At 42.6% G+C, this 62,242-nt stretch overlaps 1 protein-coding gene and 1 long non-coding RNA gene across 5 annotated transcripts; one reads left to right on the top strand and one right to left on the bottom strand.

Annotated features, from left to right (window-relative positions):
• Positions 1-4,903: 4,903 nt before the first annotated feature.
• SESN3 (sestrin 3) lies at positions 4,904-52,098 on the bottom strand. Of its 4 annotated transcripts, none has more exons than XM_030458027.1 (10): positions 51,856-52,098; positions 26,747-26,812; positions 22,717-22,914; positions 21,767-21,949; positions 21,112-21,348; positions 19,491-19,638; positions 17,247-17,362; positions 14,369-14,559; positions 13,860-14,004; positions 4,904-12,728 (listed from the first exon to the last, which is right to left on the bottom strand). In XM_030458027.1, exons 1-10 carry the CDS (start codon positions 51,961-51,963, stop codon positions 12,642-12,644), a joined length of 1,479 nt encoding a protein of 492 aa, XP_030313887.1. In that variant the 5' UTR covers positions 51,964-52,098; the 3' UTR covers positions 4,904-12,641. The 4 variants fall into 4 exon arrangements, with proteins under 4 accessions (XP_030313887.1, XP_030313880.1, XP_030313902.1 ...); XM_030458020.1 differs by having other exon boundaries at positions 19,491-19,659; positions 51,856-52,075; XM_030458042.1 differs by lacking the exon at positions 51,856-52,098 and adding an exon at positions 42,906-42,997 and having other exon boundaries at positions 19,491-19,659.
• A 328-nt stretch (positions 52,099-52,426) lies between these two features.
• On the top strand, positions 52,427-56,725 carry LOC115599321. The gene is made up of 3 exons (XR_003988316.1): positions 52,427-52,516; positions 53,633-53,956; positions 55,825-56,725. It is a non-coding gene; the product is annotated as an uncharacterized LOC115599321 (long non-coding RNA).
• Positions 56,726-62,242: the final 5,517 nt, after the last annotated feature.

Genomic DNA, 62,242 nt, shown 5'->3' with positions numbered 1-62,242 from the left:
CAGGTCACCCAGCCCCTCAGCACAAAGGCCTCTGTGCACCTCCAGGTGCCCCTTGTCTCTGGTGCATCCTCCCTGGGGCTGGGTGCCCATGGTATCAGAGAGCCTCAGCAATGCCTGCAGTGTCCAACCCATGGACCTCTGCTGCCACTGCACCTCTCAGAGCTGCTCAGCTCTCTGGGAAGCTCCATCACCAGCTCTGGGCTTCCCCTCTGGCAAGGAGCTGCTCCAGTTCTGCTGTGAGCTGAGCCATGCTTGGTCACAGGTTCTCTCTCCACCATAGTCAGTGCCCAAAATGGAAAAGGTATCAAAAAATAAACACTGGTGCAACTTGTTTGGCCAGGAAGGATTGCCTGGGAGCAAGGAGCATGAGGTGTGTCTGGGATGTGTGTCTTAGCAAGGATGTGATCCCAATGCACACTCTGCAAGATGGCTGAGCTTACTTTGATTCATGAATAGATCTCACACTGAGTAACATCTGCCATTGATTTCCACAGAACTGATGTTTCCAGCCAAGCAGAAAGTCCTCCAGACTTTCCAGCAGCGTTAGTGTTACAGCTGGTTGGAAAATCTCCAAGGAAATGTATCCTGTCAGAATGGGCTAATTTATTCAAGAGAGTTCTTCTCATGGCAGTTTACCATATTTAGTGGAAAAGACTTTTCAGGTCCAGGCTGGAGCAAGGACCAGAATCTTTTCCAAGAACAGCCCAGGGTCTGGATTAGAGGTTTGGACAGAGGCTGTCTCCATCTCAGACGAGTGCCCTGGCAGTCGTGTCCCATCTTAGCATATGTCTCATTTTCTCCCATTTGTAAGGGTGAAAAAAGGCTGTGTCCTTCCCAGAAATTGTGACCATGTTCCTGGGAGATAGAAGCCACTTTCCTGTGAGCCAGCAGCAAAACTGAAGCAGTGGCTTCAAATCCCTCTGCAGTACCATCTATACTGATAAGTTGGTGTTTTGAACTGGTGGTGGAGAGTGGACATTTGGAGCAGATGTCACCGTGTGTTTACGGCTGTGATAATGCAGACTTTGCTGAACCTTCCCGTGTCTGCTGGTAGAAGGGGGTTGTGGACCAAAAGCAGGAGCTGCAGGAAGCAGGCAGGGTGACACAAAGTGGTCAGGGGAGGAACCATGGGAGCCTCATTGCTGGTGGGAAAAGAGCAGCAGATGGATGGGATGTGTCAGACTAGATTTAAGGCATAATTTTATTTTTTTTTACAATGGGTATGGATGAAACAGAAACTCCATCATCTCTCTGGGCAGCTTGTTCCTGTGCTTTGCTGCCCTCAAAAGTAAAGGAGTTTCCTTCTCATATTTAGATGAAACTTCCTGGGTTTAAGTTTGTGCCCATTACCTCTTGTTCTCTCACTGGCCAGCACTGGAAATAGACAGGCCCCATCCTCCTGAGAGCCACAGCTAAAGGATTTATGAGTGCTGATAAGATCCCATCTAAAGGGCATTAAAGAGTAGAGAACAGGCACTTCGTCTCCAGCAGAAGACTTGGAGGGTAGTTTTGTCCATCCCCAGATCTGGTAATGCCACAGATCATCCCTCCAAGCCCTTGATTTGGTGGAGTGGGGTGTACCTGGGAACCTGGCACCTGTCCTTTCTTTCTCTTGGGAGCATTTTCAAAATCTCCCTCCTTCTCCATCATCTGTTCCCAGATATGAGCAGATGCAGGCACCGAGCACATCCCTGCACTGCTGGAACCCTAGGGGCACAGCACTGAGGTTCTGGACCTCTGTGGTGGGGGGGATTTGCATTTAGGTCTGATAATCAGAGCAGGAAAGGATGCCTCAAGCTGAGCTGCTTCTGCTCCTGTTTTGTGGAAAAACTGCATTTTTTTCTTGCGTTGTTTTTCTTTTTCATTGACAAACTGAAAGAAAAACCCCAGAGATCAGCTCAGATGTGATAAAAACGTTTTCAGAGCTTTGCAGAATCACTGTACTGTACTGCAGATGCTCACTGGAGTTTCATCCTTTGAGCTGAACACTGCAACCCAACCCTGTTTCCCCTGATGTGGAGGCTGGAAGCAGATGAGATTCCCCCAGGAGATGATGCAGGGCAGATGTCACCCTCTGGTGGAATCTCTCTGTCTCTCTACCAGTTGCAGAGGAAGTGATGTAGGTAATTTAAAAAGGAGAATTAATAACCTGTATTCAGGCAGCATCAGCTCCCCATCCTGCCTCCTTCTGCTCCTGGAGTTTTTGGTGTATCACAAGAAGCACAAGACCAGGAGGACAACACAGGGGAGGTCTGGGCTGAAGGTGAAGTCATCTGTGGGGGTCATAGACTGCAGCAGCAAAATGCTGGGGCATCCATTCCTGGGCAGGCCAACACTGACTGCTCCATGTCATGACTGCTAAAACACTTTGGTTTGGGTTGAAATCACATTTTGTTGTATTTTATGTATTCAGTTTTTGGCAACATTTTGTTCCCTGGACACACTGATGCTCCAAACAGCAGCCCCAGGCGGCTGCTTCCCTTCTGCAAAGCCATTTTCCTGCAGGTCAGAAATGTTAAAGTTTTGCTCCGAGGACCTGAAGAAAGCCTGAGGATACACATCCCCTGCAGAGGATGCAGAAGGTAGGCTTTAATCTAGCAGGAAGTGCAAATGCAGTGATTCTGTTTACAGAAAATCAATGACATTTAGAGGAGCTCATTAGCACGATGAGTGATGCTATTGTAACAACTCTAATTCTCAATTGGATTTATGGAGCCTTTGCTCCGCTGGCCAGGTGCCTCACCAGATTGTTCTGTCATGACCAAGTTAAAAGTTATTGTGGGGAGTTTACGTGCCCCCCGTGGCCTATAATTTGAGTTAATTTAGCACGCAGCATTGAAGTCAAGTCCTGTGCCAGTGGGTGCCCATCGGCAGCGACTGACGTACAGGTGAGGCACAGAGGATCCACCAGAGGCCCTCCACGGGGGTCTGGGATGGTCCACACAGTACATAGAACCTGAGGTGTGCTGGGATGAAAGCTGAAATTCAACTTTCCCCAGCCTCCCCCCTGCTGCTCCTGGGCTTTCCAGCTCCTCTGGAAGGCTGGGGGTGGCCGTGCTACCCTCTGATGCTGCTCGTGAGGGGCACTGGAGGGGGACCAGGGGGGCTGGGGGCCTCCCCAGGGCCATGCTGCCCATGCAGGGCTGCCCACCCCTACCCTGGGCACAGCTCTGTCCCAGATCCCCAAGAGCATCCCACAGAGACCATGTATGGGGAGCAGGGACAGCCTAATGGCCCCCCTGTGACACGGCTGCTGGCTTGCCACTACCCTCAGGTGTCATGGGGGGATTTTGGGGCAAGCCAGGGTGGGAGCAGGAGGAAGCAGCTGTGTGGCCAGATGCCAGCAGAGCTGTAGCAGTGCAGGGGAGGATGGTTAAGGTGAGGGTCTGGGGAATGGCCAACATATGTAAAACACCTTCAGCTTTTGTTCTCCTGGGGGTAAGTGGCTGGAGAGGCAAGCTCCACTCCAGGGAGTGGAGCTATCCAATCCCCATGCTTGGTCTCCCCATCTAAGCACCCACACCATGCACTGGGTGAAGGATTCAGGGATCAGAATCAGGGCTGGGCTTGCTTGAGGAGGGCACTGTCCTCTTGTGCTGCTCACCCATGCTGTGGGACCTTTATGAAAGAAAGCAAGAACCCTACAGCCTGCCTTGGCTTTGAGGAGTACTCCAAGTTTAAAATCTTTCTCATGATGGTGCTGGTGATGCAGTTGCCACAATTGAAACTGGACTGGTGGCTGGAGGTCGCAGCTGCAGAGCCCATAAGGGGATGGGAGGCTCTGTGTGGACCTGAGATGGCAGCTATTTTTTGTGTTTTGCGTCACAGAATCATAGAATGGCTGGGGTTGGAAGGGACCTTAAAAATTATGAAGTTCCAACCCCCCTGCATGGCCAAGGACACCTCCCACTAGACCAGGTTGCAGGTGTCTCCCACTGAAAAGAAATAAATAAGCACTTCATATATTTACACTTTACTTTTTTATATATTGTGATCAGTCTGTCTTTCAGGGCAGGATGAAGCTGGACCAGCTGGAGATGCCAGTAGCCAATGGCTCTGCTGTGACAGCTCTGGGTCACAGCTGTGACAGCTCTGGGTCACAGCCCTCCTGGGGGCACACACGACCTCTAGCAGAACTGGAAATAGGCTTTTAGGTATTTCAGGGGAATTTTTTCCATTGCAGGGTGAGGCAAGGACAGGTGACAATCCAGAAGCAGGAGGACCAGATCCACCCCAAAGAGCCCATGTCTGTGTTAACTCTTTTTGTCTCTTTGGAGGGGAAGGGAGGGGAGCATCTCTCCCAGGGCATACCCCCAGGAGATCCTTTCCTTGCCTCCCTTCCTTGGGGGCTGGATGGGGCAGTTGGCAGGACTGGGGGGGTAATTTGGCTGCTGGGTAAGCTTGTCATTGCCCCCAGCCACACACATCACTTCCAGCCTTCCCATTTCCTTCAGGGTTTGTGGCTCTCACTTGCTTCTGCCCCTGGGCTCGCTCAGGATTCCCTGGAAGAGGAAGGGAGCAGCTCCTGGTGCTCCCCACTGACTGTGGCTTTCACAAAGCACATTTCTAAGGGGAAGGTGACCAGCCCTGTACCAAGGGCATAATGATGCCTCATCCCTCACCACTGATGGCTTCCTATTTTAAGTGACATGCCCCTTGGCAACACAATGTATTTTTCAGGACCTATGTTCACATGGGTTATATAGAATTATTTTCTATCTCAGATATATCTATGTATAGATTAAACAATGTATAGCTTAAATAACACACAGATTAAAAATCAGAGAACGGGCATGGGGGGGAATGATGCTTCCAAGACTGGATCTCATCCTAAAACACAGGATGCTCTGCTCCAGAGACGTGCTCCTCAGCACAAGGCAAATGAGAGCTGAAACAGGAGCTGGGTTTTAGCCATTTTATTTAACCAATGAAATTCCTACCGATAACAATGAAAGTAATTTCAGCAAGTATAAATGCGATACAGTTTTAAACAAACCCCATTGTTCCGTACCTATAAATAGATTTTTTTCAAAACCTCATAAAAAGTGCAGATTTATGAATTGCTGTTAAAATGTTAATACATGATTCCTTTGTTTAAAATTGTGTTTTTGTCTCTTAACTCACAAAAAAAAAAAAGTTCCTTCTGCATCTGTTCAGATAAATTCAAGTTGGGTAACTTAAAAACTAACAAAAGTCACACACACAAAAAAAATTCCATCCCACTAGGTCAGTCTGTCGCTCTGAAAAACAAACAAAAAAACCAAGAAAACCCCAACCAGCAACAACAGAAAAAAATAAATGATGGAAGCTGCTGTGGAAACCCACTGTGAGCTCCTAGCAGCTGCCTCACCTTGCAGGCAAACCTCCTGTGAAAGCACAGAGCCTGTGGTGAATCTCCAGAGCTCAGGGCAGGTGGTGGCCCAAGAGGCAGGACAGGTGATGTGCCACCTGCCCGTGGGATGCTGTAAGGACCCACAGAGCTTCCCCACTTTGTGTTGATGGGAGGGAGCAGCAGGATCAGAGCTTTGTCCTCATTCTCCACCCCGGAACACCTGTGTGGCTGTGGCAGGAGAAGGCAAGAAGCTGCCGGGCTGGGGCTGGGTACACTTTACCCCCTGTCCAGAGGGTAAGAGGAGGGAGATGTAGCCCTGCCCAACCCAACCCCAGCCTGAGGCAAGGGGGCTCAGACCCACAGCCACCAACCGGGAGCTGAAGCCTCTGCTTAACCCTGACATGCCAGGTTCTGCAGACAGCAAACCAGGGGATTTTTTATTTTTTTTTTTTCCACTCAAGAGAGAGGCTCGGAAGCTTTTCAGCTGCAGAAACACTGTGCTCATGATTTCGGTCCAGTGGCTGCTCCTTGCAGCCTGCAGCTCACCATTGCCCCTGCTGGCAGCCGTATGGGCACAGGGGCTGAAACACACACCAGATATTCGGGTCCTGGCATCTGGGTCCCCGTGTGGCCAAAGGCAGAGCAGCTGGGACTGGGGCTCAGCTCACCCATCCCTACAGTGGTATTTTATCTACAGCAGGGTATGTTTAGCAAGAGCAGTTTTAAAGTGGCTATGTTTATCAAGTTTGCTACTTTATGAATTAAAAAAAAAACCCAACAAAACAACAGAAACAACAACAAAACAAAAAAGAAAAACAAACCCCAACAACTATAAATACAAAGACTCTCACACACCGGACACTTGCAGCCTGCGTGACTCATAAACCGCATCAATATTCTGTTAAAAAGCTTATTCTACTTAAAACTATACAAAGTACAAGAGACCAAAAAGTGGCAGTCGTGTAGGGCACGCTGCCTGCCCCAGGGTGGCCCACAGTCAGGTGCTTCCTAAAAAAATCAAGGAGTTACAGTAACACGGCACAGGACTGCAAAGCCGATCACAGCTTCTGCTTTTACACTGCATACGAAGTACCAAGGGGAACACAAAAAAGAACTGGTGTTAATACTGATGGATTAAAGAGTAACTATAAAGATCAAAACAGACATTCACAGCATGCTACATATATTGCTCACAATTTTCTCTTAAAAAAAAAATGAAAAAAAAAAAGACTAATACAAAACAAGGAGTTGGCAGTCTGATTTTCAGTTATGTCGGATAGAAAGATAAAAGCATTTACATTCATCATGTGGCTTTCCAGCAAAAGGAGATAAGGGTAAAATTGAGAGATTTCAAGTTTACAAAATTCCTATTTTTTTTTTAAGCTACAGTTTGTATCCAGTTCCGGTCACAGTCATGAAATTATTTCTGACTGCATTGCCTTGCAGAGTCCAAGGGCTGTAGCCTAATTATTATTATTATTTTCCCCCAAAAAGCGCCACATCTCCCACCTCCCGAGCAGGCAGCACCCAGGCACGTGGCAGCTGGGCTGGAGGGAAGAGGTTTGGGTCTGGTGGCACAAGATGAGCATGAAGTGGGGAATGAGAAACAGTTCTGGACCGTGGATGTTTGGATCTGCTGCTGTCGCTGCCCCTCAGACCCCTCAGCTGGAGAGACAATTTTGTCTGAAAACTCCCTTCAAAGGGCTTTTGGAGGCAAGAAAATGTAATTCAACAGTGGCATATTTTCCTCAGGCAGAAGTAAATGGTTCCCTTCCCCTGCTCCATCTTTAGAGTAAGGAAAGGGTCCCAGTTCTTGTCCTATGGAAACCCTCTGGAAACCTGTAAAGGAGGCATCTCCCACCATCTCCCCTACACACAGACATACACAAGGATCTCTCAGACACATTGGTGAAGTTTCCTCATCTGAACAAACACATCAACTTCTCCTGTGCTGGTTGTGTCCCTCTGAGAGTGCCCGTGGTTTACACCTTCTGATGCTGACAGCATGGCTTGCTCCCCACAATTAGTAGTTAATTGGCATTTTCAATGCCATCCCTAACTACAGTCAGGAACAAGAGCAGAATTCAGATTTCTATTTTCCATGAGCCCAAATCATACTCAGTACCCACAGGAACATCCAAGGCTGCCTGTGTCTCCAGCAGCCACTCCATGGCATGCATTTGGATTTCTGTTGTATATTAACAAAAAACCCCAAATCCATGTGTTCCAGATGCCATTTGCAGTCTGCCCAGCTGCAAGGCACCTGAGAAGTTGCCCACACAACAGCTCTGTAAGCCTGCCTGGCACAAGAGGACCTCAAATGCCCCATTAGATGAACCTCAAAGAGACCTGTACTGCTAAACAGCTCAAACATGGGGAGTTTTGCCAAAGAAAATGTTTCCTTAGTGGATCCACTTGATTATTACTGTGACCCCAGAGACGGGATCTGACACGCTACTGGCAAATGCTATCTAAATTTGATTTTTACTGTCCAGAAATAATCTACTATGGCAATTAAGTGTTTCTGAATGTGAGAAAGACCCTCTGAACTCAATAGCAAAATGGTGATAACAGGAACCTGGCACATGTGTATGAGGTTAAGGCTAGGAGGTTGTCCCTGCATGACTGCAAGGGGTTGTGAATTGGGAAGACAGGAAGCACTTGATGCAGGGTGGTGGCAGGTTGGAAAATGACAATTTTTGCTCCTGGTGAGCAGCAGAAGGATTCAGTGTCTGCAAGAGAGACCTGATTTGTGTTGGAGGAGCAGCAGCATGACCTCATGCCAGGAAATGTGCTCTAAGGGATAAATTAACACTGATCGAGATGCTCCTAGTTTCCTCACACTGCTGTGCTCTCTCCACCTCCCACAGATGTGATCTATGCAGTAGGTCTGAAATGCTAAATTCACTTTCAGAGATGCAAAATTCCACTTACAATTCCCAAATGTGGAAAAGCTGGTGGATGTATCTATTGACACAAACATGGTGCTGGGGGACATTACAGAGAAAGAAATCTGAAGTTCAAATGGTGAAAATGGACATTTATGTCAAGCTCTTGAAGTTATTGCTAACGGCAAACCAATTCTTAATGTTTTATGTTCGGATCAGTTCTGAGAAAGTTCACTTACAATGATTCCACTCCCTCCCCTCTCCATTTTGTGCAATATCATCCTTTATTTATGGCAGAAGGATCCAAACCTCTAAGGAGAGTAACTGAAAGAACATCACTTGAAATCAAAAAGATTTGGAGTATTTCTTTCTGGCCTAAACTTTCTAGTCCAAGCACAAGCTCTCCACTTGCTACTGCCAATAAATATTTTCTGCAAGTAGAGGTTAAATATCCCAGTTCTCCTAAAAGGGAGTCCAAACTCTGGAACATGAGACTGAAATGCATGCCTGTGTTCATGGAAAACACATGTGTGAGAAACATCGAGAACCTGTTCTGCAAGAGCAGCAGCTTACAGTTTAATTGCTTTGGGAAAGATTTCTCTAAGCCTATATTAAGTCCCCCCAAAAAACTGATTTCATTAACAATCACTGCAAATCCACTGCATGGAAATGCTACACATTATTCCTTTAATCTCTGTGGAAACCTATTTTATTCTTCTGAATTTAGATGACTAAGTATCTTTGAAAATCAGACTCAAAAATCCAAGTGGGTATCTTGTAGGATTTTGCTGAGTGCCTAGGTGCTTAAATTCCCATTGAAATTTAGGAAACTAACTGTTTTTTCCAAATCCCATGAAAATATCTATCAACATCACTATGAATAAAAATATTTTTGAAGAATCTGGTGCCTTGACCTTTCTGTTCTGATCTGTTCTAAATTTATTGAGACCTACATTTATAAATTTTTACAGCCATTGATTTTCCTGTCCTTAAAGTTTTTTTTAATACATAGGAAGAGCTAATAGTGGCAATCCTTTAACTTCTAAAGCTGAAAGTACATCCTTTTGAAGGCTTTGGGACAAAGAATGCATGTTTCAGGTCAGTCTTGATGAAAATAAATCCCTCTACAGGTCACCAAAGTTCTCACAGGATACCATGGCAGCAGCTTTAGTAGCTATCTGCACAAACTGTACCCTAGCCTAAAATTGTCTCTATTCCTGCATGATGGCACTCTGGTGATGTTCAGCTGCAGCCAGAGTGTTCTGGGAAATGCAAAAGCTCTCTCCAATAGGCACCTTTTTCACTTCTCTTCATTACCAAAAAAAGGAGCAATTTCAGCAAGAATATACTCTATTGCAACACAGGTTTTGAAGTGATTCTGCAATGAGAAGAAGCTGTCTGTACTCAAAAGCTCTGCTCCCTGCTGACAGCATTCCCTGTGCTTGCTGGTTAATTTGTGCCTACCAAACTTTCTCTCCAGCAGACAGGAGACTTTACATTCTGTTTTTATATTGGTCACGGCTGGAATTTTGTGGACTAACATGAATGCTGGTAAATATTAATTCCAGTAAAGGACACAAAAGTATCTACACTTCCAACAATTATGGTACTCTGAAGACTAATATTAATGAACAAAGTGTGAAGATTCACATTCATGAGTGCTTTAAAAATGCAAAAAATTCAAGAACACTTGCACATTAAAATTTGGCACAGTGTGAGCCTAAAGCGTGCATAAAGTGTATGGTAGAGTTGTCTGACTTTAAATACCTATTCTGAACAAATATCTATTACAATAATAAATTTAAGTATAAAAACTAGGCTATAAATTGTTACACTGTAAATGCAATACTTTGAAAAAAAATGCCACATGGAAAACATTTCCAGAAGTTTCAAGTTTGCATTTAATATTTAAAAAAAGAGAAATAGCAAACTAGTTGTATTAATGACTATAGTAGAATGTCTTGCAGGCCATATGTGACCTGATATGGCACCTTAAAAAGAGCAAAAAAAAAAAAATCACTGATTTACTACAAATGTTATGAAGCAATCCATCGATGGTTTCTATATTTCAAATCTGCTCATGTACTTTGCTCTGAAGGCATTTGAGCTGGCAAGTGTATTTCATAAGGAAAGAAGTAAAGGCACTCATGTTTCCAAATGTAAAATTCAACCTACTCTAAATGCAATTTTCTTTTGCATTTCTGAAGGGAAACTAAGCCATCTTATTAGTTACCCACACCTAGTTTCATCTCCTTTGCCGAGCTCAGCTGTGCTTTTGAGAACTACTTGACTTTTCAAAGCAAAAGAATTTAAAGTAGTACTGTCCAGTTCCCATCACTTGGAAAAAAAATCAAAAGTATTGCATGAAAGCTTCTCTCAGCAGAACTGTTTTAAGCACAAAATTCATTAGGTATGGCCACTACAGTCACAAGAGGGAGGAAAAAGTATTACAACAACTTAGAAAGGTAATCTAAGCTCATACATATGAGCATCTCAACACTTCTGAGAAATCTTTACTGTTACCTAAACAAGATAAATAAATCTGATGTTTTACCCAATGGTCTCTCTAGGGGAGAGTCCAATGCTGTCTGTTGGGCAGCTTTTTAAATAGCCAACATTACATTAAAAAATATTGATTTTTTTCCTCAAAAAGGTTTTCACATGCAGAGTCTGAAAGTGCAGAAAAGTGTACAATCATTTAGCTTTCCAATCTGGAACAGACGGATAAAGCAAAAAAACCAACATGTGAAGAGTATCAGGAAAAAGGAAGAAAAGAGAAAATTAACTTTAGTATCATACTGGTCCATGATTTTGTCAATGAAAAGTCTTAAAATACGACAGATACTTTTTTAAACTATTCTGCAATCCCAAATGGAGATAAAAATCCTGTATTAACTCCTACAATCCAATGGAATATTAAAAATAAACCTATCCAGTGAGTTTTGAATGTATGCAACAGAAATAAGTCACCCTCCTCAAAGAAATATTAAAAATCCAAACCAACAGAGGTTGAAGCAGTGACAACTTGCATCCTACTGGGTAAGTTTAAGCATCTCTTTAGGCACTTCACTGGTTCATTAAATGCAATACAAAATAAAGCTATAAATATCAACATTTTGTGCTCTTAAAAATTAGTCAAAAGCAACAGAAAACAGCACAAAAGTGTGACATTTTTGGCAGCTTATTTCTTCCCTTCCCCAATATTACTGGTTGTCCAAGAATGCTTTGCTTTGGGGATGCTTTGGCATCTTAGTATCAGGTTGTCTTAAGCCATAAAAGCTAAAACAAAACTGCTAGGCCTTAGACAATAAAGAAATTTGGTTTTAAAATTTCTTTATGGCTATATAGGAAGGACACTTTAGCAGTGGCATGACAGGGAAAAAAGCTTGCTTTCTTTTTAAATATTGCACTTTTCTTTTGTTCACTCACACTAATGCATAGAAACTTTTTAAACTTTGACTATTAAAATTTCATGCTATGAAGAAGTTATGGGAAATAAATTTCCATACATCCAATATGAAAGAACAGATATGCTAACTTTCCTTTACTTTCCTTAGTTAAAACATCGAGAAAGAAGAGAGTGCACAAAACCCCACAACCCTATTTTTGGTCAGCCTGTGTGTTAACTTGATAGGTGCCAGCTAAAAAAATGGATGTAATGAGCATGGATATTGCAAGGACAACTGAGGGTGACTGTCAGCAAAACAAGATAATGCATGGCTGAAACACAGTAAGAGTGTCTAAAATGGCAAACGGTCAGGCCTCTTCCCTTGGGAAGGGGCACGACAAAGCAGATGAATTTCGCACTTCAGTAGCATGCTGTAGGATTTATCATAACTAATTTCACATTAAAGTGTGCTCAATGTTGTCATCCACATCTTGCATCACCTTCAATTGCTGTAGTAAGACAGTGACTGGCAAGCAGTCTCCAGGAAACAACAGAAGAATCCAGTGGGCAACTCAATGCGCCACAGCCCGCGCTTCTCTGTCACGAGTCACAACGTGGTGGTACCTTCTCAGGACAGGCAGAACTGATCCTCTGCTGGACTCCACTAATCTGAAAATTGATTGCTTGGAAAAAGAAGTCTCTAAGCACTTCACTCTTGTGCTTAAAGGACAAAGCGCTAGGATTGGACATAATAAAAACAGTTTCAGGAACCTGACCACTGTGCAGAAATCCAGCCGGAAACAATGCAGAGTAGTGCTCCTCAATGTTACTTTTGTTATCATTAGTAATGTTAAGCATCAAGAAAATAAAACACGTCATTGCACATTACAGCCGGCGAGAAGCACGGCTAAACTTTGACACTAGGGAATTGAATAACCTGATGCTACATCACAAACAGCTTCTGGTGTGTATCTATTTCAAAAGGTCTTTACATACTCAGTAAAAACTCCTTTGCTCCTGCCCAGCGAATGCTTCAGGTTAGGTGACGAGTTATGGCACGAAGGGCATACAGAAGTTCAGCTTGCATACGAGCTTCCATTAGAAGTAGATTGACATGAACCTGTCAAAAATTAAATCAGACATTTAGTTCCCCTCTGAATGCAACACTGTGAATTCATTTAAAGTAGAATTTTTAACATTTACTAAAGTGTTTCAGCAAGAAAAAACAATCTCCTTTCTCCCTATGCCCCACTCAGGACTCCAGCTCCACTTCAGACAGCTGTGTATGATGCCAGCACTAGACAACATCCCAGCACTGCAAGGAACGAGCCTCAACTCCTGATTTAGGCAATACTCCATCCAATAAGTGCCAGTAAAACTATTTTTGTATCTTAATGGTATTAGTTCTTTCTGAACTATGTTTTTGTTTTCTTTACTACCATTTGTGACTGCTATATAGGGAAACAGAATCATAGAATCACAGAATCAGAGATCAGTTTGGGTTGGAAGACCATCAAGTTCCAACCTCCCACTAGACCAGGTTGCTCAAATCTCCATCCAACCTGACCTTAAGCACTTCAAGGGAGGGGGCAGCCACAACTTCCCTTGGCAATGTGTTCCAGAGTCTCACCACCCTCACAGTGAAGAATTTTTTTCCTAATGTCTAACTTAAATCTCCCCTCTTCCAGTTTACAGTCATTAGCCCTTGTCCTATCACTACATGCCTTTGCAAAAGGTCCCTTCCTAATTTTCTTGTAGGCCCCCTTAAAGGATAAGAAAGAACAGTTTACATGGCACATAACCAACGAACCCTTGTCAGGAAGCATTTAACTTTTGTATCTGAAGACACACTGACACTTTTATAGATGAAAAAGATTGTGAAGATTTTATATTTATATATGAGTCAAAGCCTTTTTTGATTCCCAAACCCCAAGTATTGGCATAGTTGACTACTTCTGCATCCCCAAGTTTATTCACTCTTCTTTTACAGTTGCCAGTTCAATTTTATGGAGAAGTCATTCAAACCAATAGTAAAAAAAGAATCAGTATTTCCAGTAGGCTAAGAAGTATTTTTGTAAAAATGATATCTAATGGACAACGAATTAATTTTATTTGCTTTCCTCCAGTTAAAAACAGCTCACTTGACAGATACTGATGTTTTTTAGGTGTCACCATATTTTCATTTTCAAACAGTGTGGGGATCTCTGTGAGGCCAGATTTTGTTTGGTTTTTTTTTGTTTGTAACACAAACCTTCTCCGAGTGCTTGAACTGGCGCCAGTAACTGTCGTACATGCGCTTGGTAGTTCTCTCCGGGTAGCAGGTCACTGTCTTTATGTAAACCTTCAGGCTGCGTTCAAGTAACTGGTTAACTTCTCCATAATCATAGTCATCATACCTAAATAACACAGATAATCCTCTGTTGGACACAGGTTTTTCAAAGCATGGTCTTTTGCAGCATTACGTTCTTAAGTTTGGGAACTGAAGCGTTTATTGTATGTGCTAGAAAACCACCTAACAAAAGACCTGAAAGAATTAGGATGTTGCCTTTTCTGAACAAAAGATACAAGTTGGCTTCAGAGAAGACATTTCTGTAATAATTTCCATCTTGAAAAGTTATACTGATAGGCCAGCAAAACCACTCTAACTTCCAGACTGAGGTACCATCTCCACTTCAACATGATGATTTTCACATGGTTCATTTATCATTGTGTGTACACAGTTGAAAATCCACTCCTAAGCCAGAGGATTTTCGTCCCTACCTGATGCCATACATACAGTGGACATAGTTAAATAAAGCTCTTCTTAGAGTAGTTGTATCAACATCTTCATGTGTTGCCATAGTGTTATAGGTGAGGTTATAGACCATCCGAAACTTCTCATCAAGGAGATGCCCAATATCAGAATAAAGCCTGTTCACAAGGGAAAAGCCATGATTTTCCCAAGTATAGTCCTGCAGGAAGAAAATACATAGATGCACAAAATGAAGTTAAGTTCCTATCTGATCCTCCATAGCTTTTGCTGTCTGTTAGTTATAAGTTTATTCTCTTCAAAAATTTGGCATTTTGAATCCTCCATCCCTATCACCTGCTCCATTCCCCTAAGCTGCCTGGCAATGAGTATCATGCTGCAACACTCCACCTCCAGCTTGGTATTCTCTTGGTACAGGAGAAAAAACTCAAGCTTCACTTGAAGGGATAAGGTAATTTTCCACTGTCTGCTGTGTCACTCCAAACAGTGGGATGGGCCTCTAAGTTTAAAAACATGCTCCTCCTGGAGGCTTTGATGTTTACCTCTGAGCAGAAACGGAATATTTACTTCTACCCAGGATGCACACTCATTGGGTAAATAAAATAAATGCTGAACTGTCCTTGAACAGAATAATAAAAGCCAGGTGCTTTGGTCTTAGACAAGCACCTGGATTACAAGGATAAAAGCTTGTCCATTCATATCAGGAATGGGAAATCTCTGCAGAGTGGCTGCACAGCACCAGCAGGGAGGAGGACCCTGCCTCAGAGTGGCATGCAACCATTCTGCATGCTGTGGTTACTCAGAACATGTTGGTCTGCCCACATCCTTGGCAAATGTTCTGTATTTCAGTAATTGATGCCATCTTTACAACTGAGGACATCAGCTCCCTGTCCTTCCTGCATCTGGCTGTTTTCAGAAGTACAGCTGGGCAAGGGTCCTCACCCAGGTACTTCACAGCACATCTACTGGACTGGCCCCCTGATGGGACAGTGGGGGAGAACATGTGGAAAACCATTCAGATGCCTAATACAGGCATTTAGTGACCTCTGAAATGCATAACATTGTCACATGTGGCCTTCAGCTGCCAGCCCAAAGGACCACAAGGCTTGAGAGAAATATACAGTACCTACCACCTATAGAGGTGTCCAGGACACTTGGGGCATCACAAAAGCCTCTGAAAACCAGAAGCCTCATGAGGTGGAAAGCACTGTTTACTAACAGTAGTTAATCCACAGTAACAATGAAAGAGGGGGCAAAAATAAATTAAAGACAATCTGCTGTGTATGTTGTATCTTTTTCTGTTACTGAATTTAAAACTGCAGAGATAAATGCTGTCTTATCAGAACAAGGATAGGTTTTATTGCAGTGTTTTGGGATGCCACCAAAATTTAAATAGCACAATAGCACACCATTTGGGAGGCTGTAGCTATATACAACTACCTATGAGTGGGACATACTAATAAACTTAAATTTTCAAGGTGACTCTTCTGAGAAGGAGGCCAGAAGTTCTACTGTTTATTTAAGAACAGAGATACTTTAGTTCCAATTTCAACACAGCACAGCTTTTTTTCCATGGGAGCCTGATGCTCCTAAAGCAGTTAAGCAGAATGTTTGATTTACAGGCACTGACTCTTCCTTATTCTTTTTGGCAATTCCTACCTACTTTAGGCTCATCCAAAGACTGCAGAGTAAATTATCCAGATTGGCAGCAATTGCTATGATAGCTAAATACATTTCCTGAGAGGGATCATGGATTCTTTATTTTACAGTCTCAGATGCATCTTAGAATCATAGTAAGATTTGAGTTGGAAGGGACTTCTAAAAGTCATCCAGTCCAACCTCCCTGCAGTAAGCAGGGACACCCTTATCTAGATCAGGTTGCTCAGGACCTTGTCAAGCCTCACCTTGAATATCACCATGGATGGATCCTCATCTATCTCCCTGGGCAACCTGTTCCATTTTTTCACTACCCTCATGGTAAAGAACTTTGCCTAACATCCAATCTAAATGTACTCTTCTTTAATCTAAAACCATTGGCCCTCATCCTATCACTACAGATCTCTGAAAATGGTCCCTCTCCAGCTTTCCTGTAGGCCCCCAGGAAGTTTCTCTGTACCCACTGCTTTTTGTCATTGAAGTTACCTGATTTGGTTTAAGATTTCTTCTGTTGATTACAGTTTATTATTAGATTGCTAATTAGTCTACTCTGCAAGCTGGAACAGAACCACCTAGAATGATGTCCCTCCTGTTCTACATACCATGAAGAAGTTAATGAATATGGTTGTGGAAGAAAGATACCAATATGCAAGACAATGTATTGGTAAAATGTGCATGCTATTCCTTCTACAGCACTAAAAAAAATATATGTATTCATATATAGCAAAAAACGTCAGTAACCACACTTAAGAACTTCATATCTTTTCTGACTTTCAAAGTCCTGTGATTTGGTGCATATATGACACTCACCAAATTCTTCTTACAGCTATATAAACATCTGTGTACTGATAATCAATGGACAGAGAATATTTGATAAAATGGTAGAAATAAAGAGCCTTTCCAGTGGACTTTTTCTACAAAATCTGGAGAGATGGAAAATAAATTTTCTTTTCTACTTCTCCCTTTTGTTCCAGATTTAGTGATATAATTTATGGTTTTCAAACATTAAATCTGATATAATAGAAATAAGACTGAAAGCTAAGAATCTGAAATTTACAAATAGTAAAAGACTCAACTGAGGTAGATTTATGGATGCTTGCAAGTTATTTAGTGGACCAGGATAAGAACAGGGGCATGCAACAAACATGCTCCACTACAACTGCTTTACACTACCTGCCCTATAATAAGATATACAAATATTTTTTGATTGAATGTACTTTAAAGAGGTGGTACCTGAGCTCTGAATGTTGGCAGATGATCTTCTCCTCTCCTTGCAAAGTCTTTGTACCCAAACCCAGGATCTTCAACATAGCGGGAGACATCCGTAGAAACTATTTCATCATCAAATGCTGTGAAAACCAGCAAAATGTTTTGCTTTAGGCAAGCACATGAGGGAGCACTGGCTTATAACTACCACTCCACTACAGGACTAGAGAACACTTTTAGAAGTTGTGCAACATCATAATCTGCTTGTATGGGACCCTTCTGTTTCATTGAGCCAACTAAATGTCAGCCTATACCAGACATCTAAAGTACTTCAACAAGATGGGAAGAGATGGGCTAAACTTCTATTTGGATGTGTGCTTTTCTCTCTAATGACATTAGTGGGGAATATCTTAAATCAGGAAGATTAATCCTGTTATAAAAGCCATCATGCTTGGATAAGAAACAGAAAAATGTATCCTTGACAACAGGACTGCTATGCTGAGAGGGTGTGGTGTTAGGAATTACACCAGCTCCATCCTACAACCCAGAGTATGAGCAACCAGAAAGCAATGCAACACTCCACTTGTAGATATCAGTTGGAAGATTATACGGAAGCAACGAGATCTACAGCACATCAGGCTGACATTCTGCCAGAATTTCTAGTATCTAAGCATCTTCAAAGAGCTACAAAATATGTCACTAAGCAAGCACAGGTTCTCTATCAGGAATCTCTCTTTCCCTCCTGAATAAACAGGTGGCTCCATTGTGTAACTACCTTTGCAGAAGTTGATTACTGCATAGCTGACTGCTTTTGACCCTGATGTTAAAATCCTGGCTTGCTTCCACATGCATTGACAGAACAGTTGCCATATGTCCACTGTTAGCACCTTGAAAAATCAGTTAATCTAAGAATTGCAGAAGTGCTTTATCACCTCTTTGCCTCATTAAACAATCAAAACATAACTGCAAAGGAAGAAGCTTGTGCAACATCTGCTACAGCAATTCTTCAATGAAGAATAAAAAACCAGCACACATACACTCCTATTCCCTGATGAGGACTGAATTTAATGGAAGGATAAAGGCCTAACACATGCAGCCTCTCCAACTCAAACCAGCAAAAGGCAAAGAGGGAGAAAAGTCAACAAAGCTTTCAGCAACCCCATGAAAAACCTCTTCAGTCTCTAACAACATCTCTACCAAATATGCCTGAAGTTACAGAGACTCATCAAAGTTCTGATTTGATAATGAAACTGCAATGAATATTAGTTTATATGCACTATTGATACTGCCCTACTGAAGAAAAATATAGCAAAAGTGGGTATTGTTCATTTTTTAAAGTCCAGCCATGATATTGCTGGATTTACCTCCTTTAGAGATTCTGGGTGTCCCTAGAGAGCTGCAAAATAATCTCCCTGTTGACTCACAATACATCCTTCCTCCCTCTTCCCTCAGCGCATGAAAGCAGGTATCTTCAAACACGTTTGGTCTGAAGCTACTGAGAGCTAAATTCATAAAGAACAGTGTCAGTAAAATGTGAAGCATTTTATGGGTCACTTCTTAAAAAGAAACAAGCTATCATCTTCAAGTAGCCTCTACTGTGAGCAAGTGGTTGGAGATTCTGATTGTCTTAACAGTATTCTTTCTTTAAACACTTTATTTGGAAGATAAACCCACTTTCCTGTCTACAGGAAACAATGAGATGAAGGCTTCCAGAACATATGAAGAATATCAGAAAAGAAGCTTTCAGTGCAGAATCTTGAATATTATTTAAGAATAAAAAAAGAATCTTTACTACAACGCAGGCAGTGACAGCACAGCAGTTTGATCACTCAGAACAAGTTAGAAAAGTCCTTCCCACATGAGTAGTAAATGGTAAAGAAGTTGAGCCTCATTCCTTTCTATTTCCTGAACAAAATATCATATCTAAAGGCTACTTACGAGTGTCACTGAAGTTATAAGCACTACAGAACCTAAAACTGTAATACATTACTGAATTAATGTGAATATATAAAGATAAATTTACACTCAACTTTTTACAGGCTTTATCTTTTACTATACAGCAGATGAGTTTCTAGTAGCAAAAATTATGGTGTTATTTGCCAATCAGAAAATCTTAAGCAGAGGAAGCAAGTGACACAACCACCCTTAGTGCACTCCTATTAGACCAAGAGCCAGAAAAAAGAAATGGAGAGAGCTGTACTCACTGAACTGCCCTCAAGTGTTTAGTTCTTATAAAGCACAAGCAAAATAGAACTGGAAAAGCACAACTACCTCCACTAATTACTAGCAGACTCTCCTTCTTCTCCTTTTCAAAGCGCGTTGCCATTTCTTCCTGAGAGGCTTCTTCATCCTCTTTATCTTCTTGTAGCCTCTTCATTCTTTCCATTAAGGCCTCCAGCTCACTTAAAGAATCTGCAATCTGCAAAAACACCATGACATTCTGCAAAATTAGAAGATAGACAACGTGTGTAATCTTCAGATTTCATGCTTGACAACAAACGTTCTCAAAAACACCTAGTGGCAGGAAACACAAGAACTCAAGGCAGAATGCATTTGTCACATGCACAACTAGACAAAAAGCTTTCAGACAGTCAGAAGAAGGGAGCTGGGAAGTGTTACTCTAACCCGTTAGAGTCATCTGCTGCAGTGGGACTAACAGCAAAGAGGTGGTGTGTGAATGTGGAACTTACTGTTGCTTATAGTCTGTACTTCACCATGTAGATGGCTCAGCCATCTGTGTGCCCTACATGTATCATAAAAAAACTTTTAACATTAAGGTAACTTTTTTTAGTCCACTAATAATTCAAAATATGATTCTGAAGGGATACAGTGCAATCCTGCAATGCAGTAACATAACCAGACAGCAAATAAGTGTTTTTCTTTTCATTACACCTGATCAAAATAAGCATTATGTTGACCCCTTTTCTTGCATTTCTGGGGAATACAGGCCTCTTTACTAGAAATACATGAAAGTTATGGGTTCTGGGATCTGCACTTATGATTCAGACTTTCCATTAGACAGTTTTTTTTCTTTTCCATCTTTTCTTTTTGATTCTTCTGCCTGTAGCTATGAATGGTTTTTAGCATGCCACTCACTGCTTAACAAGCAGCAGAGTCAGCAGCAGCCCTTTGCCCCCTACAAATGGAGAAAAAGACACTGTGTTGATTTGAGCTAACATGTCTTGCAGCCCAGATATTTAAGACACAGCATTTGAAGTGACTGATCACAGGTTCACACTTGACTGCTAATTTTAAAAAATACATCCTAGTGACTCTGGATGTATTGTTTCCATCAAAGGTGAGGAGGCTAATTCATCAGTCAGCATTAATTCAAGCACAAAGCATTATAGAGCTTGCAGAAAAAAACCCTCCAGTTTTAATTTCATGAACTAGAAAGCAGCTTTCTCTGGTTGTTGATTCAAGATTGGAATACCAGTATGAAGAGTTAAGTAATTTAATTTCAGAATATTCCTCCCATCAACGTGGAAGTGCTTCAGAATTGTTTTGTGATTGTAGGCCTTGAAGTCAAAATTATTGACTTGTGGGTTTTTTTGCCCACCTCTTTTTTTCATTTCAGACAGGTGATACAGTCAGTGGCACGCTGAAGAAACTGGGACTTCAAGCTAGGCAAAAAGCAAAATTTTAGTCTAGCTCAGGGGATTGTGATACTAACTATCAAAATCCCATTGCTCTGAATATCACCTCCTTCTATAATGTGGCTTTCAATAAATTACACTGCAAGCTGATAGAGCTAGCTTGAGAGTTACCAGAGTCAAGCCTTCCAGTAGACAAAAACATTCAAACTACCCTGAAATTTAAACAGGAAAGGATGGAGGAAAGTTTTCTAATGCAAAACAGAGGCAAGCAAAAAGAATCTTCTTGTGACACTAACCCCAAAGTTGCTACTTGTGAGGGATGCATTTTCTATGTTGTTGTCATTGGCAAGATCACAGACACAGAAGTTGTTGACTGCTATAAGTCTGACTCCATTAGATGTATCCGGATCTCTCTCTGGATTAATGCCACTACCAAATACAAAGCTTGCCAAGGCATGATAATGTGCCAACAGGACAACAGCATGCACCAGTTCAGGAAGAGACCAGTTATTTTCCCCAGTCTTGACAAGTTTCTGAAATGAGAATAAAAGAAGCGTAAATATAAAATTTTGTTTTGGCCCCCAGCTTTCCTGTAAAACAGGAAAAAGGGATAAAAAAAAGGGATAAAAAGGGATCAATTCCTTTCTCCCAATAATACCATATTACTGTAGCACACATCCTTTAACTGGATTAAAAAAAAAAAAAAAAGAGAGAGAAATCTAATACAGATTGTATCTTTTCTTTTGGTGTTATTTTAACCAATGCTATTCCTAGAAAGCAAATCTTCTTGGCTTTGTCACACAGCAGAATTTATTAGCTTATTCAATGCTCTACTATTTCCCTGAATTTTTTAGCTCCAGGAAATGAGGCCCAACCAGATACTTAGGTAATTCTTAGCAGTTCTTAGAAGTGGACATTTACTGCTATTACAGAGCATGACTGAACAGGTACCTGGATGTGCTCTTTTGTGATTAGCCAGGGCCGGTGTGCAAGGAGTTTGTTAATTTCGTTCAGATTTTTCAGTCTTTGGGGAATGTATTCTAAACCATTCAACCACTCTGCAATCCCACCAGTCTTCAGGAACTCATCAACGTGCATATTTATTAGGTAGGAACACTGATGTCTGGCCGCAGCCTGGAATAGTTGAACAGAGGGAAAAGGGCAGCACATTAGTGTGAAATCTGATTTTCCTGTAGGTGGAAGATGGGTTATTAACACAAAACAAATATAGCATTTCTTTCCAAAGGACTGTGTTTTATATTGCAATGTATTTCTATGCATGGAGGATTCTCCAATAAAAATACATTTGATTACTCTGATTTGCAGAATCCAATTTAGGTTGGAAGAGATTTCCAGAGGAGATCTAGTCTAAGACATGCCCAAAGTAGGGATGACTTAGATCAGGTTACTGGGAGCTTTGTCCAGACAAGATCTCCATCCTTGGAGATCACACAACCTCTCTGGGACCCTGATGCAATGTCTCAACATCCTCAAGAATGCTTTTCCTGGTGTCCACCTGGAATTTGCTGTGACTTGAGTCCACTGCACCTCATCCTACGCCTCTGCACTGATGGTTTATGTCCATAAATAAAGTTACAGTTTTAACTACTCTTTGTAAAACCTCACTCTGGTGGGCATGTGAGAACTATATTGCTGTGGGAACCAGGGAAGCATATATGTTGCTGAATCTCACTTCTAATTGAAAACCTTCTGACTAAGCATGATCCTAACACACGCATTCTTCTGATCACACTCAAGTACAAAAATTTGCTCCCTGCCAAAATGTCACGCTGGTCTTTCCTTTTCTCTCCTAGTCTTCCTTTTTAATTTTTTTAAATTTTATTTTCTTAAATACAAAAGTCAAAGTTGCAAGAGAAACTGTTTAGCCTCTGATTACATACCATGATGGCAATGTAGTGCCTGTAGGGCAAAGGAAGGGGCCCATCCATACGCAACATGTAGAACTGGCTGCGGAGGAAAGACTCCAGGTACTGGGTATGGATACTCATGACCTGGGTGATGTTGTCCAGGCGACCAGATGTAGAGTACTCTTCCACAAGAAGATTGGTACGTTCATCCAAACCATTTGCTTGCATAACCTTAAAAATAAGATGGACAAACTTAACAGAGGTTTTCTCCATCTTCAGCCCTAGAGAGAAACACTGCAGTGTGTAAGGTTTGCCTGGGTATAATCTTAAAGGCAATGTTGGAGACCTGGATGTTAGTTGTAAATACACATGCGAATACCTGCAAATACAGATGCTACTTGTACACTGAGAACTGAAGATCCTGTTACACTGTACCTTGATTATTTTAATATGTTTCAACGAAAACCAAAACCACTTTTCCGCAGATCTTTGCAGAACAGCTGAACCTGCAGATGCTGCAAGTCAAATCTGTATGGAGAGCTGGAAGTAGGCAAGAGCTAAATAGAAGGTAAAGTCTTTATGGAAGTCTGCCTGTATAGGCACACACCATCCAAGCTTTCAGCCCTAAAACCAGTTTCAAAATTAATGGAAAGGAACTGGGTTATGTAACCAAATTACAGAAACAGCCTGGCAATCTACCCCTCTGTGCTTGTATAATTGAGGAGGAGATCAAATGCTAATTTGTCCATGACATTCAAGTATTATTTAGAATAGAAATTTAATGCTTTCATTAAACAAAAGCTGTTCTTTAATTATTCCAACCAATCCAAACCTTGGGCACAAGATGAAATGAAACAGCAAAAGAGTAAGTAGCTCTTGCACTGCAAGCCCTGACACAGTATTGGTGCTATTACTCAGTGTTTATCACCAAGAACAGCCATTCTCAACATGTTCACCACTGAAGTTACAAGCACAAGGCTAAAATACCCAGTATTTATCCTGAAACTGCAGAGTTAACCTGCCAGTTTACTAATGCAAACACCACAAAATGAGAAACCATTTAAGCCAGCTTACTGCACATGAAGACAGAAAGTGCCTAAAACCAAGATGACAGAATGCATTTGCTGAAATATGCTATTTAAAATATGCTTTTCTTCTGAAGAATGGACCATGTCAGAAATATTTTTCCATAACATCTTGAACACAAACATTATACTGTTTTAATTTGTGAGCCCATAAAGAAAGCAAAGAAGAAACTATGAAGTTAGGCAGCTCCATCATTTTTACTGTGTAAAAATGTCACTGTGGTAGCATTTCTGTGTGTTGCATCCAAAATGATGACTCCTTAGTTTTCCTTAACAATGTTTTTACCACCAGAAGTTTATTCACACAGTAGAGATCATTTTATCTCGCTTATTACAGTATATATCTCTCTCCATAGCAAGGAGTCCCCCTATTCTTCAGCAAGTTTATCTCCCATTATCTCTCTCATTTAGTAGCTTCCTGGGGAAATCACACTTTTTTCTGTCTCTGGTAAGGCTTCTAATCTTCTCCAGTTTGTCAGCATTTTCCTTGAAACAGTCGAAATTATGGAGAGATGAAATTCTGCAGACAAAAATTGAAGTTTAATCCTATAGGGCTGGACTGTTGCTATGTTAGGCTTAGCAACATACAGTATTATTGCTTCTGAGATTCATCCCCACCTACATTACTATCCTTTGCATGCTGTGTATGTACTTCCTCCTCATTTATTAACATCCATACATTCACAAATGTGTTTTTTTCACTCTGATTGTAAAGTCCTATAGCACTTCAACAGGAACCTGTACAATTAAGTTGTACGGATTTAAGGGATGCCATCCAGAGGCACTCTGACAGGTTTGAGAGGTGGGCTCATGCCAGTCTCATGAAGTTCAGAAAGGCCAAGTGCAAGGTCCTGCATCTGGGTCAGGGGAGTCTTGAGCACAATCACAGACTGGGTGGAAAATGGACTGAGACCAGTCCTGAGGAAAAGGACTTGGGGGTGTTGGTGGACCAGAAGCTCAGCACAAGCCAGCAATGTGTGCTTGCAGCTCAGAAAGCCAACTGCATCCTGGACTGCACCAAAAGAAGCAGGGACAGCAGTCAGGGGAGGCGATTCTACCTCTGTACTCCACTCTGATGAAATCCCATCTGGAGTGATGCATCCAGTTCTGGGACACGTGTTGGCCTTCTTATGTTGGCCCTCTAACATAAGGACACAGAGCTGTTGGGATAAATCCAGAGGAGGGCCATGAATATGATCAGAGGGCTGGAGCACCTCCCCTGTGAAGACAGGCTGAGAGAGTTGGGAATGTTCATCCTGGACTAAAGAAGGCTCTGGGGAGACCTTAGAACAGCCTTCCAGTATCTGAAGGAGGCCTCCAAGAAAGCTGGGGAGGGACTTTTTAGAAGGGCATGGAGTGATAGAGCAAGGGGAAATGCCTTTAAATTGGAAGAGGGTAGATTTGGTTTAGACATTACCATTTCTTACTGTGATGGTGGTGAGACACTGGCACAGGTTGCCCAGGAAGGCTGTGGATGCCCCATCCCTGGCAGTGTTGAAGGCCAGGTTGGATGGGGCTTGGAGCAGCCTGATCTAGTGGGAGGTGTCAGGGCAGGTGGGTTGGAACTAGAGGATCTTTAAGGTGCCTTCCAACCCAAACCATTCTATGATTCCAAGTTGTTACTGCTCTGCAGATATTCCTTCCAGTATGATCATAAAGCAAGCTGTGACATAAGCAGTTCTGTTATCAGTATTTGTGGGATACTGAATGTGCTACTCCAACCACATCCTTCCTATCCACTATATTATTTCATGCCAAAGAATAGGGAAAAACATAGTAATTTGTTTAACAAACAATATTTGAGTTCATAATAACTCTATTGTGGTGGAGATTCCCCTCTTCTGCTGCATAATTACCATTGTTACTTCTTTCTGAGAACTACTCAGCAACTCCTCCTGAACCCTTGGCTAGTGCCTTTACCAAGTGTATCAGCCATGATACATTAATTAACAGTTCTCCCAAAAGATACAATTTTAACTTTATTTTTCTACTTTTTACACAATTACTGGCTTTATGAGTATCATTAGTCATTAGGAATTCTGGCATCTCAATTTCACCTCATATTTCATATGGAAGGGAAGTCATCCTCACAAATTTGGCTAGCTAGAACTCATTTTATTCTGCGCTGCCCAAGTCTAAAAAGATTATTTTTTGACTTTTCTTTATTATGCTTTCTCACTGCCTGCTTTTACCCTCTGTATTTGTTTTTAGATTCAAATCTTGCCGGTGCATAAATGGAAACTCAGGGAAAAGCAGCTACCTTAGCTTCCAAAATGTCCTTTGGTCCTTCTAGCATGGCAATCATCTGCCTTTAGCAACTACTAGAAACAAAGCTGAGTTTTGGTATTATAACTGGCCATCCAAAATAACTAATTGATTGATCAATAAATAATACTCTGTGAAGATTGAGATCACAGAAGAACACCACCATAGCAAGGTTTCTACTTACTGCAGCAAGCTGCGAATGGAGGCTTAAGTTGAAGATTAAATCATGGACAGAAATCTTGAGTTTGAAGTCAAACCATACTTATCACCTATAATTTCTCTCAAGTGCCACAGTTATGATCTAAGAAGTTAGTCATGTTTTCAGGTTTTCTCCAACTGAAGGTCAGACGTTGCCCTGAGAGCTACATAATCATACTCTGCAACAGCAGACAGGCCTCCTCTTAGGCTTGGCATTAAGAGTAGTAAGTGAGTGATCATCTCCCATGAAAACAGCAGAGCTGGCACTTGTGTCCATCTCCAGAAGTGCTGGGAACCCAGAAGATGTGAAACAGCACCCCTTGTGTGAAAGGGCAGGGTGGTTCATACCCACTGGAGCCTGCTCTGGAGAAATCATTTCTTTTGCTTGCAAAGGAGCTCATCTGGGTGCCACTTGGCACAATATACAGTCCTTACAAGCAGGATTGTAAAACCATCCTTCAGGATTTCCATTTCAAAAGCTACCACCCGCTCAACCCAGCTAACCCCAAACTTACTTCATTCTCTGGAATAAAGGCACTTGGTCCTCTTCTCAACGGCGGGGTGACTTGTACTCTTTTTTCCTGCAAAAGCCACATAATTGTGTCAGAGTCAGGAGTACCCTCTTAACTCACTCTATCTCAAAAGATGGGATCTTCAAGACCTGGATTCAGTTCTCCTTCCAAGGCCATCTGGGTTTTTTACAGCCCCTTGAAAAGATGAAGCCATCACATCAGATTGGTTAGATCTGCTTTGTATTCTCTGTGCTTTATGTGAATGAACAGCATCAATTTTGGTAAGAGAAAAGACAGAAAAAGATTCAAAAATCTAAACACATTTGGTTTATCGACCCACTTGATACACAGACAACAGCAACAAAACATTAGGCAGGATGCTAAAATTAGCCATTTACTGGGTTGAATGGAAGTTTAAAAAGTGGAGGGGGAAAAAGCCACACTTGGGAAATTATAAGCAAGAAGCTGTTTTCTTTGCTATCAGTATTTAATGAGATCCTCGGTGCTGAGAAGACTGTAAGCACTTTGTGTGCCACATATTGGCATGAAAAGCACAGTCCACACAGACCAGCACAACCCAGTTAAAGACTTGCTCTAGAAACCCAACAAAGCAGCTGCCCTGCTCAGCCGCCAGGCCTGGGGAGAACATCACACACAGCTCAAGTCTTGGTGCACAAACCTCAGCTAGAAGTCATGAAACACCCTTTGAGGATGATATATTTAGCACAGAGCAGGCCGATAGTGTAACAAGAGCTAGAGGACTTTTTTGATTTATTAGGGATGAGAAACTGAACTAAACTAAACTGGAGGCTTTCACACCATGGCTGATGACAGCCAGAGGAAGGGGACCCTGGGGAGGCTGCTTCAGCAGGGTCAGGACCAGCAGGGTTCACATCATTTCTGACCAATTCTGGTCCAATCTTCTCTTTAAGACCTTACCAGAGGTTCCTCTATTCTCTCCAGGTCTCCCTTGGATCTTTAGTAATTTTTCCTAATGTCTACTGTGCATTTTCCTTGCAGTAATTTAAAGTTGATGATTCCTGTCTTTTTTTCTTTTCCTCTTTATGGTCATATTCCACCTATCTGGAAACCATGCCTGCACACCTTCTCCAGTCCCTAATTACACCACAGAGCTGGTGACTCTTAATAAGTTGTCCATCAACAGCCACATCAGATTTAAATCCTAAATATTGTGTGCCCCTAACACAAAAGTCCAGTTTTCCATCACAAATCGCCCTTAAATCCTTTTACCAGTAGAGCTGAAGCTCAACCACCATATGCACAAACAGCAGGGCCAGCCCCAGGAGGAGGGTGCTGACCAGTGCCACACAGAATAATGAAGCCACTGGAGCTGTGCAATCATCATCCTTCTCCTTAAAAACATCCTGTCCTTTCTAAATTAGAAAAAAAGAAATCATGCAGAAATCAGCAGTGATTATTCAGGAAAGATGTTCCAAAGCAAACTCTTGCAGGACAATTACATTTGTGACCTCGGAATAACGAGCTGCTAAAAGGTGCAGAAATAAACTGCATCTACTGGGTAAAGAGCAGCAGCCAGGAGACAAATTACTGCACTGCTGCCTTGCTGTCACAGCCCCAAAATCCCATAAAATATTTCTTATGAATTAAATGCATTCAGTCTAAAATAAGAAAAAAGGGTGCAGAGAGACTGGGTATCTGCACCTGCAACCCCTTCCTCACACAGCTACACAAGGCACAGGAGGATGCTGTCTAGCTTTACACATGCAACCTTGCTAGCAGTCTGTCAAAAAGGAACTGCTTTCCAAAATTACTGTTGAGGTTGCATTTTACTTGTTTTACGAAGGTTATCTGGATATCAGAGATCAAAACCTTCACTTCATACTGAATAATATGGAGTAAACAGCTTGTGCAAGCAAGACAACTTGTATGGCTGCAAACTGTCAGCTCTGGTTGCAGCACAGGTCTAAACCAAAGCTGAACCACTGCCTTCTGTCTCTTGCTCTCTGACCTATACCCCCCTTCTCCAGCCTCTGCAAAGCTGGTCCTCAAGGCTTGACCAAGAAACCCAAAAAGCACATGCTGCTTCTAGCAGGATACGGGCTCTGTTCCCCTGCTTCTCCATTCAGTGACTGCTATGACTCCTTTGACCCTGCAGATAAGTTACTGCTGAGAAGGAAAGAAGGAAAAAGTACTTGGTTGGACAAATGTAGGTAAGTATCTCCAATTGGTTGCTGTAAATGATGATAGAAAACCAAAAAGACAGGCATGGAAAATGAGGCGTTAAATATTCCACAAAATGGAGAAAACTTAGTGCTCCTTTTGGGAGGTAGATGTTCTAAAAAACACAAGCCTGGAAAAAACAGAAAAGCAATCATAACAAGAACACAAAACCAAAACCCCAAACATGATAATTCCAGCTGTTGAGCCCAATCATAACATGCTTTTAGGGATACATGTTTTTTTCTATATTAGAAGTTCATACAAAACATTATTTTGCCTCCATGCCAAAGATTTTATTTTATTAAAACTGGTTAAAACAAGCTTGTCAGAAGAGAAGAAACAAACATCTGGTTGCACAAGTTCTCAGGATGCTATTAATAAAAACATGGGAAGTTTACAAGCATTAAGAAAGATAACATTGGTTTTGTTGAGCTGTAGATAAGAACCACTGCTTCTGGGCATGCTTTATCTAGAGCAGTGATTTAAGACCTAACCAAGAACCCAAATATGAAAAACTACGTATGGGAATTAGAAAGTAGCACTACGTATAGGGCCCTTTACAGTGAAATTTGTTGTAAATCTTGTTTCCCAAGAAAGATTTGGTTCCTTGTCCAGTTTCTGCAGGTTATGTTAGCTATCACTAAGTCACACAGGGTCCTAAATATCTTATTTGAAACTGGATTCTTATGCTAAGTGTCTGAAGCAAGGAATAGGTTGCTCAGCAACTAAAACATTGTATGCAGATATCAGCCATTTTCTGCTTCACCTTCCTCCAGAAATGCATCGCCAGAGTATAAGTTATCTCAAAAAAGCTGTGCAACCACCTCCAGTTACAGTAAGACAAGCACCTTTTTGTGGGGTGTTTCTTCAGAAGGAAAAAGATGATGAAAATCTTCAAAGAAGAGAAAAACTGAGCCCAGGCAGGTTACTGGGAGAGAGGCCACTGCAAGCCAGAGCCTCGAGGGGGCTTGCAGCAGCACGCTTGGTGTCAGACAGCAGAACCTCTGCAGACCATGGCAGAGTTGCTGCAGGAATTCATGAACACTCAGGTCTGAGCAAGCTTTACCTGTGATCTGCTTTCTCTCCTTAAGCCACACTTGGAATGGTCTTGTGAGCTGAGTATTAGGAATTTTAACAGCGATTAAGTGGAACCATTCCCCATTTGCATGCCTAGAATTTGCAAGAAACATCTTCATCCTTGGGTGAGCTCTGCTCAAACCCTTCAGAGCCAAAAGCTGTGACTGTCTCATGGGTTTATTTTTAGTTGTGGCAGTGACTGCACACCTTCCCTCTGCAGCCAAGGGGCTGTGGGCACTGGGACATGGCACCTGCATCACAAATAGCTGCTGGGCTGCCACAGCAAAGGAAGGGATGCCAGAGCCATTTGGCTGGCAACCTGGCCCTGGTACCCAAGTGGGAGCAAGCATGAGGCTGGCTGGTGCTGTGACAGCATGGCAGCTTTCCTCCCAAAGCCTAAAGCAGAAGAAATAACTGTTCTTCCTCTTTGCTATCATGTGAGTCACAATGTCCTCAGGCTTTAAAGAAACAACTATTTTTAGCAAGCTGTAAAAAGAGGCTGTTTTATTTGAGAACAGAGGCACTAGCTGGAGGGGTTGATTGAACACCTGGTTTAGGAGGTACTTACAAATACCCATGAATGCAGAAAGCACAGGTGAGAGGCAAGTGGTTACATTGGTGTGGGTGTACGGGGGCTTCTCATGCACGTGGCTTGTAACAGCTAATTCATCCTGAACTCAATATCAGGGTGGTCATGCTGTGATGCAATAAAAAAAAAAAATAAAATCACCAGGAAGAAACAATTTGCACCTCAAGAAGGAGTTCTGTGAGCCATGGCAATGCCACCACTCGTGTTCCTGTCAACTCCTAAAGCAGTGCAAGGAGCTAGAAAACACCTGTGAAGGGGCTCAGAGCCTCCACTCAGATAAAAACTGCTGCCACAACAAGGACATCAAGGTAACAGCACTAGATCCAATACATAGCCTAAGGGCATCCCAAAAATAGCTTCTCCTGAAGAACTCTTTCCCCAACAAAAAAGATTGTTTTTGCAGGGCAAAGGTGATGCGTATGCCTCTCCTATTCATTAAACCTTTCCTTAGATATTCAAACAATTTTGCTTTTTCTAAGCATTTCTAGCATTTCTAAGGATAATATCTGTTATCCAAATTCAGTGGTCTATCTCTTTATAGTACACATTATAATTTGTGACAATAATTCAAGTCCATCATTGGGACATCTGGGTGTGAGTGGAGAACTGAGTTTAGGACTCCCTGTGTGGGGCTGAATTTCCCCAAAGGGATCAATTCTGTCCCAGTCTCAGATTTATCTTACAGTTTTTCAAAACACACAAGTTCAGCCTCATGGATTTGATGCTATTGAGCCCACTTTGGTTTCCAGTCAGGCACATACAAATGTTTTGTATTTCAGTTCCATGGCACAGGCACTATTATTTCCTGCTATTGGTTAAAACCCTACCTAATAACTTCCGGCTTCTCTTAACCCCATTTGAACACACTTCCACTCTTGGCTCTTGGATCCCAGAGCAAGGTTCACCTCCATTAGCTCTGATCACAGCCAAATGCTCTGGGCTTCATTAATGCCTCACACAATTTCACAATTATGCTGGACCATTTGCTCATTCTTCCCTTGCTGAAAACAGAAGAAAGCATGGAAAAAAAAAATTTAGCTGAACACAGATTGTATCTTATTATTGAAACTCTAGGATGCAAGAAGGATTTTCTGTATTTCTACGTATGCCAAGTTGCATTTTAATTTATTTACCCAACTTTGCCAGAGGAACAGCAATTTAGAAATGTGGTAGAAGTTTAGGATGCATCCAGTTCATTTTAGGTTGAAACTTTAATACCTTTAATAAATGTATAGAGGATTAATATAAAATTTTAAGCTACCCACTGTCTTGCCAACTAAAAGAAAAAGCAGAGTTTTCTTGCCCTTACATGTCAGTACTTCAAGGAGGTTCTGATTGACAAGAACAAAAAAGTGTGTTTGTCAAAGCTGTGAAATTTTGAAATCTGTTGACATTTTTTGATGTATCATTTTTAAAGAAAAAAACCATTTATGGCATCTAATGTTTTAATATTAGGAACATTAAGAATATATCTGAAATTCATGTGAAATTAAGTGTGTTGCAACTTCAAAAGATAGGATACACATCAGAGGGATAAACCTTAGTGTCTTGTTTCTCAAAACAATTTCTATAGCAAAAGAACTAAAAGACAAAATGTGAAGAGGAATAATTTGAAGTGCACAACACATTAATTGCTGACAGTGCAGAACTCCTCTTCGTGACAGACCCATTCCTATAATTAAACCCAGGATGTATTTCCATAAGCAATAGAAGAGATATTCAGAACAAACAATGTCAAAATGTTAAGTTCACAAAGTAAAAGTCCTGGCCTACAGTCATTTGCTAAAGGGATGGCAAGTGATTTTGCAATGGCTTCCTCCTCTTACAGACTGTGCAACTCCAAAAATGCAAACTAAGCAATAAAGATGAAAATTAGCAGAGGAAGTCAAACAGTAGGAAATCTTTTTTATGGAACAGCATTTTAAAAAATTGAAACAGTCACTTTTATCATTAAGAATTTGGCATCTTTGTGCCTAACAGCTGACAAAGTGGTGCAAGGAGCTGGGAAGAGAGCCAGTGCAGTACAATTGATGGGGAGCTTTTGCTTTGGTAACAGGTTACAGCCCTTTTGGATTTCACACAATAAAAGGAAGCCTATCCCAAGTTCCCATCCCTCCACCAGTAGTTAAGAACACAATCCACACTAATTAGAAACCAAAAGGCTGCAATTTCTCCCCAGCCCAAGATGAATGGCCAAGCAGCAGAAATCCAACAATCTTTGAATGATATCCGGTACACTCAACCCAAGGGAGAAAACCTCAGAAGTGAGCACAGTTCCTTTTTTTCATAAAGGCCTATATCTAAGTACTTTTCTTGTCCTACTTTTGTTGCACAGCTCTGCCTGTCCTGGAGATAATTTCAAAGTTATTTACAGCTATCTGACAAAACCAACCTTCAGCTGCAAGTGGGAGCAGAGAGCAAGCACTGCCAGTCAAGTGTCAGAGTAACAGGTATGCTGCAGAACACTTACTTCTTTTAAGAAGTTGAACTATGTTTTGGGTTTTTGTCAGAATACACCTGAAAATAGAAAGCAAAAGACACACCTGTAACTTAATGTAACTGATGTAACTGAAGTACAGAGCACATCTAACTGAGAAAGTCAGGCTGAGGGTCCTGACTGGGAAAATGGAACATCTTCACAAATAGATTTGCTCATCTGGAGATGGCAGAATCAGCTATTAACAGGATGAGAGACAACCAGCCACTTCCCCTTCCTTGCTGCTAGAGTTTAATTTTTAACTAATTTAAGATAACTCTCAAAATCTTACTACTTATTCATGCCCCAGTCCATACTGGATACTGAGGATGAAGCTCAACTGACCAAACACAGACACCAGAATCAGTTACCCAGTTAGACTCTGGTTACAACCAAAGAAGAAAGGTGATGTCTGATTCTGAATTACACCAATTGTGCTGTGGAAAGGTTTGGTTTTTCTCCACAGATTAACAGAAATCCATGGTAAACATAACCATCTGAAGCTAGGCAGGACATGTACTATCAGAAGACAACAAATACTCTTCTGGTCTTTAGAAAACAATTAAAACAAAACAAAACAAAAAGCTTCCCTTCTATCAGTCCCTGGAGAACTTTGCCTGCTTCCCTCCCCACACACACAATGGTAACACTGGAGTTTCCATGCTCCCTGTGCATGCTCCCTAAGAAATGCCCTCAGGACAGAATTAGCTGTGATCAAGATGACTCAAAATCCTCCCAGCATGGCAGAATAGCTATCCTATGTTTCAACAAAACCAGATATCAAGGACAAAAGTTACAGTGGAAAACTTCAATAGTTTAAGCTGGGACATGTTTTACCTGCACTTTGGCCCACTTCCACCTTCTGATTTAGTCCAAGTCTGGCATACTGAGACAGACAAACATTACCTCGTTTGGGAAACATAGCCTTTAGCCACTACATTGGCAAAACTGCCTTCAGTTAATCTGCCTCAAAATCAGCCAGGACAGCAATGCTGCTTGCTAAAGAAGAGTCTCTGAAGCAGCACAGCATATCTTTGAATCTGCTTCCTCCTGTGCAGAGCACTGCCTTGCCTGCCCAAGCACAGCCCAGCTACCCAAAACTGTTTTTTCTCTGCCAGCAGGGTCCCACATGCCTGGGAGGCTGCGTGGTCACCATGGGTATGAGCAGCAGCCATGGTCACACATGTGGTCTCCATCCTCCTAGGGAGACACTGTAGTGACCCCCATTTGGTTCACAGCAAACTACTGCCAAAATGTTTGATAGAAAGAACAGATAAAATGTCAGCTGCTTTGTCAGGCCTGAATTAATACCTAAATTAACTGCTGATAGCACAGCCTCCTTACAGTACAGTAATTGAATAGTTAAAAAGTTCAATTCATAAACACACACTTTTGATTTATTTGGCATACTGCCAACTGGAGAGGCATAACTGGTGGATTAAAAATAAAAAGACAAAGACCTCTAGGGTTATGTAAATCCATCATGTATCTCTGGCAGAACTTCCTCCCAAGAATTCTCTACTGAATTTTTAATACAAATATTGTCTGAAAATACATGCTTTGTAAGCAAGTGAAATTGAATGGTATTCATCCATACTGTAAATGCATAATGGCATCCTTCTACTGTGAAGAAAGTCGCCTAGTTTGTTTTGTTTGTTTTTCTGTTTTTAAAGTATTTCAAAGATGCTAAATGTTTGGAATATTACATTAATATAAGAGCAGTACATAGCAAAATGTATTTGAAAGAAAACCTTTAATGGATTCCATTGTAATTCATGCTGGAACATCCACAAGTTTTACAATATTCCAGCAGTAATCATGCTCACCAAGGGTTTACAGGAAGGAAGATGCACTTAACTTCAGGTTACTATAAAAGCAGACTGGGAGAACTGGCTAACCAGGGACTGGCACCCAGGCTGCATTCTCTTGCCTTTCCTCTTTGGCACTGCGGTCACACTTGCTGTGACAAAGAGCACAGAGAGATATAATTCAAGTGCAGTTTGCTTTAAAACATTATGATTTAGATTTTTTACCAAGGGTGAGATTCTTAAGGCCTGTACTGCAGTCACTTGTGCAACTGAAGCTCTTGTAGTAATATTTAAAGCTGCTCCTCAGCTACCAGTTCCTAAGGCAGATGGATGCATGGAGCTCAGCTGCACAACCTGCTTGAGAAACCAGACAAACTTTACTTCAGCCACTGCTGAGTTTTCTGTTGAAATGATGAATCTGGATACTTCAGACTAAATAATATCCTAAAGACATCTGCTTAGGCCAAGTAAAGAGTACCTTTGAACTTTAATAGGAAAAATAACAATATCCTCCAATTAGCATCTCAATCCTCCTGCACTTGCAGAGGAACGAGCTGGGCTCTGACCTCTGTACCCACTCAAGTACAGTTTCCTTTCCAGCTTCAAATGCTTGCATGATCAGGTATTGGGAGTAACAAGGCTGCACTCATGTCCTGGCCACACAAGAAGCACAGACAGCAGTCAGGGGAGGTGATTCTCCCCCTCTCCTCTGCTCTTGTGAGATCCCACCTGGAGTACTGTGTCCAGTTCTGGAGTCCCCAGCATAAGAAGGACATGGAGCTCCTGGAACCTGTCCAGAGAAGAGACACTAAAACGATCAGAGGGCTGGAGCACCTCCCCTGTGAAGACAGGCTGAGGAAATTGGGGAAGAATATCAGATAAAAGGAGGCTTTGAGGTGACCTTATAGCAACCTTCCAATATCTGAATGGGGCCTACAAGAAAGATGGGGTAGGGCTTTTTACATGGCTGTGTAGTGAGAGGACAAGGGGAAATGGTTTAAAACTTGAAGAGTGGAATTTTAGGTTAGGTATTAGGAAGAAATTCTCTAATTTGAGGGTGGTGAGAAACTGGCAAAGGCTGCCCAAGGAAGTTGTGGCTGCCCCCTCCCTGGAAGAGTTCAAGGCCAGGTTGGATGGGGCTTTGAGCAACCTGGTCTAACCTGGTGGGTTAGACCTTTGAGCAACCTGGTCTAACCTTTGAGCAACCTGGTGGGAGATGTCCGTGCCCATGCAGGGGGGTTGATGATCTGCAAGGTCACTTTCATCCCAAACCATTCTATGATTCTAAGGCATTTTGCTGGCTGGGGTGTGAGTCAAGCAACATTTGTGACTTTTGTCAAATACTACATTTTTATTTTACCAGAAGAGCAGCATACCCACTGCACAGGAGCATTTTGGTACCTAGAGTGTATCACAAGTGCTTCTTCACTGCATCTCAAGGAAAAGGTAAAATCACAGAACTCCCAGACTCCAGAAATAAACTCATCATGTGTCCCTGCCATCAGTCCCTCTTGATAAGTCTGTGTCCTTGTAGTGCTCTCAGTTCGATAAAAACTACTACTGAGCAAATAACTAGTGTCCCAGAATATGCTGCTACAGAACCATGCTCCCAAGCTCCTTTCATTTACCAGGTACTATATAAAACCAAATTCTATTCTAAGACATAGGAAAGTCAAGCAGATGGCAGATGCATGGGTTTTTAAACTGCTTTCCCCACACATTTTACGTACAAAATGATCATAGCAGTTATTTTAAACCTGTGTGCAGGGAAATGTCTTAAGAGTCATGGAAGTAACTTGCCAAAATTCAGAAAAATAAATTCTTTCACTCAGACAGAAGAGGGAAATGTGCTTAGCCCAGTACTGGAGCCCCTCCTGATAGCTTTTTGTCATCTTTTTCACATAGGACTGTAGCATGAAAAGCTTGGAAAGCAGCTCTGAAGGGCTGACCTTGCTGTCATGAGCATGTCAAGGTATTTTGACTGATTGCCTCCTGGCTGTCACAGTCCATGCATAGTATGTTTTTACCACCTCCAATAAAAGGATTAGGAACCAACCAGGAGGTAACAAGCTCAAACTTAACTTTTTCCACAATGTGCAACTATGCTGTGGAAATCCTTGCAATAAGAAGCTGCAGACAGCTTAAGTCAGTGTGTGTTTACAAGGGAATTGTTTGAGTTCATGGAAGAGAAATGCAAGAACAGAGAATAGATATGGAGAAACCACCTTCAGCTCACAAGTTTTCAAACTGCAAATACTTGAAAAGTGGGAAACAGCGCTGAGGGAGCATCACAATGAACTTGCTATTGCTGTTATGTTACATAGCAGCAGACTAGTTCAAGAATACTACTTATGCTATAAATGCTATTATAAAACTGAAACCTATTTTCTAATACCAAATAATGAATCATTTTAGCTAAACTGGACTGCTGAAGAAACAAGCACTGTGCTAATCCAGTCTAAAAGATGCGACCAACATTATGGAGCTCCTTGCTGCCTGAGTGAGCACATTCCTTCACTGTTCAACTCTGGAGATAACCTATCATTTGCTTCATAATCATGAGTTCATTACACTTCAATTATTTATCAACACTGTTTCTAGGACACAAATGTTATTTTTTCACCTTTCCTGAATGTGCATCATCAGAAGTCACTTCTGTTTAGATCTGAAAGAGGTGAAGAAAAACCCTGAAGAGTTAAAACATGAAGACAATATAAATATATACCTCCTCTAGTTACTTGATGGCCAGATGATGCTTGCTTAGACTGATGGTATCTACCTGGAAGAATACAAGTAGATGTTGGCTATGTTACCTCACCAAGAACTTTATTTAAGATGTTCACATTAAAAGTCAAGCCCACATAAAAATATTAAAACATGAGACTGACATAAGGTTTCTAGTTTATAGCAAACAGAACTTGTGGCCAACGTTCCTTGAACTTTTAAAAGTTAATCCATTGAGAAGCTTTTCAAAAAATGACAAATCCCCCTTGGCACACATTTCTCAGACAAATGCTCATCTACAATTGATGACCTCTGAACATTTTTATTACAGTTCAAATAATTTTCACAGCTCTGCCTGGAAAGTGATAGCCCCTCTGGATCTCCAAAAGCAGCAATGTCCTCTTGCTTTAAAATAATCACCTTTTTTTTTGCCATCTTCTTTGGCAGATGACTCAAACAGAAAGAACATGCCAGATGAAAAATAAAATCTCCCTGACTAACATGCTTTACCCCTAGCCTAAAGGTACAATTTCCAAAAGCAGGCACCTTGCTCTCAAAGCCAGGAGTTTAAGTCTTTTTTGATTATTTAACTCATAAGCATTTTTCAGAAAGAGGTGGTACCTACACCATACCTCTGAATTTACTGAAATAAAGTTTTCTCACACAGTCTCCTTGAGGAAAGTCTAGAGAAGTCTTCTAGGTCCTAAGGCCAGAGATGGAAAACCATGGGTGAGCCCTTTTGATTCTTCACCTGACAGGAAATCAAAAAATACTCAGCAATTAGAGAAAATTATTTCTCCAACACATCTTGTTTGCAAAGGCTGGAGATTGTTTTACAATGAGCTAAGAGCTGACATGCTAAGTGGTTTACATTTGTTTCATTTGGGAGAGGTTTAGGCAAGAGAGTGATGGAGGAAAGGCTTCACCTCAGCACATTCAAAAGCCAATGGCTTGCTAGAATGACCATAACCACACATGCAATCAGGCAGTTTCTTCCTCATTCTCCTTTCTTTTTTTAAAGAACACTTTGCATCTTAAGCTACATTTTCCTGAAGTGAGTCATTATTGAGATACAGTCTTCAAAACACAGCAACCTAACGTGGCTGAGCTGGTGGCAGCCAAGACCTAAGGTACAAATGGATTTTTCTGACACAGATGGTTTTAAAAAATGAAGACTAGTAACTTACAGAAGATTTATTGCATGTAACTATAGAGATGTATCCAGAGATAGATCAGCTATTCCAGCTCTCTTCATCCCTCCAGGCCAGCAGATTGGCAAAACTTCAGATTTACCTCTAACCTCAGAATTTACAGGCACTATTGTCTCCTCAGATTACTGCCTACACTTTAACTAAGAGAACTTCTAGCCACATTTTACTTAACGAATCTACAAAAAAACCCACCAGAAACTACTACACAAATAAAAAACCCCTCATTTTATAACCTGCATGTATAAAGACTTCTACAGCTACAGAAGACTGATTAACATGCAGTGCCTAACAGGACCCTGCACTGCATTCCAGCCCAGTTTCCCTTCTGAATTAAGTCACCAAATCCAAATGAAGACCTGAGTCAGAGTAAACCCAGTTCCTAAGAGATACATTCACAGCCTTTATTAGTACTCAACTTAGCTCTGCCCAGGCATAAGTTAGACCATGCAATGTGTATTCCAGCTTTTCTGGGAAACAAGAAGCAACACCATTGACCTACCTTCTCAAACAAGACAAATTACTCATGTTGGATGGCTGGATGCTGCCTGTAAGCACTCATGAGGCACGGGTTAACCCAAAGGAGTGTCTCATACAAAACAGCAACAGCTCTGGATAGTCAAACTGCTTTTGCTTGTACTGCAAGTTTCTGTTGGATAAATAGGTCAAGTAACTACAACTTTATCTAATACCTTTTTGCATAAGTGACCTAAAGAGCAGGAGTATGGAAGGAGACCTTCATTCTACTTCCATTCCCATTCTGCTTTTCTAAGCCACATGTGAAAGACAACTCCAGCATACCCTTCCTCTGGGCAGCCTGCTCTCTTCCCCCTCATTTTCTGCTCAAGTGTGTAACAAGCACCAAGCTCTGTCTCTCCTGAAGAACTACAACACCAGCTGCAGGCTTCTTCAGCCTTTAATTATGCTACACAGTTGACCTTTTCAACCAACACACCTTTCCTTCTTACTACTTGTGAAGCTCCAGTGTTGAAGCGAGACAACAATTTTAAATTGCTGGAATAAAAGTCACTTATCTCCAAGCAGGTTCTACCTGCAAGATCCCTGGTGTTACTGCCTCATTCAGTCTCTTCCCAGAAACATAAAACTTAAATGTAATGTTACCAATGTAACTGAACAGTTTGAGTTTTCTGGAAGGAACAGAAGATGAAAAAAATTTCTGAGGTCTCCTGAAGATTCAGTACAGCATAAACTAGTTGGAGTTCTTCTGGTTCAACACTTCCACTGTATTTGTTTAAACGTGGAAATTGCAAAATGTAAAGATGTTAAATATGGAGAAATAGAATTAAAAAAATCTGAGTAAGAAGATAAAATGTCCTGATTCTAGTTCATACATATTAGCAGTGATTTTCTCCTTTTCTGGAGGAGTTTACCCATCAAAATGAACATCTGACTAATGAACATCATGCACCTGAAGGGTTGCTTTAATGCTTTTCCTGTCACTGGGGATGGGAACTTTCCACTGCAGGATGCTAACACACAATCCTGATTCAGACTTTTCCAGTAGTAGTGCTTTTGAGCAAAACCTGCTGCAACTGAGTTAAAGAGGACTTAAAGCATGGGTGCTGGAACAGCTGACATGGCACCCAGTGTTTCAATAAGCTTTTGGGGTGAACAGAACAAGGCAGCTCGTAACAGGGAGAGAAATGTGGTGATTTAACTTTCAGTTTTCATTTAGTGTGTTGTTATCAACTTACTGCTAAGCAAGAACAGTGACAACTTGTGAACTTGAACAGCACACTCCTGCCTCATCTGCACCTCATGCTCTGTACAGTGGACCTGGGCAGCTGCTCTCAGGTCCAGCTTAGCCACTCAGTAGCACAGGCTCTTCCACACAAACAGTTGCCTTGATTTTCTAACTCTAACCTCATTCCTGCAGTAAGACCATGAGTGCTCAGCACTGCAATCAAATCCTGATGCTGAGTTTTTGAGAGGGTCTGGGTTCATCCTGCCTGCTGAACAGCCAGTGGGTATTTGCATGCAGGCAGCAGAGTTGATTTCAAGACACAAAATATACTGTAATAAAGTAGCATTTCAAGTGTTCTTCCATGCTGGATGAGATCCAACTGGTGTCAGGTAGAATACTGAGACAGTGTGTAGGCGCTCCATTTCATTAGAGGCCCAATCAAATTTCTAAATGCTAGAACAAATTACTATTTCCACACCTCTAATCAGTAATGAGGGTGCTTTACTGAGAAGAATGTCAGTCAACTCAGAGGGAATATTTTTTATGTTTTTAGTTAATAGGGATAATTACATTAAAACAGATTTAGAACCATATGGCCAAACCCCCTCCAGATACCTTTAGCCAATAATGTAACTATGTTCCCTTCACCACATGCTAAAGCAGGAGATATTAAACATATTTACAAGCACATGCTATTAAATTGGGCCCAATGCTGTTAAGATACTGTCTTAATAAATAGTTTTTAACTGCACAATTCATATTGAGCATATTGCACGATTCATATTGAGAACATATGCTGGCTTTCAGTTTTTTTCATGGTATCAGCCAGAGCAACTCAATTGCAGTAATAAACAGACCAGAGACAGAAAAAAAAAGATGATTTTGAGTAAGCATCTCTGTCTTGCACTAAGAAGGGCTTACAGAAAACAGCTAGTGCTTCTTTGCTATCATTGACATAACTATGTTTTGCCTAGGTTATGTGGAATTGCTCAAAAGCACAAATTTTTAGTTCCTAAGAAACCTTCGAGTCACATTTAATGTTTATTTTTGTGTGAACATGTTAGAGTCAACCTTGGAAAATTCCTCCCTTTTAGGGAAGAACTGAACTGATCATTTTTGACTTAAAAGAATTTACAAACATCTCTCACTTCATGTCAAAACTAAGCTGAAATTTAATACACCTTAAAACATATATCAAATTATATGCATTTTGTTTCAAAAGGGCAGCAATCGAGACATACTTGTATTTATGAACTTTTAGTATTTACTGCATTCTGTATAGATGATAATTTTATGTAGAAGTCCTTTTACATTTCTTCCAAATGTCTTCTGCACTTGAAGCAATAATACTGTCCTATGGTTCCACATAGTTCTCAAGAATGTGATTTCTCTTGGCTTTTATGCACATAAGCCTAACATTTGTGTATGCTGGAAGAAAACCACAACATAAAGGGTGGTCCAAACACTGACCACACAATATGGAGTAAGTCTGGGAACTTATTTCTTGTGTCATGCAGGATTATCACTTCAGTTCCAGCCTACTCGAAAGATATAAAGCCAGGAATACTTCTTATTCCTCTCCATTATTTTTTCCCACCTGGTCCCCTGAGGAAAGGGACTGCAGGTAGACTCACACTGTTACCAAGTTCACTAGGTTGGGTGGTGAGCTCAGAATTCATTAGAAATCCATAATCAGTCTAACAAAACAAGATGTTTACCATAAGAGAAATGAGTCATTAACAAGGAAAAGAAAAATAAAAGTGTATAACCAGGAGGCTGTATCTGTTTATCTACTGGACTCTTAATTCAGGTAATCAGGGATAGTCAGGAAAGATTCCTTTCTAGATGTTTTTCTAGATGAAAAGCACTGTCTTCTGTCTCTTACCCTGAGCACCATCACTTATACCCAGTACAGCCCTTCCCTAACTAGGCTCTGATTGTCACAAGCACTATGCTTCAGCTTAAAAAAGCCCATGCTTCAAAACACCTTACTTTCTATTTAAATAAAACGTGAGAATGAAGATATTTTAACAATCAATGATTAACATTGCTATATCAAGGACAAAATAATTTTTCAGCGTCCTAAACACATAATATTAAGTATATTCTGCATCACTATTTTGCCCCAACTGATTGTTATCCCATGTCTGATATGCAAGAAGCATCCTATAATAAAAATTTGAGACTGGTGGTTAAGAGAGACATTTAAAATTAATACCTCTTGATCATGGCTTCCCCTATTATCAGTAATACTAGTTTGCCCAGGGTGGTGTACTGAGAACCCCATAAAATTTCCTGAACTTCCCTAATGCATTCAATGGACTGACTGATAGATAGACAGTCAAAAACAAAAATTGCGGAGAATATCCCTACCTCCCTGTAATGGAATTTCACAAGGTATTTGAGTCATCTGCATTACTCTCCCTATAGCTTCTACTTAAAGCACACAGACTACCAGGCTGGGCTGAGAGACAACAATGGGAAGGATCTCTGCATACGAACAGGAACACCTGCAAAGAACAGAGAAATTAAACAGCATACATTATTTCCATACAGGCTTCTCCAAATGTGCAATTTCTCATTAACAGAGGTCTCCCTCCGGACAATATGAATTTCTTTCCCACTTAAAAGGCCCCTTTTCCCCCGACTCTATCCTGACCCACTTAAGCAAAAGCCAATATTCATCTTGGCCAAGCAAACTATGCTTGTAATCACTTCTTATTCTCCAGCCCTGGAAAGGGAAATCTGATAATAAAATCTCCAAACCAACTACCTTTGCTATGCAAAGCCAAGGGAGAATTACACTGCTATCTTCTCTTATTCTGATCTCCCTAGCCAGAAAAAAAGAGGCTGAAATACAGAACCAAACGAGTATTAACAGCTCCCTCACCGATGTGGGAGAAAGGAAAAACCAAGGATGCTTAACAAGCCGTATTACTTTTTTCAGATTTCAAAATACCACCGTTTAAAGAGATGTGAAATTTGAAGCACTAATTAAATAATATGCATAAACTTAAAGCAAATGCTCAGAGAGTCCACATCTCCAAACCACAGCCTGTGCTTTGGCTAATGCAATGCACCACTCCTACCAGCAGTGGTTAAGTCTCAACAGAGGACAACCTCCATGCTTGGCTAACCCACTCCCAACAAAAAAACCTCAAAGCTTCTTTTGAAGAAAATTCTCCTCCCCACTTTCTTTCCTTTCCTGCCACCACTCCCTCCCTGCACTTCATGGTAGGCTGTGTTTTTGCTTTTGTTTTTTAAAATAAAATTCTAAATGAGCGTGGTTCCTGTGAGGCCACCTCTTAAAAGCTTTCATTGCAAAACAGCGTCCTTCACCAGACGTTCATTTCACTCATGCCACTCTTATTACACGTCTAATGAAAATTTAATAGTTTTGTCTTCTCATTTGCAGTACACAAGACTAGAAAGGTGCAAGGAAAAAAATTATACTATCTTTTAAAGGAAAAGCAGAAGCCAGGATCCCTCTAGACCAGCACACATGTACAAAGAGCAATAGCGCTTTCTGATTCCAGGCAATAAGGCAAATAATTAGACAGGGGGGTGGGAAAACAGTTACTTTAAAGGGTCAGACTCAGAAAATATATAAATTACTGCAAGATTCATGAGGATGTGGAAGGAAAGAAACCACAGTCAAGTCCAGATTGTCACTGTGTTCATTTCACTGGAAAGAATGCTGTTGCTTTTTGGGGTTTTTTTCTGTTTGGGTTTTGTTTGTTTGGTTCGTTGTTGTTTTTGTTTTTTTTAACCAAATCTTTCAGAAAAACTATGAACATTTTCCTGGACCTGAGCAAAGCCTTCAACACTGGCCTGCATGAAATCCTGCTCTCCAAGGTGGTAAAATACTGGTTCAATGGATGGACAACTCTGGATGAAACTGGCTTGCTGGCCACACCCAAAGAGTGGCTGTCAATGGGTCTGTGTCCAAGAGGATGCCAGTGACAAGTAGAGTCCCTCAAGGATCAGTGTTGGGACCACTCCTCTTTAACATCTTTGTTGGTGACATGGACAGTGACATTGAGTGAACCCTTAGCAAGTTTGCTGATGATACCAAGCTGTGTGGTGTGGCTGACACGCTGGAGGGAATGGATGACATCCAGAGGGACCTTGAGAGGATGGAGAGGTGGGCCCATGCCAACCTCATGAAGTTCAATAAGACCAAGTGCAAGGTCCTGCATCTGGCTCGAGGCAATCCCAAGCACTGATATAGGCTGGGCATTGACTGGGTTGAGAGCAGCCCTGAGGAAAAGGACTTGGGGGTGCTGGTGGATGAGAAGTTCAACATCATCTGTCAGTGTACACTTGCAGCTTAGAAAGCCAATCATATCCTGGGCTGCACCAAGAGAAGTGTGGCCAGCAGGTTGAGGGAGGTGATTCTCCCCCTCTGCTCTGCTCTCATGAGACCCCACCTGGAGTACTGTGTCCAGTTCTGAGACTCTTTTACAGAAAGGACATGGATGTGCTGGAGTGTGTCCAGAGAAGGGCCACGAGGATGATCAAAGGGCTGGAGCACCTCTCCTACGAAGACAGAGAGAGTTGGAGATGGCTCTGAGGAGACCTTACCGTAGCCTTCCAGTATCTGGAGGGGGCCTACAAGAAAGCTGGTGAGGAACTTTTTAGTATGTCAGGTGGTGATAGGACTAGGGGGAATGGATTCAAAGTAGAGGAGGGTATTTAGATTAGATGTTAGGAAGAGGTTCTTCACCATGAGGATAGTGAGATACTGGAACAGGATGTCCAGAGAGGTGGTTGAAGCCCCATCCCTGGAAGTTTTTAAGGCCAAGCTGGACAGGGCTCTGAGCAACGTGATCTAGTGGGAGGTGTCCCTGCCCATGGCAAGGGGGTTGAACCTACACGATCTTTAAGGTCCCTTCCAAACCTGACAATACTATGATTCTATGAAATGATAGGGCTGATGGGTTTGTTGCAGATATTCTTCACTGCCCTAAAAGGTTGGTGCTGCTCTTGGGTGCTGCTCCTCTCCTCTGCACCTGTCCAGTTCTGGAGCCTCCAGCATAAGAAGGACATGGAGCTCCTGGAACCTGTCCAGAGAAGAGCCACTAAAATGCTCAGGGGGATGGAGCACCTCCCCTGTGAAGACAGGCTGAGGAAGTTGGGGTTGTTCAGCCTGGAGAAAAGGAGGCTTTGAGGTGGCCTTATAGCAACCTTCCAATATCTGAAGGGGGCCTACAAGAAAGATGGGGTAGGGCTTTTTACATGGCTGTGTAGAGAGCAGACAAGGGGAAATAGTTTCAAAGTTGAAGAGGGGAGATTTAGGTTAGACATTAGGAAGAAATCCTCTAATTTGAGAGTGCTGAGATGCTGGCACAGGTTGCCCAAGGAAGTTGTGGCTGCCCCCTCCCTGGAAGAGTTCAAGGCCAGGTTGGATGGGGCTTTGAGCAACCTGGTCTGGTGGGAGGTGTCCCTGCCCATGCAGGGGGGTTGGAACTAGAGGATCTGTAAGGTCCCTTCCAGCCCCAGCCATTCTATGATTCTATGGTTTGTAGCTTTCTCTACATTTTGGACACTCAAAGACCCATTTTTTTCCCCTGATAGTTGTGCATGCAGAATTACTGGAGCAGTGACCCGAGCTGGTTTCACCACTGCAGTGCTCAAGGGGACTGGAGGACACAAACACCAAAGGCAAATGCCGTGTTTTACACAACAGAAAGTTGCTAAAATTAGAGCCAATGAAAACAGAGCTATGTTTTCATGCTAGGGTTTACAACTCCTTTTGAGAACTCCTTTGGGAAGAGGCACATCACAGATTTAAAGCCATCTAGGCAACTATGCATTGACAACTACAACATGATAAGACTATTACTAAAAGTGGTCAAACTGTGGAAGACATAATTTGATGTTACAAAATAAGATCTTGACAGTCAAGTTTGTTGATCAGATTCCCAAAGACAACTGTGCAACTCAACAACAAGGAAGCTGCACTGTGGAAAAAAAATGAGGTGTTCAAGCAGAATCAAAGCAACTTTAATTTGCTTGTGTGCAGAATAAATTTAACCAAGTTGACTTCCCTCAAAATGGTTGAGGCATCCTTGAAAGGCCTCCTGATTTCTGTGGAAAAGGTAACAGCATCTCCATGCATCTTCATGACTCATGGTGACATGTATTTTAGCTTACACAGGCTTATGAGCCCTGACATTAAGACTATTTTTGCTTCACTTTTGGGCTACTTTCTTACTCACCCACACAGAGCAATAAAGTGAATGAAAGTGTCTTGCTTAATTTTTTTTTTTTTTGGATATGAGCTCAGCTCCCTGTGTCTAGGCTACTGCTATTGTGAGCATCACATCATTTAATGACGTTCACACATTTTTCTATCTTAAAAGTAGGTGCTTTTTTTGACAGCACCAGACCTAGAACAAATTCTTCCAGAACCTCACACCTGTGGCCACTTTAATTTTCTAGCCTAAATACATTTATGCCCATTTTACATCCATCTGCTCTTGAGCTAATTTCTCCTCACTGTCTCTTACTATTGGATGTATTTATAGACATGGATCAAACCCCTCTCAGCCTTTGTTTCTGATGGATTAAAAAAGCAAACTCTCTTCATTTCCTTTTGCAAATTCAGTACTCCATTTCACCCAGCACCCAACCAGGTCACCTCTGCATCTGTTTTATTAGGGTCTCTTCTTCCCAGTTTTCCTCCTCCTCGGTGACACTGGCCTGCAGTGTGACAGTAAGCTGATGGTCCTCCTGCACACAACTTCCTTCTCTCTGTTCCTTCCAAGGAGCTGCTCTTATTAAAAGTTATGAGTAACAACCAAGCCTTTAACTCTTACATTACAGACCACTGGATTTCACCCCACTCAAGATCTCCTAGTTTCTATGAAATGTTCTGTTTTCCCCATGGTTCAACAACACTTACCATTCCTGCCTTGTGTGCACAACTTTTTGAAACAGTCACACTCACATTGTGATTTGAGACAATATAAAAACAGATTAGTTTCAAAAGTGATCCTTTGAAAACCCACTGATAGTCTCCTCTCAGCACAGTGACTTTTCATTTCAGCATGGCCCACCACCATTCCCAGTCCCCCCCAGTTCCCAATAACTCCTCTGTAACTAACAGGAGCAGAATTCTAGACAAAATGTGTCTGATCAAAGGTCCCCATTGCCCAGTAACCTGTCACTGTCACGGTTCAATAGTAGACATGTAGCAGCCAGGAAAGCATGCAGAAACTATACTGGAAAGTGTTGCTGTTTCCTATTTACAGCTCTTGTTTAATTCTTGTGTTATGAATTTGCTGAAATACTTTTCAACTTATTAGTATCTAGACCATAATGTGTTAGTGAATCCCAAGGTTTAATTTGAGCTGACTTGCTAGTGCAGCAGGGAGTTCAACTCTTTATGTTTCTTCTTGGGTTTCATGAATGAAGTTGAGTTTTAGTCCATCCAAAGCATTTTGAAAAGGACACTCTAGCAGATATCAACAGAAGACTACTACTTTAGTCTAAAATGACCTACTTTCGGTGGTATCATGTCCTATATATTTTTTTTCTGTGTACCTGTATGCTTTTCTGTCAAAAAAATGTCTGTCATACTGATGGGTATTTCTCTCTCACAGGATCACCCTGATGAGGAAGGTCTATGAAAAACAGGAATGGATTCTAGATTCCCTAAACTTTTATCCTCCTTCTCAAGCCAGGAGGGTCAGATAAGCACTTCTACCTTGCCAACAGTGATGGATGCATCTCTGCACTACCCCATCACCTCTCTTGCCATTGCCCATGTATCTCTCTCACTGAAATCTAACATAAACCAAATCTTTGCTCAGAGAACCACATTTATACACATTTCCTTTTTTTATCCTACTGACTTGTATGTACATGTAAAAGGACCTTCTGCTTCACAAGCTTTGCAGTTTGCAACTAAGCTTGAACACTTGGCAAAGTCTCCCTGTTCCTGCATTTCCTGACATATCAGGATTTTTCCATCCCCTGAAGACTTTTTGCTTGTTCCTAAAAGCCTTCCTGAAGCAGTTATCCATCCAAAGAAATACTGAGCCCTTCCTACATGTTCTCCTCTTGCTTGTTTTGGGCTATTAATTTTGTCTGGGCAGGAGAACTTTGGGTTTCCATTGGGCTCCATAGCCCCTCCAGATTCCCACCCCAGAGCTCTCCTGTTCAGAGGCTCCCCCCAAGCTGGATTTTCAAATCTGAGAGCTGGAGCCTGCACTGGTTACTGCAATGGTAGCTACTCTCACCCACCTCTAGGAAAGACTTGGCTGCAGCACTCCTAGGCACTTTTCCATACTAAAATGTGACAGTTTGATTAACAAAGCTTTCCCATCAGTCCCACGGGCTGGAGCTGCTCATCTCATTCTGTTCATTCTTCCATTTAGTTTAAGCTGAGTCAAAGCATTAACCTTGGTTGTCTGTTCAACAAGATCACTTGTACTCTTCCAACCAGTATCACCAATTACTGATTGTCTTTTTTTTCTTTTTCTAAATCAAATTATGCTGTAGCTGTCATTTCTATGACTGTCTTAAGCCCTTCTTATTAGCAGCAATTGTTCTGCAAGTAGATTTTGTTATTTACAGTGTCCCATAACAATAAAACCAACTGGTAATTGAATCTTCTTAATATGAAAAACTTTTTTCATAGGAAAATTTAACCCATGGATCCTTAGCAAGTTTTTAGCTCTGTCCTAGTAGAACTTTCCTTAAAAAAACCAAAACTGATTTAATTTTAAATGAGTTGAAACCTAACACACTGCATCTAGCTTTTCCTGTTCCCCTGATGAAAGAGAAACTCTGCCTTCACCCATGAAAATCCTAACCTGCTAGAGTATGTCAGATTTCATTGTAGGCCACTGAGTAGAAAGCTTGCTCTGCTCCTTATAATGTGGACAACAGAATGACCTATAGTGGGAGCATACAAGAAGATTCAAATGAAGACTTAAAACTGAGGAGGGCAGAGGAGATTCAACATGTTTTAAGCCAATCATTTTTTACAGTACACTGTCACATGAACATTAAAAAAAAAAAATCAGCATCAAAAGAACAGATGAGGCAGCACTTATCTAAAGATTACTACACTTGAGACTCAGGTCAAATTTGCATCTCACTTTCACCAAGCCTGCTGTGGGGATTTTTTGTTTGCTTTTTTGGTTGTTTTTTCTTTTGTTGTTCTTCTTGCATGCTTGCCAGTGAAGTGCAAAAGGTTAAAATATACAGTGATTTTTATTATATCAACTTTTAAATAATTACAGATGTAGTCAGCAGCTTCATACTTCCATGTTTATTGTCCAGCCTAAACCACAACCCCTGCGAACACAAAACACCTACATTTCAGGAGGGTTTCATGGGCTGTTACTTGGTTTCTTCCTTCTTTCCCCAATTTTGCTACACAAGTACCTGAAATAACCACAGATAAAGCAGGACAGTGCTAAACTGCCTTCTTTAATAGACCCAACTGCATACCTATGTTTTGCCATTATGGTCCCTAAATAATTTAAAAGATAAAATAAAACCCAAATCTCATCTGGAAAGTTTACTGTAACCAGAAAAGTAACATCTAGTCCTGTCACCCACCCCCTACTCCCCAGTGATACTAAAGAAGTATACAAAAAAAGCCTTAATCCAGTAGGATGAGACTACAGCTTCAAAAAAATTCAATAATTTAAATTTAATTTTAGATCTACGAGTGCTGCCAAGTACCACTTTATTTGTCAACAAAACATTTTGATTATTTGGCAGAACAAAGCAAGCTCCCTCCCTTCATTCTCCACAGACATATTTGGCACCCAGTAATTTGTATGTCTTTACACATATGTCAAGTCTGAAGCTGTTTCAGGCTTTAACCCCGCAGAACTTCTCTCTTTTAAGTACGTGTTTTTCTTAAAGGGCTATCAGCAGCAAGTTAAAGCCAAGAAGGGAATTCGATCCTGCAACAAAATGGTTAAAAATCAGACTCTGCTGATGGGCGCTTCTCTGATCCATTACATTTCTTGCAAGCTGAGCTAAGAGCTGAGCACCAAGTATCAACTGTAATATGATCCAAGAGTTTATGGAAAAAATAACTGCACATACCAAGCACGCACATTTAATAAGATTTTGTTTCCATTAAAATATTCGAGAAACATGATTTTTAAGATCTGCTTTTCTCTCTGATGGATTTTTAACGCTTCTCCTCCCCCCTCTCCTAAACACACACCTCCTTCCCTAAAGCCAAACCCTTAGAAGAAAAAAAAAAAAAAAAAAAAAAAAAAAAGAAGAAAGAAAAAAGCAGAAAGCAGTCCTACTGCAGGGAAGAGAGGCTTGAAAAACAACTTTGATTGGCACTTGGCCTGACCCACAGAGGAAGAAAAACAGTTTTTGGACAAAGAGCGCAAATATTTGAGCTCATTGACTTTCAGGGTTTCTTAGCATTCCCAAGACCCAACCTGGTGCAAAACGTGTGGGGAGAGACTGAATTAAAATAAAACCCAAAACATCATCGCCTTCCTCTTAGGCGCTGGGACTCGGCGCGTTTGCACAGCTCAGCAATTTTAATTCATTTGCACTGGACAAACAAAAAGCACCTCAACTAATGCTCCCCGCTGGGCAGATGTGGGGAGGAGGGGGGGAGGCGACCTCCCTCCTCCTGAGGCACGGAGGGTCCGAGCAAGGCTGCTGCTGGCAGCTGTAGGGATGGGGTTCAGCGGATGGGGGAAGGGGGGAAGGGCCGCCGGGGCTTTTTGTGTGTCTTTAGAATATTTTTGAAGCTCTGATTTCGGACGCTCCCTCTCTCAAAGGTTTGCCGGAGATCGCGGTGATGAATTTTGCCGGTGAGGTACGTGAATAAACTCCCCAAGGGCGCCGGGCCCCGAGTCAACACACCATGGGGCAGGGACGGAGCCCCCAAAAACCTCGGGGGGGAGCGGAGGGGCAGCAGCCGGGGCAGGGGCTGGTGACAGCCGTCCCAGGGGGAGAGGAGCGATGGGGGTGCGGGACTGGCACCTCTCTTCCCCCCAACACACCCGGGACCGCGTCCCTCCCGCCCCCCAGCCCAGCGGCGCTCACCCCCTGGCAGGCCCCATCCTCACCCCGACGGCGTCCCAGATGCCCCATAGCCCCCGCCCCACTGCTCCAGAGTTCCCGCACTGCCCCCCCACTCTCACCCCCGTCTCATCCCCCCGCACCACGGCTGCCCTACGGCCCTTTTCTCCTCACGGCACTGTCCTCCGAGCCTCCTCTGCCCCACCGCCCGCTCTCCCAAGCCTCTGCCCCACCGCCTCCCGCAGCCACCTCAGCTCCCTCCGCCTCACAGCCGCTCCCCTCCCGCCCTCCCCGCCGGTACCTGTCTCGGCACCTTCCGGCAATTGCCGCACACCCGGTACTGGCCGGCGGCGGAGGCGGCGGTGGTCGTGGTGGTGCTGCCCACGGTGCCGGAGCCGATCCGGTTCATGCTGTCGGGTAGCTCGGCGTTGGCCGGGCGGGGCAAGGGAGATGCAGGGAGGGGGAGGGAGGCGGCGGGGTGCTTGGGCTCCGCTCCTCGCCGCTCAGCAGCTCTCGCCGCCGGCCGCCCCCATCCTCCAGCCGCGGCCCCACCGCCCCGCTCCGGGCCGCTGCCCGCTGCGCACACCCCTGCGTCCTCCGCCAATCAGCGGCGGCCGCCCCGCCCACCGCCGCCCGGTCCCGCCAATCGCGGGGGCCGCCGGCCGCCGACCAATGGGCAGAGCGTTCGCCGCCTGCCATCTCCAGGCAGCCTCCGAGAGGGGGGCGTGGTCAGGGGCGTGGTCAGCGCCACGGAGGGGCGGGGCCAACCGCGTCTCCGGGCAGCCTTGGGGAGAGAGGCGGGGTCGGCGCTGCGGCGCGTGCCTTCCCCTCCTGGCCAATCGGGTGCGCCCGCGCGCGGGGGAGGTGCGAGAGGCCCCGCCCCCCCCGGGCTCTGAGGGAACGGCGGGCGGGGAGGCGACCGGGACCGGACCCGGACCCAGAGCCGGAGCCGGGGTGTCCCGGTACCGTCCCTACTCCCCCCATCTCCCCGACTCTGTTCTGTAGCGCTGCCCCCCAAGATGGTCCTCCCAGGCGCGCAAATCTGGGTCCTATTGCAGGCGTTATGAGATGCGGGCCTTGGCCTCCTGCCCTGCCAGGCTGCTGCCCACCCCGGGGCCAGGTCCCGGTCCCGGCCCAGGCCCGGTCCATCCTCCCGGGGTATCCCTCGTTAATCGTGAGGGTGCTCGCTGCTGCCGGCCGAAGGCATCCAGGGCGGAGGGGCTGCCTGTGTGGACAGTGATCTGCTTTGTGCAAAAGCGGCCGCTCTGAGGCGGCAGCTTGCACAAGCAGGGACAGGAGCGCTGTGCTGCCAGGCAGAACAGGATGAGGTGTTCGCTTCAGGGGAAGTTGGGAGCCTTTGGAGCGCGCATGCGAGCGTGTATGAGCCTCGGGTCACCGGGATTGTTAGAAATGATGAGTCAGGTTTTCTAGGCTCCATGCTAATGCACAGAGAAGGAGTGTGTAATTAGGACAGAGAGAAATCTATAATCTGCAGCCTAGGATAACAGGGCTATAAACATCTTTTTTACATCATAGCATCACTGCAGTTTTCATTGTTAGTATGCTCTTTAGATTTTAAATACAGATATATGAGCTTTAACATGAGTAGTCTTACCCATGTCAATAAAAGTTTCTGTCTTAAATGCTGATCATTATATAATTTCAATTGTAAGAGATGATTGTATAGGAGAACTTGTTTTTGTTATAGGAACAAAATATTACAACTCTCTGAAATTTCTAAGATCTGGGGTGTCCTATACATCGTTTTCAATGTTTCTGCTGCAGTAACACTTGTAAATCAGCAGCTTGAGAACTGTGATCTTCTTTACATACTTTTGTCCATGGGAATGCTTTCTATTTTTGCAGAATGAAGCATTGTGTAATTTAGTCAACTGACTAGCTAAAAAGGGCACAGTACAATTATTAATTTAAATCTCTTAAAGGAGACTCGAAGCACCTAGATCTGGCTGTCTTTCAGAACTACTAAATGGTTTCTCAGATCAGACTTTTCCATTCTGAGTACAACTGCATCCACAGCAACAGCATCCTCCATCCGTCCCCTTTCATCTGTTTTCCAGGGGGTCTTTTCCTGAGGCAGAGCTGCCTTCAGCAGACACTGTGGACTCCTCTGTTGCTGCTCAGGTTAACGTGGGATGCATCCACATCCTGCAGTGCTGGGCATCCACACGGAATACATGGAGAGAAGTAAATGGAAGAAGTTTTGGCTGTTTTCCAAGCAGTATTGTAGAAATGGCTTCCCAACATGAAGTAACAGTTTTCTAGAGTGCAGGTACTCCCTGTGCCATGCCTGCATCCCACACAGCACGGTGCAATTACAACTGAAGTGACAAAGAAAGGCCAAACCACTTCGTTATTGTTGACTCTGAATGGGATGCTGAAATGTAAGTAAGCAAAATAAATGATGTAAATGGCTTTTTATTTACTGCTGAACTCTGTGATAATGTTATCTGAAATGAGAAGTTTTAAGGTATGCAGAAGAGCCACAAGCATTGGAGAGTTAACACTTCAGCTAAAGTAAAATCACTTTGAGCCATTTGCTATTGAAGTGCCCTAAAACTCGAACCCATTATCAAGGATGGCAACAGGCAAGTTTGAATAATTTAATGAGTTACTCTTAATGCTTAACTTTGGAACACTGGCACGTATTCAGATTTTGGTAATAACATCCATTCCTTTATTTGTGGTTGGGTCCTATTCCTCTCCACTGAAATTGTTTACACCTTGAGTGACAACTTCAGGCTTTTAGCAAAGACCATTAAACCCAAGGAAAATTTCCATTAGCCACGTGCTAAAGTTGGGTGGACTTGTGGTGCAGTTTAAAATTTGGGAAATTTGGTATCTAGGCTCTGTTCTACCACAAACTTCTTGTGTGAGGGGGTGGGACATGTATGCACAGCAGATGGTTGAAGTATTTGGTTGTCTAACCCTCACTTCAGCCATAAGCACTTAAGTACCTTTGTGGCTCTCAGTCTTGCTTTTCAGTACTTTAGTATCTGAGAAATGTTAGGAGAAGCATGAACTTTGAAAGTGTTTCATTGTTTTTGGAAACAATACAGTAAATGGACATTCCAAGAAAAATTCTCTTGGCTATCTGTTCTGAGGGACATTTTGCCCTCTATATTGTCTTTTTATAAAGAGTTTTGATACCAGAAGTGTACCTAATGGGGTACTTATGCAATGCTTGTCAAGTATCACTATTAGATAATCAGTCTATTAGACATAGACATTGGACAGTGTATGTAGATGCAGTATCAGAATGTTCAAAACACCTGAAGTCTGATGAGATGCACCTTTGGAAGTGAACTGTTGGGATCCTTGTGGGGTCCTGTATCTGCCCAACTTACACCATCTGTGCAGTCCTGCTGCTGGCAAAGACTTATGCATGTGTGCCTGATTTTAAGTTTCTGGCTTGTTCCATTTTGAGTTAAATGAGCATACATTTTGTAGAGGAAAAGACTCTCTTTGTACAAGCTGGCTTCTTGGTAAACATACCCACATTGTTGAGCATTCTCCTTGTAAACTTATCTCTCAAAAGTAGTATTTAAAAAAGTATTCAGGGCTCCCTTCACAATTGTCTGATGGCTTTTATGATCCAGCTGTACCTCAACTGCCATCTGCTATTGAGGGTTTCCTTCAGTTTTCCCCAGTTACTGAGCTGCCACAGAAAACAGAGAACAGAAATCAGTAAATAACTCAGTTCCAGGCAGCCTTGCATCCTGACCTGCCTGGAAATTTTAAGGTGGCAAACAATTCTATAAACCCAACCAGTCCTCTCTGCTGATGTCAAAGCCTGTGGGTTATTTCTGTGCATAGGGAATTACAGAATCACAGAATGCTTTGGGTTGGAAGGACCTAAATATCATCTAGCGCCAACTCTCCTGTATCTTGTTCCAACTTCCCACTAGACCAGGTTCCTTCAAGCCCCATCCAGCCTGGCCTTGAACACTTCCAGGGAGGGGACAGCTACAGCTTCCTTCAGAAGGTGGAGTTGATTTTTTTTTCTTGATATGGAGTGTACTCATGTGGGACCATAGCATCCTTCTAGAGAGGTTACTGACCTGCTGAGTCAGAGTTGCTGGTTTCAGCAGATTTTACCATCAGTGATCATAGGTTTTGCAGAGTTTTAAAAACAAACATTATGATGAAACAAGGCAGGAACAAACTTCCAAAGGAAGCAGGGTTTTCTCTGCCTCCTGAAGTCATCAGATGCTTTTTTTTTTTTTTTTTTTTTTTTTTTTTTTTTTTTCAGATGCAGCAGCCAGGTGTGGAATGCTACAGGATTGGGTGAGATTGTGTGACTGCCTTTGTTAGAAGGTCAAAGTTCTGATGCCTTCTGCAGCCTTCAGGTTAACATGGTTCAAATGGATTGATACCCCCCAGATTGAGCAGTGTGATACCAGGCTTGTACTCCTCCTGCCATCTTTCTGTCTAAAGAGAAGGTTGAGAGCTGGACACAGTGTATCAACACTGCCTTCCAGAATGCAGCACAGCAAACGATCCACCACATAGCAATAGATCAACTGCCTGGTGCCCACCCTACTTTGTGTCCCGGGAAAGTCATCCTAGCTGCAGTGTGCAGGCACTCTGGGAGTCCTCCATCAATCCACAATCTGATGCTTCCCCGAGGTATGCACCTACTGTACAAGCATGCAGTGCTTCTGTTGGTCATACATCAATGCAACAGCTTGCTACTTCCTGAAAATACTGGACTGACAAGATTGGTGCTGTAAAATTGAACTTGTTATGCAGTGAACACATTTGTGATTCACAGAACTCCAGCAGCTTGCAGAAAGAGGAAGGGAGGGGGCAGCTGCCACGCAGTAGCTCTGACTGGATTGCTGCAAGACTAGAAATCCAGCATGAAATTGAAAGATCCTCAAGTTTTGCTCACAGCAGGAGCAGACGGCATGCCTGAGCACCCAGCTCTGGAGCCTTACCCACTCTCCCTGTCTGCTGCAATAAAGCACTGTGTGGTTAAGTGTGATGACTGACACATGTCACATGTCTTTATGTTTCATGAGTCTGTGAATCATTCAATAAAGCCATAGACACATAGGAAAATAGGTGTGGTTTCTCGAGGCCAAAAATCCAGCCCGTTGCCATTATGTCAAACAACTGATAATCCTGCCTTCATTACAATCATTTTTGTTGCACCATTTTAATATACTTTTTACAGGATTTATATTATGTTGTTAGAGGAAGAAAGGGCAGCAGATAAAGATTCTGCCCTGAGTGATGTTATGCACACTTTGACACTACAAAATGACTTCCCATCCTTTCAATTACAAATCCTAATTTGCAAAATGAATCTTCAGATAATTACATGAGACAGCAAGATATGATAGTTTCTGGAATTCTTTCTCGAGGCTTTCACGCCTTTCTATTTACACTATTTAGACTCTGATTGGCTAAAGCACTAAAAATCATGTTTATTGTAAGAAACAATTATGGCTTAGCCCAAAAGAAGTGAGCTCACTGACCTAATAGGCCTTTTTAATACCTAATTTCTTTGACAGTTAAATAACTCTGAAAAGCATTAAATCACTACTCAACCGAGAAACCTCTTTTCCTCTCCCTCTGTTCTTCTGTGGTCAGCATGATAATTTGCTAGATATATTTCAGCAAGTTGTTTACTTCAGCTCAGCCTTCCGAGACCACGCTGGCCAGTGCTGCAAGCCTGGAAACAGGGATCATCTGGAAGAAGCAGGTTATGCTTCTAGTTAGTGTTGAAGTATTTTGGCTTGTATGATTTTTGGGAGTGATACAGGAGGGAAATGCATTAATTGAAAAGAAATCTGAGAGGCAGGAAAAATGTAGCCTGCTCTTACTTCCTGCAAAAGGAGAATTAAAACGTAAAATTAGAAGTAATCCCAGATAATGTATTCATGTTAATATTGCAGATAGTCCTACCCAGCAGATTTAACAGCAGCAGCAGGACTGTGGTGGCAGAAACACCTCCACTCCCCATCAGGGGGTGTGGAGTTCATGGGGTGGACATGAATGCCTGGGGTCATAGAGGTGGAGCTGGGACAAGTCTTGGTCTTGTGACATGAAGCACCAGCACCCCTGAGATGGAAGGTTGCACCCAATGTTTCACCCCTCTCCTAAGCATGGGTGCCTGCACTGAGGCTGCAGCTGTGACATCTCTTTGAGATGTAGGTGTCGCACCAGTGCAGTGGGATACACTGCACATCACTAGGGAGCACAAGTGTAGGTCAGGCTGGGTAGAAACACTTTGAATCCACTTTTTGCAGCCAAGGTACCATGAAGCCAAGAGTTCAAAAGCCAAGGAACCAAAAGAGGGTAAGCAGGAGGCAGGTGGCTCAGACACCTGCTGGTTGGGGAGGTGAACTGGAAACTGGGGTTTTGCTGCCTTTTTCCTTGCAGCTCAGTTCTGTGCCTGGTGAACACAAAACACACAGAAGTCCTTGGGTGCTGAAAATCGAAAATTTCTCAAGCAGGAGAACTTGACTGTTCATATTTTGCAAATGAAACACATGGTACAGCATAATGCCACATTAAGGATGGAGCTGATCAGTGAAATTAGCTCCCTGTATTTACTGTCAATATTATGACTTTAATTCTTTTCAAATAAAAAAATAAAAATAAATACGATAATGCAAAACTCAACAGCTTTTGCAATATGACAGATAATTTAGGTCCATTACCCATTTAATCCCCCAAGATATTGACATAAGTATGTTGGAGGATCAAGCTGAAAAATGGCAGAGTTTTATTCTTTGTTTGTAGACAAAGAATAGCTGAAGTGCTGAAAGATTTGCATCTGTTAGGGTCGTGGCTTATTTTGATTTTAAAAAGTTTTTACCCCTTTTCATTATTTTTCTGACAGTTATACCCTGAAAAAAATGTGTCAGTGCGAGCAGAGTTCACTCAGAAGGTACCACACTTAAAAGCAGTCAAGCATGTGAGTGAAGGCAGTCAGCACATGGGGTCTTCCCCAACAAACAGAGCTAAGTACTGAAGCCTTATGTGCGTGGTGTGCTTCTTCTATCAGTGATCACCATCCGCATACCAGAGACATCATTGGACGGGAGAGGTCCCAGATTTTGAGATTCAGCCTTAAAGACCTCAGCAGGGGAGCTGGCTGAGAGAATCAGCAGCACAGTGTGCCTCTGTGGAACCACCCAACCCACTAACCTTGGCACTTCTGCCTCCCTCCCTCTGACGTGGCCAGGCAGTGCCTGCTGTGATACACCAAAATACAATGAGCAGGATGGGCCTGGCCATCTGGTGCTGCAGAGCAAGAGAAAAGGAGCAGCATTTTCCCTGGACCAACATCAGCCAACTCCTTTCAGCTCCCATCTCCTCCAGCCTGCCTCTTTGTCTGCTGCCGGATAGAAACGCAGGACTCCTGCATGTTGATTTTCCTTTGAAAACTCTCTGGCCTATTTCAGCCCAGTTTTGCACTAGGCGTGAGATCTATTTGTAATGTCAGGAGAAGGAAAGGGGAGGATCAGTCTGGAAGGGGTGTAAGGAAAGAAAGAAAGGGGGTGTAAAAAATGTACCTTGCTCTGCTGGTGAACCCTGGTGGTCATGGCTTCAGTGCTGGAGCCCCTGAGCTAGAAATGGCAGAATTTAGCTCCTGTTTGGGCAAATAAATGAGTAATAACAGGGGGCATTGCATCTTGCCCTGCTAACTGCCAGCTCAGGTTTTTGGTATAACTGAAGCTCAAGCACACAGACCTGGTTATATAAAATCACCCCTGAAGCATTTATTTTGATGAAGGTTCAAGAGAACAGTGGACAGCAGGAGCAGAGAAATGGCTGTTTTACAGGAAGAGTGATGCTTTTGTACAGCACAGAAGCATGATCTGAGGTGGAAAACATAAAATTAATGTATTTTCACAGCAAGGTCATGTCTTACAAGTTTTATGAAACCTTATTTATATTAAAATATCCTTTTACAGGGAGAAATAACTTCTTTTAGTCATGTTGTATTGCTCTTGAAACTTGACCTTCCTCTATCTGGGCTCTATAAATCACTGGAAATCATAGATTTTCTAATAAACAGGCTATATATTGACTTACTTTTTTGTATTATTTGGCTCCCTCATTTCAAAAACAGTATGGCCCAAATTCTTCCCTAGCATAACTTAAGTCGTAGTACTCCTATTCTGAGAACACCAGTCCAAATTACTGCTCCCTGTTCTGTCAATGTATATTCAGAGCCACTCTACTTTAGTCACTGGAGTCACATATCATTAACACTAGTGTACTGCTGAGCAGAATGTAGCCCTCTCTATAAGTATTACTTTGCTCAGTAGAAGTATGGAAAATAATGCTGAATGTTGCCTTAAGCATATTATGTATTCTGTTGGGAGATCGTTCACTCTTGGCTTCACCTCCTTCAAGCATGACAATCCAAGAAAAAGAGAGTATCTGTGAGTGCAATGAGACTCCATCAGAGTAAATAAGACTCAATGTATTATGGTATTAATAAATGTATATTTGTGCTGAACCATGCTAAACCTCAAAGGCTGGATATAAATATCAATGTCTATTGAATCTGAGGAAGAGATGGTTGGCAGTAACCATGCTCAGTGTCATTCTGCACTACATAATCTCTGTTTACACATGGGCTCTTCATAGGCACGTTCCTATTGGTAGGCTAAGAATTTTGTCTCTTCCCAGTTGGTTTATGAGAAATTAATTTCTTTCCTGACTTGTCTGGCATGATTGTTAAGGGTCCTTTTAAGTAAAGTAGCAGTGATGTGCTACTGTGGAAGTGATGTGTCAGCTGTCAGCAGTGTCAGCAGTGAAAGTGCTGGAGCAAGAGGACCAAGATGTCCATTGTGGGATGAGGTTGGTTAGAGGCAAATGGTGGTCCTGGTGCACTGAGCAGCCTCCTGCAGCTTTTGGGCAAAGCATCCTCCCTACACACTGGGAATCCTCTGAACCTCCACAGTGACTTCTCCCCATGATAAAACAGAGCATGCAGACATTTAATCAGAAAGTGTGTCACAAGCGGTGGGGACAAGTCATATTGCAACAGAAGGATGTGGTCTATAAGCAGTGTCTGTAATATGACTAAGCTAGAGGAGGCAGAAGAAAGTGACTGGTAACTGTTTGTCAGGGTGGTGAACAACTTCCGACCATGCCAGGTAATTTCATCAGTTATGTTCTGAGCCGTCACGTGCAGCTGTTAAAGCCTCAACAAATTCTTTGGCTATAGGTGGGAGAGAGGGACACAAGAGAATAAAATTACATTTTTGAGTTTTCAATCCAGTAGCTATCTGCCCCAAAACAGAGAAGCTGACATTTAATCTGAAAAATACAGGACAAAATAGTTGGTGTCTGGTAAAAAAAATAAATAATGGAAACATGTCCTTTCTGCAGCATGTTTTCCTTTTGCCTACAGGGATGGTGAACTTGAGAGATATTTCAGAAAAAAGATGGGGTGCTGGTCAGCTGCTGTGGAGGCACCTGTCCTTGGTGGGCACTGTGTCAGCAATGATTTTTCTCAGTGCTAAAAATACTGTCATGTTCCCTGGTATCCAAGCCCTTGTCTCCCCTGCCTCTGTGTTTTAAGGACTTATCCTTAAAACAAGGTACCTGGGGCTGGGACAGCTGTCTGCTGGGGGTATCACAGGCTTCTTGTGCGAGAAGTTACTCTCTAGAGACATGATGTTCACCAGCATCCAGCTTCATCATGAAAAGCAGCCAGGATCTGCTATTCCATGAGACCATGGAATAGGATTACCCTTTCCCACACCTCCTTTTCCACCTCCGTTGCTTTGGAGGTTTTTGAGATTCTGTAGTTATAAAGGACAGCATGAGGCACTGGATACTCCCTTTCAAGGCTTCCCAAAGTATGTGGAGATCAACTCATGCAAGATGCTGAATGGTGAAAATGAAAGTCTAGAAAGAGCTGTTATCTGTGGGGTTATCAAAGAGCAGTGTCTACACCTGATAAGCTGCAGCATAAGTAAAACAGGAAAGGAATCGAACTGAAGATAAAGCTGATGTGGCTGCTGAACTCTTGATAATGGCACCAATGGGAAGAACTCAACAGATCATGCATGGTGTGTCTGATGTTATCTGTGTGATGGACAGGAATAAATTTTGTTCCTCTCACCAAGAAAGGCAGTGTGGTGGTTTTGGTGTGGTTTCATTGCTTCTGCTATCAACACTTTCCTGCAGTTCATGCAAAACTGATTGGCCAATGCAGCATTTCCTTGGAGGGCTACAAAGCCTTGGTGGGACATTAGCCATCCAGCTCACTGCCACTGCTCAGTGCAGGGGAAAAGCTGAGTGGCAGATTTACTTCTACGTCAGTAACATGGTCATATTCATCCCTAAAAGCTGGTGTGCCATCAAAAGAGGAGAATGCTTCTTGTCTTGGGCAAGCCAAGGCATGGCCATAGCCTGTGATGGAGGATGGTGCTGAGACCTCCAAGCTTGTGTCTCTAGAGCTTGTACTGACACACAGAACAAACATGTGGAGCTGGAGCTGGCCCATCGGGAAGTTTCCACAATGGTGGGCTGAATGTCTGTCCCTCTTCCAGCCCCCCCAGAAGAGCTGGTGAGCAGTACCTTGGGCCTCCAGCCCATTGCATGGTGCTGCTGTTCTATCAGATTGCCTCCCCTGGGACGACAAACAACTGCCTGAGAAGAGCCTGTAGAAAGGCATGCAGGTCCTGGGCCTC

Source organism: Calypte anna, chromosome 1 (genome assembly GCF_003957555.1).
Source record: "Calypte anna isolate BGI_N300 chromosome 1, bCalAnn1_v1.p, whole genome shotgun sequence".
In the NCBI taxonomy this organism is placed as follows: Eukaryota; Metazoa; Chordata; class Aves; order Apodiformes; family Trochilidae; genus Calypte; species Calypte anna.
The sequence above is the reverse complement of the archived record's forward strand: the minus strand, read 5'-3'. Positions and strand labels throughout refer to the sequence as shown.

What these genes read in the sequence shown, in the direction of transcription:
- SESN3 (XM_030458020.1), bottom strand. Translation starts at nt 51,963, where the DNA reads ATGAACCGGATCGGCTCCGGCACCGTGGGCAGCACCACCACGACCACC. An exon ending in TCACAAAAGAGCACATCCAG is followed by an intron (nt 21,349 to 21,766) that starts GTACCTGTTCAG and finishes TTCTCATTTCAG; the next exon opens with AAACTTGTCAAGACTGGGGA. An exon ending in TCACAAGTAGCAACTTTGGG is followed by an intron (nt 19,660 to 21,111) that starts GTTAGTGTCACA and finishes CTAATTTTGCAG; the next exon opens with AATGTCATGGTGTTTTTGCA.